This window comes from Capsicum annuum, chromosome 10, assembly GCF_002878395.1.
Source record: "Capsicum annuum cultivar UCD-10X-F1 chromosome 10, UCD10Xv1.1, whole genome shotgun sequence".
Classification (NCBI taxonomy): Eukaryota; Viridiplantae; Streptophyta; class Magnoliopsida; order Solanales; family Solanaceae; genus Capsicum; species Capsicum annuum.
This window is the reverse complement of record NC_061120.1, coordinates 64,904,124-64,976,212: the sequence shown is the minus strand read 5'-3', so window position 1 is coordinate 64,976,212 and position 72,089 is coordinate 64,904,124.

Sequence of the window (72,089 nt, the reverse complement as noted above, 5' to 3'; positions counted from 1 at the left end):
ACAACTGATGAATATTCAGGGTATACTCTTTGACAAACATCCTACCCTATTTCAGATTCAAAAAATCCTCAGCTTTAGACTCCCTCAACTCTTGAGGAAAGTAACGATCCAGGAAGGTACATAAAAACTTATCCTATAGTTCCAACTCTGCATCATAACCCCTAGACTGATCCTACTCTTCACACCACTGATAGGTCATATCTTTTAACTAATGTACAAGAAATTCTATGCCCTCAGAGTCAGAAGAATTGATAACCCTAAATATCTTCTCTATCTAATCTCTGAACCCTTAAGGATCCTCTTAAATCATAGAGCCAGAAAAGCTCAAATGATTGAGCCTCATAAATAGTCCAACTCAAATAACCTTATAAGACCTCACAGTAGTTCCAGCAGGAACCGACTGACGTGACTGAGATATCACAAACTAGGTCAACAAATGAAAAGATCGACGAAACTCGTTATTTGAAATGTCTTCTTAGGGTGGTGGGTCATGATTATCATCAGTTTGAGGAGCTCGGAGAGGACTAGTAAGGACTGTAGAACTCGACGTGGGGTAGTACAATTAGGAGCTGGAGCCCTAGGCCAGGTTTGAACTCTATAAGCAGGATGAGTTCCATCCACATTGTCCTCAGGTGGAACAGAAGAGGTTACATGGGCATCAAATCTTTGAGGAGGCATGATCTGAATGGCAAATAAGATGGAATTAGAGGAATTTCAATACCCTTGACTCTACAACCCAAAACTAGAACAATAAGAAAGGGAAACATTCCTAAATGCCTTGTAGCCTCTCTTGCATATGTGTGGCATGATACACATCCATGAAAGAGACTATACTTGACACTACTTTGTGGACACCCAATTGACTATGAACTTAGGCTCTGATGCCAACTTTATCATGACCCAAACAAAGGCATGGCCGTGATGGGTAACTCAAGTCCACCGAAGATCGGATACCACCCCCTTTGCCTAGTCAAACTCTAAGAATATCAGCAACTAATACCTAGTCTACAGTAATCCACAAAGCCTCTATATCAGAAAATGACCTACATTGGGACATTACCACGACCCTAATATGACAATGACAATGACAATATAAGTGTGAAGTCCTCAACACTAATTTATGGAAGGAAAACCGATGGAATGATCAAGTCTTTTGTATAATGAAAGCTCACCACTTTACCGTAAATGACCGACTTTGAGAGCACCTATCACTGCGTAAGAAAAGAATATATGCCTTTGGACCCTGCATAGCATAGGGATACAACATCCAAAGATGGTTAGTGGGGTGAGCACTTGAATGTAACTCAAGATAAGGATTAAAAAATGTCAATAAAAAGCTTAAAATCAAACATATTGCACATGTTCACATACCTGCATACTTATATATAATTGATGTTGGGTAGGGAACAAGGTTTAGCATGCATTATCCTAGACTATGTAGCTCAAAAATTATAAACAAGCATCCACAAGCTTTATGGATTCAACTATCCCTATTAAAAGGGACTCAGTATGTGCTAGCCGCACTAACTAAAGGTATCAAAGAAGACTAGGGAATGACCCGACCCCACGTCAATCCTAGATTCAAATATATCAATAGTGGGAACCACGCACACGGTCTTCTAGACCAACCCTCATGTCGGCAAATGTGAGCTTTCAATATAAGTCATTTGAGACCCACACCTTCATCAATTAGCTACATAACCCCCATTAGGCCTATCTAAAAACAGTTCACATAATCGATTCTTTAACCATGGAATCATAGATTAAGGCACACCATGGTATTGTCATCCCATTTAGCTTGCAATCTCATAATTATGCCATTACAATTCCATTAACTTGGGGGAATGCCTCGACCCCTTTTCATAAATTAAATAAAGTTGACAGAATTCCTCAACCTCCTTTAGTTTATAAAATAAAAACATAGCCAACAAGGCCTTTAAAATCCATGTTTATTGCTGTCTTTTGTGCAATGCAATAGCATAGGAGTGTAAGTCAAACCGAGTGGAAATTCCACAACTCTACGTCATTTACACAAGTGAGTTGAGGGACTACAATTGTTCAAAATAGTTTCCAAATTAAAACCAACAAATTAGGGGATTACCTCGACCAACATTCCAATTCCCATACCCATACACCCTATTAGTTCAAAAATATTCAATTTAAAGCATTAACAACTCATAAAAACCATGGGAAAATAATTCAATGATCAATCATTCAAAAATTCTCAGCCCATGTCAAAACCCACATTTAAATCCATACAATTAAACTATTTAAAAGACATTCATTTCACAAAATAAGATTTGAGAAAGAGTAACATGACTGAAAGGATCATATTTTTTGAGGAAATTTGATCTTGGAATCTCTAGACAATCAACCTTAAGAAAACCCTAATGCTCTTGCTTAAGAGAATTGTGAGAAATGAGAAGTTATTTTGATGTGTTATGAATGGGAATGGGGTACCAATAAGGTTTTGAATTCATGGGTCACATTTAAGGAAAAGGGGAAATGTCCAAAGTGACCTTAATGAAGTACTAAAAAATTGTCACCCAGTTGTTATGGGCAACCTTACAACTTATAGGTCACCTTACGATTTGTGACCTCCAGTTGTAGTTTTGACAATATCCATGGTCACCTACACTGGACGGTCTATGTGTCATATACTCAATCATTATAACTAGTTTGGCTAAATCATAAATAACACAGAACATTGAGGCATTACACTGGTTTGGCTACGAATGGGACTTTACGACTCATATAGAGTATTTATGACTTATATCCCCCTAGTCATAGTAAAAATAGGAACTTCAGTCCAACATACTTGTCTGGATACGATTGGGGCTATTGACCTGTAATGACACCTTAAGACTTGTATGGAGGGTCATTGTTTGGGCAGTAAGCTCAGGGGCTAAGAAATTTTCAAAGACCAGAATTCAAGGTGTTTCAAAAATATAGTGATATTAGATGAAATGGAATGGTCAAAGTACAACCTATATACACCTTATGAGCCTAAGATCTAGGAAAGGATCGATGGGAGATTCATAATTTATGTCCTTTCCAGCACAATCCTCAGCTAAGTTATTTTATAAAATGTCAAAATTTATTTTGCAAAGAAATTAAAGTTCTATAGTAGTACAATTTCCATGAACATGTGTGAGAAATCAGTATGTATGATCATAGAAAAAATAACAATGCACAATAATCATCTAAAAAATGGTATAAGAAACTCATGCCACCCAAATCTTAGTAAAACATGATACGAACCCCCGCACGGGCCTCATAATAATTATAAAGAACTATTATACTTACACAAGACCAAAACCAACCCCCCATGAGCTTCATAATAATTATATGGAACTATCAACACTCAAACAAAACCAATACCAACCCCCAGCCGAGAATCATAATCATACTAAGATATCTAAGAAATAACAATGTCAAAATACGGCCCAACTCAGGCTTCACAATAATAATAATCAACAATATAAAGAATTCTCCTCACCCATAGCATGCTTAAAGGATCACTTTTAAGGTTCCTCTTCTTACTCCTTATTTATTACTATAATCTATTTATACCAAAAATAACTACTAAACCACAATTATTCTAAAAAATAACTACAATATATTTATATCCTGTGTGATTACAAAATCCTTATCATTCCATTGAAATCATATAAACATGGTTAAAACTTTAAATAGATACCCACTATTGATTTACTCATGATCAATAAGTCATTTATCCATTATTTATCATTAAAAAATTAATAAAGTTGAGGAGAATAGTCTAGATGTTAATTTTTATTACTTCAAACCATAAATAGAATCTAGTGTCCTAAATATGCCCATCATCTCATATAAGCTAGACCCTCAAGCCCTTGATGATTCTCAGAACATAAGAAATAAGCATGACACATAAAGACCTCGAAAAAGAGTCAAGGGAGATCTCAAATTACCTTAAAGAAGACTTGTAAAATTAATCCATAATCCAAAGAATCAATTAAAAGGTCTAAACCATTGAATCATCACTAAACATGACCAATCTAATCAGATATGTCATCTACGTATAAATACAAAATCAATGATACCGATACTGACATAATTCGATTTGAGATCTTAAATTACCTTGAAAATCAACCCCAAAAAATAGATAAATTATATATTAATAAATAATAAGCCACTATAGATTAAGGATTCTAAATCTAAATTCCCAATAAAAACTGAGTTCAAATCGGATAAAAAAATCGTCAACATCCTAATATTTTACTGTAATAATAAAAACTCAAATCTCCATTACCGAATGCTTTTTAGAAAGAAATTATGGAAAATACTTATAATTATAAATTTACCCATATAATACAAGTATCTTAAATCTCAAAAATTAATGAAAAAACGTCATAAATTGACCTTCAAATAAAATCATCAACATCCAAATATTTTAATGTACCGATAAAATCTAAAATCTCCATTACCAAATACTTTTTAGAAAGAAATTTTGGAAAATATTTATAATTATAAATTTACTCATATAATATAAGGATCTTAAATCAAAAAAATTAATGAAACCCCATCCCAAATTGACCTTTGAATTAAGTACTTTTGATTTCATAACTTTGGAGTTCCAAATATCAACTTTATCAATGAAAATCATACAAAACAACGTTGGTCTTCTAAAATGAGTAAAATGAATATATAAAAACATACTTAATATTTAAACAAGAAATATGCATCAAAATGGCCTCAGTCATAGTTCTCTAGCTCCCAAAATGTCGAAAATATGAAATTCTCAAAGTTGTATTCATATAAAATAGTCAGACCCTTCAGTGGTGACCCTTCGCAGTTACAATAAAGGATTGTGATCATGAAGACCCTTTGTGATGACTCATCATGATTTTGATGGTAACCTCTGTTGCACCAGCAATAGTTGTCCTAGCTAAAATAGTCATATCTCCCTAATACAGGGTGACAGCGTCCAAGCCCACACGGAAGTTTATGTGGTCTACCAAGTAATATAGTCTCCTTCAAGAAAGCCGAACATCAATCCCATAGAGACTTGACGCGGAAACGATTTAATTTTAGTTCACCATCTAGATTAATTTAGTGCAAAAGTAAACAAAAAGAGAATTTTGAATTATTTTGTAAATAAGAAATAAATTAAATAATATGGAAAAATAAATTCTTGAAAAAATCAATGGAGAAAAGCCTAGGGTTAAAGCACTCCGAACAATCATACTATGTTATTGAATTTCATCCCTTAATTTTCTTATCTTGGTTGTTGATTCGTTGGGTTAATTGCATGATCATGGTTTCCAAACCTATAATCTTTTACCTAATTTGGACATTACAACTACATCATTGAGCATGGATGTAATAATCCAATCAAGTTAATTAACTTTATCATCCTACGTTTGAATCAAGTAAGTCATCTAAGTACATCTATATCCTAGACGCTAAGTTTAATTCATTATTTTATAAAACAGTAAAAATCGAAACTTTATTTATTCCCATGTTCTATCTCCCTATTCCCTCTCCCGAGATCAAAAGGTGGATAATATGTGTATTTTATGGGTGATCAATCCATAAAATAATTAAAACAAGAATAAACAAACAACCAAACATGATAAGAAAAATTAACGAATTTAATTCAAAATAATAGTAATTGTGTTCTTGGCTTTAACCCTGGAAAGGGAGTTTTTAGCCTCTAATATTCATAATCACGATTCCAATAATTAAATATGTAATATGACAAATTAAAGACTAAAAATAAAATTAAAACTTAATGCACCGTGTAGCCGCTCCTCCATATTTTCTCCAAAACAGTGTCTGTGTGTCCCACTGTATGTCCACTCGTTTTTTTCATGCTTTTTGTAGTGTATTTCCAATGATTTTTTCGACTTTAAATCATAAATATATCACCGTATTCACCTCACAAAGCCTCATACAATATTATACACCACATAGTGAATATTAAAACAACACAATATTTTCAACATCAAATCAAAACACAAGCTAAGATAAGAAAAATTAGTAATGATCTTCCACTTATTTTTCCAACTCTTGTCTTAATTAAATTGAACTTTCAACATTACAAACAAGTTGTTCCACTCACAATTACACCATATTTGAAATAAATTAAACACAATAGAATTCACCGAAACTAACTAGACACACAACTAGCTCAAGCTAGTAAAGCTAGTTTTCTGGGTTGAACTCTAAATTACTCAATTAAACACAAACTTGTTAGAAAAATACTTTGGACATTGCCATCACTCACTTGGACACTTAGATGCTTATTTATATCGATATGAAAACATAAATCACATTAATTTCTCTCAATACAAGGCAAAATAAGCTAGAATAATGATACCAAAGTATATAAAATCAGCTCAGATCATCACCCCACACTGAAATCCTTGTTTGTCCTCGAACAACTCTTTAATCTAAACATAAAAAACTGAGGTGACGCTACACTTATACTAAATGCAAGACACTTAATCTAGTACTATAATGACTACACAGAATGTAAGTTTCTACACTCAGCATGTTATATACATAATTAATAGCTTATAAACACTACTCCAAAACATCCTAACCTTAAGAATTGACTCACCTAAGTGGAAAACTCATGATTATCATTCAATCAAGAAAATCATACAAATCACCCACATTCATCAAACATGTGTCCCTCAGAACAAGAGAGTTACCCATAATCACTCACATAAATGCAATTTATCACATAATGGGTACAAGAATCAAATTACACTCTCTCACATAAAGAATTCACAAGTTACACCTAATGAACCATAGTCTTTCCCTTAGTGTAATGCTCCACTAATAGTCAAATGTAAAACTTAGGATCAAATAGGTCTTTTCCGGGTTGTAATGTAGGATGAGGGACGGGTAGAAATGCTTTGGAAATAGTGACTAACCTCTCTAAGCACTTTAATACACTACATTATATATTTAAAATCAATCTCCAACAACCAAATTACACCATTTTTGTCTACCCCATTCTTAAATTTTTACCCTATCTCTCTTAAGCATTTTCATAAACACTTGGCGGATGCAAGGTTTACTACCACAAGGATTAATTTTTCTCCTTTTTTCACAATCATGGAAATATTTCTTTCGTCAATTATATCATATCAATCCACCCCACATCAATTATACACCAATAACCATTACCTTGGGGCATCAATTTCACCTCTTTCTTCTTTAATTTCTCAAACTCTTTACTAATTCAATTTTTTTTAAACCTATTAGGAGCTTATTGGATTAAATTATGCTCTACCAAAGAAGGTATTAGGATACATATGTGGCTATCAAAGAAAATAAGCTAAAGGCTCAACGGTTTAACTAGGATAATGCACAAAGGTAGGTAAAAAAAAGTATAAAACAAGGCTATCAAAGAAAAGCCTATATCATCTCCTAATCTCACTTTCTTTATTTCGCTTCACACATACATTGGGTAAGTTCTAGACATCACACGCAACAAGGAATATACAAAATCTCAAACGCATATAGCACATGCTCAACTCAATAGGATCATTATAGACTCCCAACCAAACAATAGCACAAATTCAAAATCAAGCCATCATGAAAAAGAGTCAAAAACTTGAGCCTACAAGTCTCAAAGATAGCAATTCACATCAATCAACATGCTTTTACAAACAAATCCACTTGCCTCATGTGATCAAAAATAGCACCAAAAAGAATATCACTTATTTCGAACCTAAAAGATTTTAAATTTAGCCAAAATTTAGGAATTTCTCCACCCCACACTTAAAAATCTACTTTGTCTGTAAAGTGACTTTAAAATTAAGTGATAGAAATATTTCCTGAAGCCTCTAGGCCTGGCTAATAACATCTTCACATAAAAAGGGAATCTATGGGAACCCCATACTCATTCTTTGCCATTTTTCAAGCTCAAGTTTATGGTACTCAGACTTCCCATCAACCTGTGACTCAACCAAAAACAAAAACTACGTAAAATAAAAACTAAAAACTAAAAAGAAAACGTACCCAATTAACTTGGGTTGCCTCCCAAGAATAGCATAATTAAGTGACGCGGCACGACCCATATCAACTCAACCATATTCCTTCAGCTTTTTACTCCCTTTTGGGAGCCATTTCTTCATTCATTTCAGACCTATTTTACCTTTCAACATGTTAGGAATTGGTGGTTTCATATTTGTCCTCTCAATTAGGTAGTTAGAAGAGGCCTTTAGTGGCTAAGCACCTCACTCTTATCCCTTTCAAACACATTGATCATGAATAAATATTTATATAAGGAATTTTCAAGAGGAGCCTTGTAAACATCAAAACCACCTCTTCATCATCTACCCTCATCTTGAGCGTTCCTTCTCAAACATCAATTTAAAACCCTCTGATCTCTAAGAATGGATGTCCTAAAATAATTGGTACGTTTTTATCTTCCACAAAATCAAGAAAAAAAAGTCAACAAGAATAACAAATTTACCAACCTTTATGAGTACATCCTCAATTATTCCTTCCGAATATGCTATGGAATCGTCTGCTAGCTGCAAAACCACAGTGGATGATCTCGGCTTTCGGAAGTCTAATTTTTCAAATAGAGATAGGGGTATAAAATATATCCTTGCCCCTAAATCACTCAATGCGTGGACCTATTTGGTCCACATTTTAATAGGGATGGAAAACTTCTATTGATCTTTCAATTTATTGGAATTTTCTATTTCATCACTGCACTATACTCTTCAGTGAGTGTTATTCTCCCATATCTTGCAATTTCTCTTTTTAGCCACCAAATCCCTCAAGAACTTTGCATACTTGGGTAAACTCTGCAAAACATCTAAAAGAGATAAATTAATATGAAGCTCTCAGAATGTGTCAAAGAACTTTTTGAACATTGCATCCTCCTTCGCTTTTATGTAATTTTGAAGAAAAGGGTAGTGGCAGCGTCTTCTTTCTCTCTGGTTCAGCAACTTTTTCATTCAAGTACTCGGACTTTCTTGAATTTTCAATAAGTTTTTCATTTACCTGTTAGGTCATTACCTCAGAATCTATGTCCTTTGCTGCCTTTGGAGGTTCTTCATGATTCTCTTTACCACTCCTCAAGGTAATTGCCATGACTTGTTTTGGATTTTCGTATCAGCTGGAAAACCATCTTGTGGTCTGGTATTTAACGCTTTCTATATCCGCCCAACCTGCAACTCTAAATTTCTCTAGGCTACTTTCTAATTTTGTAATTCTACCCCTTGACTATTCAAATCCGCAATCAATTGTGCTTACCCATCTACTAGTTACTTCATCATCTCTTCCATATTGCTCGTAGATTGATTCAGTTGGGCCTATGGCTGTGGGGCATTCCATGAATAATTCAGTGGCTGAGTTTGCCACTTCATGTTATAGGTATTACCATAATTTGACCTTTGAGAATTGCCCACATACATCATAGATTTCAGCTTTGAAGCACATATGGTAGCCTCATGACCACTATTTCTGCATACTTCACACCAACCTGCAGCTTGTTGGATGGCATTGACTATGGCTGTAGGTTGTGTTTCTACCAACTTCATTATACTACATGTTGTGTCGATCAAATTCTGCAATGTAGAAACCTGAGCTGATAGGGCTGTGAATTTGTCCACCTCCAATACTCATGTAATTTTTTTCATGGAACTTCTGGAATTTGAATTCCCCTCTGGATTTCGTTATGCTATGTGGTTCATTAATGTGTACAACTCATCATAAGTGAGCTCTAACACTTGACCGTCTGTGGTTGAATCTAGTAAAATATTTGTATTGCGATAAAAAGCTTCTACAAAAGTATGAGCATGTACCTCATTAGACTATTGGTGATGTGACAATCTCGAAGATGATCCTTGTAGCTTTCCCAAGCAATAGAGAGGTTTTTATCAGGCTTCTATTTGAAGCTCACTATCTTACAACAAAGTCTCGAAGTCTTTCTTGATTAAAAAATTCTGATAAGGAACTTTCTAGCAAAGTTGTCCCATGTTGTGATTGAACTGGCCGGCTCCGCATTCAACCATCTTTTTGCTTCCCCAATAGATAATAGGGAAGCAGTGTCGCCTCACATAATCTATACTTAACCAAGCCGCAATGAATGTGTCAGTAAGCACAATGAAATTCTGCAAGTAAACTTGTGGATACTCTTGTAAAAGCCCTGCAAATTGTCCACTACTAATATGAAGATACACCATATTGTGTTTCGCTCAAAGTTTTCCCCAGCTACCGACCTTTGAATTGGGGAATTCAAGTTCGTTGGCAGTGGGACTACCACTTCCCTAACCTTCCTGCAATATGCTTGTTGTTCAGACATAGGAACAGTATGCTCTTGGAGTTTTGGAATCTACAAGATTCTTCTCTCCTACATTGATGGTAAAGTTGCTTCGGTTTTGAGTTTGGTTCAATCAACTCCCAATCTCTTGCCAGCTTACTATGCTTTTAACTTGTTTTCTTCAAATCACAAAAACAAGACCAAGCATTAAAACAACAAATAAATCTAAAAGTAAAGCTAAAATAAAAAATTGCAAAAATACAAGTCCCCAGCAATGGCGCCAAAAACATGACAGCCCCCTAGCGCACACGCAAGTGTACGTGTTCTACCAAGTAATATAGTGGCCTTCAAGAAAGCTGAATATTGATCCAACAAAGACTTGATTTGGCAACAATTTAATTTTAGTTCACCGCCTAGAATAATTTAGTGCAAAAGTAAACAAAAAGCGTATTTTGAATTATTTTGTAAATTAAAAATAAAATAAATAATGCGAAAAAATAAATTCTTGATACAACCAATAGAGAAAATCCCAGGGTTAGATCACTACAAACAATCAAACTATGTTATTGAATTTCATCGGTTAATTCTCTTATCTTGGTTGTTGATTTATAGGGTTAATTGCATGATCATGGTTACCCCACCTATAATCTTTTACCTAAATTGGACATTATAACTACATTGCTAAGCAGGAATGTAATAATCCAATTAAGTTAATTAAATCTATCATCCTACATTTGAATCAAGTAAGGCATCTAAGTACATCTCTATCATGGACGCTAAGTTTAATTATTTATTTTATAAAAGAATAATAACCCAAACTTTATTTATTCCCATGTTCTATCTCACTATTCCCTCTCCCGAGATGAAAAGGTAGATAGTATGTGTATTTAATGAGTGATCAATCCATAAAATAATTAAAACAAGAATAAACAAACCACAAAATATGATAAGCAAAATTAACGAATTTAATCCAAAACAATAGTAATCATGTTCTTCGCCTTAACCCCGGAAAGGGAGTTTTTAGCCACTAATATTCATAATCACGGTCCAAATAATTGAATACATGATATGAAAAATTAAAGACTAAAATTAAAATTAAAACCTAATAAACCATGTAGCCACTCCTTCGTATTTTCTCGAAAGTAGTGTTCGTGTGTCCGTGTATCCCTCTGTACATCCTCTATTTTTTCCATGTCTTTTGTAGTGCATTTTCAATGTATTTTTGGATTTTAAATTATCAATATATTACCGTATTCACCTCACAAACCCTCCTACAATATCATACACCACTTAGTAAATATCAAAACGACACAATATTCTCAATATCACATCAAAATACAAGCTAAGATATGGCAAACTCGCAATGATCTTCCACTTATTTTTCCAACTCTTGTCTTAATTAAATTGAACTTTGAACATTACAAACAATTTTTTCCCCTCACTATTATACCATTAAAATATTTGAAACAAATTAAACACAATAGAATTCACCAAAACCAACTAGATACACACCTAGCTCAAGCTAGTAAAACTAGTTTTCGGATTGAACTCTAGATAACTCAATTAACCACAAACTTGTTTGAAAATTACTTTGGACATTGTAATCACTTACTTGGATACTTAGATGCTTATTTATATCAATATGAGCATACAAAACACGCGAATTTCTCTCAAAACATGGTGAAATAACCTAGAATAATGATACCAAAGGGCATAAAATCACCTCAGATTACAGATATGAAATTCATAGATTCAGTCCATATTGGTTTTAAAATTTTGATATAGATCTATTCGTACCATACATATTCCCAAAATAGCTGAGGATACTCGCTTACAAGAGGTTATACTATTAAAACTCAACAACATAAAACTCCTAATTCTGAATAAGTACCCAAAACTTCTCTAAAACCTTTCTAGCACAACCCAACTATGCTACTACGCTAAATTCAGCAATCTTGAATCAAAAGAACCATGGAATTTTCAAAAAGAGATTGTTATCAAAATATTTCATTGAAAAAATATTTTAGGCAAATAAAACTTTTATTTCGATCAAACACTCAAAAATCACAAGAAAAACCCCAAAATTTTAACCAACTGTGCTAAAAACCTAAAATAGATGTTCTGAATCTAGTCGAACTAACACAATCGCTATTTAACACTCGGATCACAAAATGTTGACAAAAAATCACTATATCACTTGATGGACTATCAAAACTACAAATTAATAAATCACTCTCAAATGCCTTGAGTATCATGCAAACCATTTTCATAACTCATAATTAATATAAAGTAACAACGGAGAAAGTAAAAATGTTCAAAACACAAAAACCAATCAAAAAGTCATAATGATGGTTATTAAAAACTCTTCGTTGTATATATTACTATTAGACAATTGTACCTCGTAACTTTCATTCCTTAGGTTTGTTTCTTGATTCAACTGGAGATTTATCATTATTATTACCTTTCTCTATATATTTACTATGTATAACATCTTTGTTTATTTATTATTAGGTTGGCTTACCTAGGGGAATTAGGTAGCTTCCATAATACTTGAGTTTTTGATCTTGATAAGTTAGTATTAGATCACTAGGTTGATTGGTTAAACAAGCACAAGACGCATCTAGTAGAGTCTTATTGATCGATGTAAAGATATCCATTTTCTCTCATAGTCAATATGATCTAAGTAAATTTCATTTTTGATTAATTATTATGCACTCTTAATAAGGTATAAATCTTAAAATCTCATTGTTATATTCTCTCACTTGTAGTAAGAACACATTCTTTAATTTGTATACTAAGAGTTAGGGGTGACATTGTATGGTATTGTGCAACACATGGTACTAAAGACTGTGTGGTATGCTAGCATGAAGGATGTGTAGCAAACTTTAGGTTGTATCTATGATTCAAAGACAAATCAAGTAAGGTTGTGGTCTTTACTATGTAGTCTGGGGATATTCATAGTGAAATGCGAAAAATGATTTAAAGATCTTCCTGACTGTCTTATCTTTTTTGGTTAGTTGTTCAGCTGTGAGAAGATTACATATGTGGAATTAATTGTATAAAAAATAATATTAATTAGTGGAACTGATACAAGAAAAGGACTAACGAGGTAATAAACATGGTGAATTTGAATTCTATAGATAAGGAAGTTTTTCATAACAAGGATGGGATGCTTTGTGTATGAAGAGAACGGAAATACTTCAACAATGATAAAAATTTCTACTATACATGAATGCATCGACAAGGATTTTATAGTTCTATACTGGGATAGGTACATATACCATTTTATTAAGGAATGTTTATAGCTATGAAGAATAAATAGATTAGGTAAGAAGACAGTAATTATGGTAAGGTGTGGAGGAGAGTTCCTCAAAATGAGGTTTGTGGTGGTATGTCTACTTTAGAGATTTGTATGAAAAGTATACTATTTTCATTTGAAGTTGTCTAAATTGTTTGACCTTTATGATACTACTTACACAATGGGTAATTTGCTTACTTGGTCTAGTAATAAGGTATTCTAACTTTGCAATTGACTAGTAGTAATGAAAGAATAAATTTAATTTGTATCGGTCACATAAGGGGTAAAGAAAGAAAAGTGTTAAAAGTTTTTGCAGGAAGATAGTTGGGGCGTTCCTGCAAAGATTGGAAAGTTTATTTCATTATTTAATTTTTTGGGATTATGCAACAATAGTTCTTTAGCAAGGGACATGTTTAAATGTTTGTGTGAGATGAAAATAAGGGTACATATTATTTTGGGCTAGAGACTGAGTGATTTGTTTAAGGTATTATAGTTATTTAATAGTGTCAGGACCCAAGTGGTCATAATTGACACCCATCCTAACACTATAGTGGTAGGACCATCTAAACCAACCTTACTCACTAAGTCAGACCCTTTATATGTCACTTGTATAATTTTTATGTTTTTAAAATGCTAAACTCCATATATAATCAACTGAAATAGAATCTAACTTAGACAATATCATAACCAAGGAATAGAGTGCGGAATATCTCAACTTATTACAACCCCCAGGATCTGAAGTCATCGTACAAGAAAATCTAATAGTATCCAAAATGAGAAATAATGAAAATTCTCAGTCATAAACAAAGGAAAGAAAAATCATAAGAAAGATTCAATGGTTGTCGGTTCATGGTGCTCACCTTTGAACCGAAGTCTTAAATAGATTGCTAAAGTCGGGCTCTTATCTCAAATTTTAGAACAGGATTTGCACTTAATAAAAAAAAAGTACAGGCGTAATTATTACATCAACTAATTACTAGAAGGCATCATAGGCTTACTTAACCCATAACCCTACAATAAAAAAATTAAATGCATGTAACAGCGATCAAAATACAACTTACAATAAATGACAACTAAACATTGATATAACACTTCACATTACCTGGAATACAAGTACACAATTTCATCATTTACTCTTAGGCAAATTCTTCAACAAGGGTCACTACAAAATACACATAAAAATGTACATCCAAATATACATGATGAATATACGTATGTAAGATACATGTATCATCTCTTTCTCATCTCAACTTCATCATTGTTATCATCTCATCATGATCTCAATGTCATCATCAGTATTATCTAATCATTAATTCACTACTATTCTCAACATTTTTTCAACATAATCTCAATATCATCTTCATAATATCTTGATATTATTATCTACATAAATCTAAATCTAAGATGCAATAAATAATTACATGTAGTGTTTGAAACAGATAACAAAAATTCATTTTGTATATAAGCACAAAGTGAAAAAACTTTTTTGCTACAGTTAAACCATAACCTACCTCGGTAACTTGATTGAAACCAATATTTATCCACACACATGCCCTTCCTTTCAATCACAGCTTGTTCTGATCTATAAAAAATAATTAAACAACATCCACTTCAATAATCCTCCTTTCCTACCCATAAAGAACTAAAATTTATCTACCTAACCTAAGGAATCACCCTAGTACATAATCTTAGGGTTTTCTACCCTTTAAACCTCATGAATTTTACATAATTTAGCATTATCAACAAGAATTATATCATAAGAAGTATTTCTTAACACTATGGAATAAATAACCACTGAAATAAATTAATTTCTCATCATTTTTTCTTTTGTTTCTAATTTATGGCTAACCTTCAATTTCTTCCATGGATAAGTGTCTTGTAATTTCTAAGAACTTAAAGGAGTTATTTAAGTTTAGGATGTAAATAAACCTTACCCCCATTGATGAAAACTCTCAAAATTTCATAAAATCGGTCTTGCTAAGTCCTTACACATTTTTGAAAAAGTGGTAATGAAAAATGAGTTTTTTGGTTTTTTTAAAACTAGAACTCTGTGTTTTTACCGTTGTTGCAAAATGTTTATCGCTGCAGCGCCCTATATAAAAAAATGGGTTGCCATGAATAAACTTGGTACTTTGTTTCAGTCCAATCTATTTTGCAGCACACTTCCTAAATTTTAACATCACGAACGAACTATTTCATGGTAATCGTTATAATCAAAGTTCTGCTAATTCGATTTACATAAACAAAGTTGATACGACTCCTAAACTCATTCAGTAACACAAAATCAAATAAAAAACATCGACCAATGTTTAAATTACTACAATATTTCTCTAGACTACCACACCCTCAAAATAATCCTAAGATTAGGCCAACCCTATACTTTTAGTTTTTGGTCTATGGGGAAGCGACGTAAAGATTCTATCTTTATTTCATCATAACAACGATTTTGATCATTAAATTACATACTAATTTACCCCTCAAATTTCTATAAATAAAATTTAGCCAAAATAGAAAAACGAAAAGCAAGGATAACTACCTGAGTTAGTGAATAAGAGGGTATATTGCGTGCACATATCTTCCTTTTTATCCTATGTTGCTTCCTAAATTGAATGATTTCTTCACTTAAATTTCAAGGATGAAATAACATTAGATGTCATTTTCCTCACATCCCTATCCAAGATAACAATTGGCTTCTCTTCATAAGAGAGTTCCTTTTCTAATTATTTGGTGTCTGAATAGATGATGCAATCTTCATCACTGTGGTACTTCATAAGCATTGACACATAAATACAAGATGAAACCCAAAAATTATAAGAGACAAGGATAGTTTATAAGCCACTGACCCTACTCTATTCAAAATTTCCAAGGGTTCGATATACCACAGACTCACCTTGCCCTTCTAACTGAACCACATCACACCCTTTATAGGTGACACTTTTAACATTACCTTCTCACCCTTCTTAAATCTCACATTTTTTCCTTATACTTTCTCTATCGACTCCTTTAGCATATCAATGCGCCAATGTCTAACCTTAAAAGCGTTAAACCATCTGATCGGTCATATACTTCTTCTTCCATACAAATCATAGAATGAAGCAATTTCTTTGTTGGTGCGGTAGCTATAATTATAAGAACATTCATACAAGGGTAAATACTGATCCTATTGACCATCAAAGTACATCACACAAGCCCCAAGCATATCTTCACCTACAGGGAGTCAAACTTACTCAAGTCGTAGAAAGACCCACAACAAATATCCATGGTTTTTCTTTCCCACTTCCACTCTGGCATGGTAATTCTCTAAAAGTTCCACTAGGTTTTTGATGTTCATACTTGACCGATTGACAATTTTGACACCTAGTCACAAAATCTACAATATCTCACTTCATTACAAAAATACTGTAATTCTTTCAAAATTTTTAAATAAAAAGCAAATATCAAACTAAGGTACAAAAAGCATATTTAAAATACTAATTTTTAGAGAAATTTGTGCTTTTTCATGTATGAGTAACTAGACACATCACTATTAGTCAAATATACTCTCTTACAGGTACAGTTTTATTTATAGTCTTTTTTTAACAACTCTAAGATGAGGTAATATGGGTTGTAGCCCCAAAGTCTATGATCCAGTCATGACCATTGGAAACTAATATATTCATAAGTTTATCAACACATATGGTTGCACTACATCAAACGTTTGCATACACAGATAGATATGAATTTGAATTGCCTTGATTATGAAGTTGTGTGATCATATCATATTATTCTTTTGACAAGATACTACCTCCCATATAACTTATTTTTGTAGTTTCTGTTTGACTCCTTTAAGCTATCTCCAATAATATATGGTCAGACCCCATTTGGAATATATCTCATTATAGGAATAGTTGCATAATTACTTTAACCATAAATACCATTACTTTTTGGTCCATAAGCTTTAGGCTTGTTAGAATCAACAACATATCCTTCAAACCTAATCTCACTGAGCATATTATGTATTGTTCTATTAATATCATTGCGAATCATATTATTCTTCTTGGACTTAAAGTCAGTACAATATCCTACCAAGTTGTAGTATCTTTACTTAATATGAACTTTGCACTTATGAAATTCACTAATCACAATGTAGTTCTTTTTTAACCTCTGAGCATTATTGTTTATCATAGGAGTATATAGCCATAACAAAATTTTTCATTTTAAAAACAGGATTAGCACCAAGAACTTCAGCTTCAGAAATAATTAGTTTTTGACCTTCATTGCTCTCCATCTTTGTGTAAGCTTGATTAATTGATAGCATGGGACTTATCATTAAAATATTCCCACTATATTGTCAGTAAAAATCATTCATATTTTAAATTTTTGTTCACAAAAAAGGTATGATCATTCTTTGTGAACTATTATATTGGTTTACTGTGCACATGAGTTAGTTGCTAGTGCACGTGAGTTTGTTAGTTTTGTAAATAGCTGATAAGCTGTGGGATAAGCTGGGAACTGAATGCGTAGTGTAGTTGAGGTGATAAGATTCTAGAAGATATATACACATCTTTATATATGTATATATATTCAAATTGTAACAATGCAAGTTGATTTTGACAGTTAATAAAATTCCATTCACTCTTCTTCTTTTTAGATCAATACATCATGGTTAACCAAGCTTTACAATAGATTTTTTGTGAAAGTTTACATTGTCATCTCCAGCTCGATCACGGAGTGTGGGAAGAAATCTACAAAATTTAGATCTCTATTATGGTATAGTATTCGATCTCTATTATTAGCTATATTTTTGAAATTGTAGTTCTTAGGTTGAATTATGAATTGCTATACTAGATCTATATCTTCCCTTAGTTGATTTTTTTGAGATAGTTTTTAGTGATTATTTTTTATCCCTATATCTAGTTACTTGATTGCTAAAGTGTGAAAATGACACCTAAGACAGATCTCATTGATCCTTTATACATAGGCACATTAGATGTGTTTGGAGCTAGCTTGATTCCAGTAACGCTTATTGGATCTGAGAATTATAATATGTGCAGTAGATCAATAAAGATTTCACTATTAAGGAAAAAGAAGTTTGGATTTATAACTGGTGTGTGCAATAAGGAGATGTATAGAGAACAGTTACATGGACAATGGGAAATGTGTAATGTTATGGTGTTGTCTTAGTTAATGAGCTTTGTGAGTTCTGAGTTGTTAAATGGGATTTTATATTCCAGAAATGCATGAGAAGTTTGGGAAGATCGTAAGGAAAAGTTTTACAAAGTGAATTGATTGAGATTATACCAATTACACAGAGAAATTAACACATTATTGCAAGGTACTAATTAAATAGATAGTTACTTTACTAAACTAAAAAGTTTGTGGAATAAGTATGATGTAGTGATCCTTTATCCTTCATGTAATTGTCCAAGGTCTAAAGATTATGTAGATCACCTTGCTAAAATAAGGTTGATAAGATTTATAGATAGATTTAATGATTCATATAACTAGGTTAGGAGACCAATTCTATTGAAAAGAGTTCCACCATCTCTCAATCAGGCATATGCTATGATAGCTGAAGATGAGTTGCAAAAACTTGCCTGTTCATCCATCACAAGTGAGAAGTCAAATCTTATTGTAATGCAATGTGAACAGAGGCTCAAAATGAGTCATAGAAATCTGAATATCTAATGGAAGAAATATGACTATAGTCACTTCACTGGACATATAAGAGAGAATTGTTACAAGATAATAGGCTATACTACCGACTGAAAATGAAGGAGAAAGGTGAATTATAATAATGGAAGTTCAAAAGGATTCATGCCTCATAATCCTACAAATAAATATGGTAATCAGGACACTGAAAGGTTCAATGCTCCTAGGGACTCGGGGAGTTAATAAGCAAGTCAAGTTAATACTCAATTTTAAATAAATAATTTTAATGGACAAAGTGTCGGTGGAGATATAGGTCAAAATGCTTCAACTAGCCAAGGTGGTCACAAAGAAATTAATAATGCAATATTAGCCAAAGGTCAAGTCTTCATTGATAAAGATTACAAGAAGATTATGGAGCTTCTTAATAGGGATCAATGATGAAACATACTAATATGTTAGGTATAACAACCTATTTATTCTCTTATATTGATCAAAAAGAGTGGGTGTTGTTTTTCCTAATTTTCAGATAAATTTGTTGTCAGTTTCCAACATTACTAGATAACTATCTTGTTTTGTATCCTTTTACCCTAACTTCTGTGTATTTTATGACATTTAAAGTGGTAGGGTATGAGAGATTGGTGAAGAAAAGGGAGGATTATACATTCTCGAAGGTGAGTCTAGAAGAAAGAATTTATGTGAAGATAAAGAAAAGACAGTAGCAGACATAGTGATGCAATATAGCAGCCTAATGGAGAAAATACTTGGACATCCATACACACAAATGTGTAAGTCACTAGAATTTTTGAGTCATTGTAAGCATTCTAAGCTATTCAATAAGTGTTATGTCTATCCTCTAGTTAAACAGACTACATTATAATTTCCTAGCAGTGATACTAACTCAAGCATGTGTTTTGATGTTGTATATATGGATCCATAGGGACCTTAAAAAACACATACTTTTGATAAAAAGTCCTATTTCTTGATCATTATGGATGATTGTAATATATATATATACTTGGATACATTTATCCCAGCTTAAGTTTAAGACCAATGTTACTCTCAAAGACTTTTGTTGATAGTTAAAGTTCAATTTAGAACTAATGTGAGGATCATAAGAAATGATAATGGCACTATGTTCTTTAATACTCAGTATAATAACTTATTCAAGACCTTACGTGTATTACATTAAAGCACTTGTCCTTACATACTACATTAAAAGAATGTAGTGGAAAGAAAACATAGGCAAATCCTGAATATAGCCATAGCTATTAGGTTTTAACCTCAAATGCCTATTAGGTACCGGTTTATAGTGGTTCAAGCTATTGTTTACGTGATAAATAGACCAGATTTATCTTCTATCAATGGTAAGAGCCCATATGAGATATTATTTTCTAAGGAACCTTTTCTATCACATCTGAGGGCACTAGGTTGCTTATATTATGCCGGAACACTGCCTAAAGGTTATAAGTTCTGTGAGAGGGCTACACTTGCAGTATTGATGGGGTATTCCACCACACAAAAGGAATACTTATTACTAGATATGAATTCTAAAAAGCACTTTGTTAGCAGAGATATTATATTTTAGGAAAATATTTTCCAATTGCTGAGAATAAAGGCAAGAAACAATCCATGAACTCCTTCAAGTCATGTGCAGAAGATAGTGGTAATGATAAAAAATTAGGTTATTTAGTAGATGCTACTGATGATCTAACATCAAATGTAAGAGAATTATCTCAAAATACTTCAATGCTAGATCTACAAGTGGGTACAATAGATCAACTAGTTGTTCAACTTACTGAGGCAGTCCATTCACGCATAGACAACACAAAACCTATTCCTCACAAAAGTACATCTAGAATGGCTAAGAAACCTATTTCGATGAAGGGCTACACTATACTTAGGAAGATAAAAGGCATAAGATATTCAATAGAAAATTACCTGTCCTACAAGAATATATTATCTAACTAACTATCAGTGTTATGTGAATAGTTTTTTCAGACTTTGAAGAACCTTAATTTTTTAGTCAAACTACTAGAGACGATAAATAGATTGAGGCTATAAATTTGGAGATTCAAGCACTTGAGGATAATAACAAATGGTAAACGGTTGATTTTCCCCTGGTAAGAATTCAATTGGCTCAAAATGGATATATACGATCAAGTATAAGGTAAATGGGGAGGTAGAGTTAAAGGTTATAGTCAATAGGAAATATTAAACTACCGTGACATATTTCACCTATGGCAAAGATTGTGAATGTTAGGTATGTTATTGCACTTGTTTTATCAAGTAGATGGAGATTGTATCAAATGGATGTCTATAATCTCTTTCTACAGGGAGATTTAGATGAAGAAGTGAATATGTAACTACCTGAAGGCTTCCAATAGAAAAGGCATAATAAGTTCTGAAGGTTGCGTAAGTCCTTATAATGACTTAAACTAGCTTCTAGGCAATGGAACATCAAACTGACTTTAGCCTTCATGACTGCTGTATTCCGTCAAAGTGCCTTTGACTACTCTTAATTTACATGGAAGAAAATAAAAGGAATGGTGATTGTCTTAGTCTACGTGGATGACCTGATGATAACTGCAGATAATAAAAGTATGATTCTAAAGCCAAACAAGTATTACCCAAGCAATTTAAGCTCAAAGACTTAGGGAAGCTCAAGTAATTTCTAGGAATTAAAGTTTTGAAGTCATCACAAGGAGCCATTTTGAATCAAAGAAAATATATTCTTGAATAGATCTCAGAAGTTGGTCTACACAGTCTAAAACCAGCATCTACACCTCTACATTCCTATGATAATTTAATATTAGTAGAGTATAAGGAAGCTAAAGGTTGCACAAGTAATGTTGTTTTGAAAGATGAAGCCCATTATCAAAGGGTCCTGGGAAAACTTAGTCACTATAACTATACCTGATATCAACTATGTTGCTTATACATTTAGTCAGTTTATGGAAAGTCCTATGAGATCTCATCTATAAACAACTCACAGGGTTATTAGATACTTGAAAGGCTTAGTAAGTCAAGGGATCTAGTTGAAGAACCAAATTAATACTAATTTAGTTTGTTAGTGTGACTCAGATTGGGTTAATTTCCCATCACTAAAAGGTCAGTGACTAGATATGTGGTGCAGTTTTGTGGTTCATTAGTATCTTAGAAATTTAAGAAACAACACAAAATATCTAGAAAGTTAGCTGAGGCTGAATACAGAAGCATATCTTTAGCTATAGCAAAACATACTTAGTTAGAAGGATTGTTTGCAAAATTAAATGTGATGGCTCCTAAACCTATTATAGTGCTCAGTGATAGCAAGACAGCCTTACATTTAGCAGCTAATCCCATCTTTAATTAGAGAACAAAGTATATAGGAATTGATTGCCCTTTTATCAGAAATAAAATCAAGAGCGGCTTACAACAAACTCTGCATGTCTCTTTATGGCATTAGGTGGCTGATATACTGACCAAAAGCCTAGGTCATAATCAACATTCCAAATTTTGAGCAAGCTTCATGTGCATAACATTCTGCACCCTTCAACTTGAGGGGGGTTATTGGAAATTTTAGTTCACACAACAATTGTTATCATTTTCAGTGCACAGTTACATTGGTTCACTGTGCACATGAGTTTGTTAGTTTGTTAGTTAGGTAATGAACTGGCAACCGAATGTAGTGTAGTTTAACTGAGAAAGTTCTAGAAGATATAAACACATCTATATATAAACGTAAATTGTAACTATGCAAGTTGATTTTAACAATTAATAAAGTTCCTTTCTTGCTCTTTTTAGCTCAATACAGCTTAATTATCCCAACTTTGCACTTGACTTTTTGTGAAACTTTACAATGTCGCCCTATTAGAAACTAACAAAAATTTTAATTTTGGTAAATACAAAACAAAGTTCCTTGCTTATCACAATCACAACAAGGAGCTCAAACTAGAGCTTCCAACTGTTTAAGCATATTCTTTCATATTGAGAAATAAATTGATAGTGAAGAAGTTCCTGAGTAATTGAGGCAATTTCTTTATGCGTACTGTAGGTTCTTCAACCATCAATATTGTTAATTATTTAAATATGTCTTTCCATAAAACTTGAGCAACAGATACATATCTAACACTTACAAGCAAATTCTTAGCCAACTAATTCAACAGCGAAGAAAGAACAATAGCATTAACTCTCTCCTAAAAATTCAACGTCACAGCTAGAAAATTATTTTACAACATAAGCCATCTATAAGTCCAAATTTAGTTCTCTATAATAGAGAAATTTCCATAGCTCTAAAGAAAATTAAAAAATTCTCCATTCCTATTAGTTGGAGGGACATAGCCTAATTTTCACTAACATCAAGTACAAGAACAGTAGATGATTATAATTAATCCCTGAAGACTGACCAACAATCTGAATTCCTGGAGCCATTATTGTGCTTCGTGAATCTATCCCTAAATCTTAAGGAACACCATCATTTATATGACAATTCTTTTTTTCTTATCCATTACTTACAGAAATTATAGCGGAGGCTAGAATTTGATCAATAGAGAAACATAAGAAAAAAAACAACTAAAACTAATTGAAGATATCGATTTGAGATTCAGTAGTAAGATTGTGAAACTAATGACCTTCTCAATATCATGGTATAATTTGACAATAAATACACCAAGATTAGATCTATGTAATGACACTATGAGACTATATGGAGTATGGTGAAGATGATATATGGAGAGGAAGTACAAGAAAGCAAAAAAGAAGTTGTGTATTCAAAGTGAAATTTTACATATAATTACATGAGTATACATAATAGAATCTACGTATGACTAACTAGCCATAATAGAATCTACGTATGACTAACTAGCCAATATGAAGTGAATTTAGTTATTTATGTAACAACCTTAACTGACGTAACAGATAGACTAATTACCCTAACTAACTTAGTGTAAAGACTATTTATCCTTGTTATTTAAGAGACTGACCGAAGAGATAAGGGCTCTTGGCTTAAGTGAGAGCTCTCATTACTAGTGTGATATTTCCATTACCCCGCTAATTTCTTGGTTTGTCGTCAGCTTACACGATGATGTTTCTTCTAGTGATGGAGACAAGTAAATGGAATAGACACTCTTCCTTGGAATTTTGTTTAATTACGTTAATTGTTAGCCTATATTCTACATCTGGTACTGTTATTGTTGGCACTTGTTCTTACTATTTGCTACTTAGTTTAGTAGTTTTGAGTTAGTGCATTACTATTGAATAATTTTAGTTGATTTGTTGGATAGATATTTATGGAGATTTTAGGAGACACTGAATTAAGAGTGAAAAAAGTTTTAAAATTAGGTGTAGGTGACTCAAGTGTTAATTATTTACTGTGGGTGACAATTATAAATGATGGATTAAGAAAGTTTGACCCATATGTGAACTGCATTCAAGTTTTTTATTTTACACTTTGACCTACTATATAACCCTAATAACTTAATCTGGAGGAAAAAATGTGGGACACAATTGCTGATCTTGTTTTCTCTCTCTTCACTTGGATTTATGTTTTTCATTGTTTTTTCTTCTTCATCTTCTTCATTATCTCCTTGTTCTTCTTTATTATCATCTCTTCTTGTTCATGATATTCTTTTTCTTCTTCATTTGTTGTACCATTGTTGTTGTGTTGCCGCTACTATTGCTATTGTATAAAATTTTTAGGTTCAATTTTATTCGTATATCACTAGGCATAACTACATAGTTGATTTTTATTAGTAAAATTGTGATTCTTAGTTCAATTTCTTATCTTGGTATATCTTCTACCACTATTTTTTCAGCAATACTACTTATCGAACAACTGATGTATTCATTTACAGTAGTTATTGGGTAGAGTTCCAATATGTAAGTCATTTTTTTACAACAAATGACATTCCTTTTGGACTATGATACTGATTATTTAATATGAATCCAACAGATGAGTCACATGTTGCAACAAGTTACTCATCTGTTAGATTCATGTTACTGCACTAATAGAACCAAAAGTTGAATTCAATAGATGACTCATCTGTTGGTTTCATGGTACAACAAAAGGATAGAAACTTAAGCTAAATTTAATAAATGAGTCATCTATTGCAATGAATGACTCATCTATCAGATTTATGATACGTCACTAGGATAGAACTTGAAGCTGAATCTTACAAATTTCTCATCTGTTGAGATTTATATTACGGTACTAGGACAAAACTCGAAGTTGAATCCAATAGATGAGACATTTTTGTAATAGATGACTCATCTTTTGGGATATTGATAACAATAGTGCATATAATTATATGTTGTATATTCCGTACTATCATAAATAATTTAACTATAAACTAGGTACTATTAATAGAGGAATCAGTGATTGTAGGGGTTTACTCTTTGGTGAATGGATTGAGAAGAACAATTGATATATTTGGCGTTAGAAAAATAATGAAATCCTAGATACAATAGCAATGACCGTCCAAACAGATATTTTGTATGATGATTTTGTAAAGATAATCATCATCTACTGTAGACTTTATTGTCAATCAAAAGATCTTGTCATTAGTTGCACGCACAATATTTTTGAAAATCCGAGGGGCCTACCTTTTAAGATAAGTGATAAAGTTTATTTGTGAGCTTATCTAAGTGATACGACTAGGCCTATTTTAAGAGTGTACATGGTTGAAAAACCAATAGAGAATCAGAATGTAGAACAAGAACGAAAACAACAAGATATGATTAATGATGAATTAGTTCGTGTGCACATGAATATTCCAAATACCAATGAGAATGGAGATGAAGTAAAGGTGAAGAAGGATCAAACACCTGCGCCCATTTTTGCGAGCAACATAGTGTCCAGTTCTCAATCAACATAGTTAAGCAATATTTAAGATGATGAAATAGTTTTTCACAAAGAAATAACATTCAAGAACAAGGAAGAACTAGTCACTTCATTGCATATTGCTTGCTTGAAAAAAGATTTTAGACTCAAGAAGGTAATCAATTCATGTAGTATGTATAGTTCTAGATATGCATATTCGGAGTGCAAGAGGTGGTTAAGGGTTATGAAATTCATATCTTTCAACTGATTCTGCATTAGAACTTATAAAAGGAATCACATATGTGTTCGGATCATATTATGAGGCATAATATGCACGCCACGACAAAAGTCATCTGTAAATACTTAAAAATAGCTTCCCTAATGGCAAAAGCCTATCTACAAGAGATATGTCCAGTCAACTCCCTATAGAATTGGGTTAAAAGATGAGTTATTAAAAGATTTATAAGGGCATAGAGATTATGAAGTCTTCAATTAGGGGAATGCTAAGAATAGGTATGGGTTGATTGATGTGTATCGTTATATATTTGAATCCACAAATCTAAGAAGTAAGATGGCATTGTAGGTTGATGAAAATGGAAGCTTCAAGTATTTTTTTATAGCCTATTCATCTTGGATTCTTGGTTATCAACCAATGAGAAAAGTCATAGCCATTGATACAGATATTTTTAAATAGTAAATATTAAGGAGTATTTGTTATCGGTGATGGAACGGGAAATAGAGAATTAATCTTTCTTCTAGCTTTTTGTGCAGTGAACAAGGAATGTGATACCTCTTATCAATATTTTTTTTTAACAAATGAGAAGTTTGGTAGATGATACTAATGAATATGTATAATTTTTAATAGGCATCGAAGTATCCGAAAGATGGTTTTAGTTTCTACCCTTTAGCTCACTATGGTTGTTGGATGAGGAACCTTGGAGAAAATATTTGAAACAACTATCACAATTCAAAGGTTGTGCTTTATTTTTACATAACAGCCTACACTTATTATAGAGTTGAGTTCATTCCATTTCAATCAAATAAAGGATATGGTACCCAAGGCAGCAGACCATCTCGAACGTATCTGATTCACAGATGAAGCTAGGTATTTTTTCCAGAAAATATGCATATTGTTATAAATTTATTGTATTATTTGTGTTTATTGTACTGTAATACTATGTTTTACTAAGTGATATTTTTTGTATATGTATAATAGTATTACATCAAATATAGTTTAATCGATGAATGCAATGTTTTACGTTGAAAGAGAATTTCCCATTGTCGCTCTATTTAACGAAATAAATATGAGGTTTTCAAAATTATTTCATGAGAGGCATATGAAGTAGGTCAACTCAAAAAATAGACTTGTTCCTTTAATGGAAAACCAAATATCAAAGTACATCAACTTGGGGAATAAGTATAACTCCTTGAGTTCTTAGTCCTTGAAAATTTCTAAAATTTTATCCTCACTGTCCTAACTAGGACTCACCCTATGAGTTGTAAGGTGTCATGATGGGTTTTATAACCCTAGTCATAAGGTGTCCAGTGAATGGTGCTGGAGTTGATGTCCTGAGTACGACTTGGGAACATGAGCAGTAAAGACCTATGACGAGTCATTGGACTAAAATCATAACCTAAAGATTGTGTGTATGGCTAAGTTTTTATCTAAGTAAGAGGGTCTCACTACAAGTCGTGATGACTCCTTATGAGTCATTTGGTGCAAATCATAGGGTAACGAGTGTGAGGCCCACATAGTTCTATCTTAGATACGACTTAAACCCTATGAGTTGTATAGTCGCAGTAAGAGTTGTATGGTGTAAGTCATATGATCAACACTATGGGTGCCCCCTGACAAAGTCTTGATTATGAATCATGGTGACTTGTCATGAGGTGGGGTTATAAGTTGACGTAGGACCTGTAGTAACTGGCGACACTTTTTCCAGCTTTCAAATTAAGGACACTTTGGACATTTCCCTCTTTAACCTCTTAGACCCCACATCCATAAAATATCTTTGGAGCATTCTTTCCATACTTTATCATTTTAAATACTCTCTTTATTCTCTCTAAATCACCTTAAGAAAGATACTTGGTGTTTATAAGAAGTGAGTCATCCAAGGCTTTAAGGTTCAAATTTTTTTTCTGGAACATGGTATTTCAGGCATGTTACTCTTTGCTAATATATAATTTGTTAAAAGAATGTGTTTTAAAGTTTTTTCATATGGTATTGATTGTGGTTTTGAAACATGGGTTGAGGGTTTCGAATGATTTCTATTGAACAATGTTTTTCCATGGTTTACGTATGATTATTTATGATTTAATTTTTGTTTTGAATGCATTAGGATCATGGGTATGGTGAATAAACAAGGGATTGTAATTTTCCCAAACTTGTGACTTTTGAAGTGGTTATGACCTCAACCCTATATTGCGAAATTGGTTTTGAATATAAAAAGTATTCATATTGAACTACTCTTGAACTATTGCATAATGTGAAAAGCCAATGAAGCATAATGATTTTTGAATTGAACCTTAAGTGTTTTTATAATTTCCTAAGCTAATGTATAATTGAACCAAGGGGGTTGTGAATTTCTCCAAGTGATGTGTTTTGTTTGGCATGTTGATGTTACCGTACATGTGTAGTTGGTATGATGATACCAATAATGTATGATGTTGTGTCATAGAAATATGGCACTTTCAATTCTTAAAATTATGAAACTATGCAAGTTTCTTAGGTTGTTTTGTGAGATATTATGAGTTTTAGTTATATTATGCAGGAACAAAGTTTTGGATGTTAAGTTCATGAAAAAGATTAAAAAAATAGTGTTTTAGGCTACTTAATTGATCAATCTTTGGTGTTCGTGACACTTTACGAATTATTTATGACCAATGCATGTGTTGGAAGTGAAGAAGAGCTAAAATAAGAATTCTGGCACCTACTTATGTCAATATACGGACCCCATGTAGCCCATGTGGACTGCTTGTAGGGCATGTGTTAGAATTTCAAAATCCCTAGAGTAGAGTTACAGGAATTTTGTTCAGAGCAATTGTGGTGGCCACATGTGCCCATCTTTAGGCCGCACGTGCCATATGCACCCATGCCAGGGTGCCTGTGGACACAATATGTGGTTACAGACCCTTTTTTGTTTGGTTTTTGATTTTAGGGTTTCGTCATGTACTATAAATATCCCATATGTGTATTTTAGTAGAAGTTACACACTTTTGAAAATCAAAAACATATTTTGACTCTGAGATTTGGTTTTGGCCTTGAAAATCTCTTATATTGATGTTGGTTGATTAATTCAGTTAAGTTTTTAGGGTCTTATATTAATGTTGGTAGATTAATTCAGTTAAGGTTTTGGGGTCTTACTTATGATCATTGTGATTTTACCTTATGCTTTCAATTATGAATGTTGTTGATTACTTCGCAAGCATGAGCGACTAAAATCCCTCAGCTAGGGTTGTGGAAACCCTAGAAGACTGATGAAGTAGGGGAGGTGTTATTGTTGTTCTGAACTGATACATATGCATGCGTTGCATTTTATTCACTTTAATAGTTATCTTAGAATTTGCTAACTTTAGGATCCCACATAGATTATTGCTACGTTTTAACACCCCATAGAAATCTTGAATTAATACCACACTTAGTAGCATGCTTAAAGAGCTATCAACTTTAAATTTTTCTAAGTGTTAAAAAGGACTTAGTCACATTTTAAGTTTCTAAACTTTGATGATTTTATTTTCTACCTTCCTGGCCTTAGAATACCAATTTTTAGTTATATCATGATCAGGAGTGTTAATGGTACCTTTCAAGTAAGTTTCAAAATTTTCGGACAAGCCTAAGGGGACATTTGGAAATCCAAAATAATAGTTACCCATAATTATCATGCGGTGCATACTCCAGTGCACGCCTAAGGGTTCCCATGATATAGCATGAGGTTCAAGCTCTATTTTGGGGCTCCAGAGCATGCAACACATGCTCCATATCATGCTTTATTATATTCCAGCTTCTGATTCCAAGTATCTGAGGGCGATAAGGTCATTTACCTCACCCAAAAACAATCAAAAACACAAGATTGAAGCCTCCAAAGGGCAATGTATATATTATTAGAGTCTTTTACTCTTCAAGAAAATCCTAGAGCCCCAAAGATCAAGAATCAAGATTTTAAGTTAAGATTTCCAAGAAACAAATCAAGATTTAAGTTCTATCCTTCAAACTAAGTAATCTAAGGTATGTGGGACTATCCCTAAACTCCATGGGCATGGATTTTATCATTTTATCAAGTATAATGATTTATAATAATCTAACAAATTGAGGGTTTTTGTGCATTATTTCGAGAAGCATGTCATAAAGATTGTTTTGATGAAAATGTGTGCATTGTGTTAAACTCTTTTAGTGGAAATTGAATCATAACCCTCATGTCTATGAATTTATAATTTGGAAGGTTTATTTGAGAGTATGAACAATGAATTCCCTCTCTTATTATGAATTATGGGTTCCATTTGCTATGTGAATGATTTTGAATGCATGAACTAAAGTTTAAAAGTGAGTTTCTTAACATCGTGATGTTGACATATTTTATGAGACGGTGGGGGGAGGGGGGGGGGGGCGTTTCTTACCATAACTGTCATCATTGTATTTAAAAGAAGAATTGCATGCTAATGAATAATTGATATAGCCACCACATATTTGAATATTGAGAAAAGAGAGAATTTGCATAAAGAATTCATGAGGTTTAAAAATGATGACTCTCTTTTGATGTTATAATCCTTTGGTGGTTATTTATATATTTTGAATGAGATGGGTTGTGAAATTGATAGTATATGAATGACTTGCAAGTCAGGGTATGACGATACCCGAAAATGATATGCCCCTATGTTTTTAAGTATCCACTGATTTTTATATAAAGTATGATGTTTAAAGAACTAAAATTGGGCCTAAAGAGTAGCAGATGGTTACTCAAAAAAGGCGTTTGAGTGTAAGGACTCATCGCTGGAAGTCGAGTTTGCTAATTCGAGTGATATGATTGGCTAATGCTAATGTATACTTGTCCTGGAGACACTGTTATACTAGAATAGTTATTAGGACTCCAATCCTTATGGCACACTTGGATTGCTTAGCCGTCGAGTCAAGGATGGATTGCTGTAGTATTGTAGAAATTTAGGTTGTACCATCTATCTCAGGATTAAGATAAAGTGTGAGTCTTGATTTCAAGAAAGCATTTGAAAATTCAAAATTATGCCCATATGTTTTACTTATTTTATGTGTAATGTTTTCTAAAATTCTTTCATCTTTGTTATGAAATAAAAATGCTATTTTTTGAATGTTTCACATACTAGTACAATTGTATTAAGCCCCTATATTTAAGAATCTGAGGCACAGTCATGGAGTCCCATTAAGAAGTGGAGTTAGTGAGCCTTCCTTATTTTGGAAGGCCTAATTATAAGTCAATGTTATTTTATTAGATTTATGGTCTGGTGGAGGGCCTTGTCCCAGTTTTTAGACATATGTTGGTTCTCATATTGTTAGAGATTTTGCATACTAGTGTCGTGTGTTTTGAATGTTAAGAATTTAGTTTCGTATTTACTTAGTTAAGTTATAAGATTGACCATGTTTTCTTATGTTAATATTCCGCATTTCTTTATATTGTTTGAACCTTGTGTATGATTCCCAGATAAAAAAGGGCGCTCGAGCCTTTATGGTTTGGGATGCTCATTGTGGCCGCGGCCTCATCTCGGGTCATAAAAAACTTCATATCAGAGACAGGTTTATGGTCCCAGGGTGTCTGCGAAATTAAGTTGGGTAGAGTCCTATTTATAGGTGTATAGCGCGCCACACTTATAAGTAGGAGGCTAAAAGGTGTTTAGGAATGTTTCTCTTTTTTTCATGATATAGTTCGTGCTATAGAGTTTGTATGTCCTCTATTCATTGATTTTCTATATTTTAAAAATTTACCATGCCCTCCTATCGATCCAACGAACAAAATACTTAGGATGAGGATATCCACCCTACCCATGTGATGCGGACTCGTAATAGATCTCATACCCTAGAGTTTGTTGCTACTCCAGGAGTTTCTCCTATTCAGACTAGCCCACCTCGAGTCCCTTGGTCTGGATTCAACCATATTCAGAACACCCAGAGAAAGGTATTTAATGTTGAGTTCCGATAGTCGATGCATATAATAGCTCAGTTAGTGATTTCTCAGGCCCAACGGTTTGAAGATGTATGGTCAATGTTTTGTTTATTTTAGATTACATAGGTTGGTCAATTCATGAGACTAAACCCACCTATATTTATGGGTACAAAGGTTTTAAGAGGAACCACAAGGGTTCATTGATGAATTGGAGAAAATTTTTAGGGTTATGTATGCAAATGAGGTTGAAGGGGTTGAGATGGCAGCCTATTAGTTGAAGGATATGGGAAATCAGTGGTGTAATGAATGGGAGGATTCGAAGGGTAGTGATACTGAACCTTCTATATGGGGTGAGTTTGTGGAAGCTTTTCTGTATCATTTCTTTCCTCAAGAATTGAGGCAGTTAAAGGCCGAAGAATTTATGAATTTGAAACTAGGAAAATGAGTGTTAAAGATTACACATTAAAGTTCACCCAGCCCTCTCGATATTCTCCAGAGTTGGCAAGTAATATGAGAGCTCACATATGGAAGTTTGCATTTGGTCTCTCATATGATCTAGTGTTGGAATGCAAGGGAGCAATGTTGAATAGAGATATGGATTTCTCGAGGTTATCCGTTCATATGAAATACGTCGAGGATCAAAATAAAAAGCTAGCTTAGGTAAGAGAGAGAGAGAGAGAAAGTCAAGAAAAAAGAGCTAGATCTATCATAATAACAGTCAGTACCAAGGTGGTAACAATTGGGGTAATAAGTGGTCGAAGAAAAAGATTTGGAGTAATACTCAGTGTTCAGCCCCAGCACCCAGAACTCCAGTTAATTGGTGGTTTCAGAATTTTCAGCCTAATAGAGGAGCAGGAGTGCAGGGTACTTAGTCCCAGGGGAGTATGGCCCAGCCATTTAGGCCATATCCTTCTTGGAAAAATTACAGAAGGAACCATCCGGGAAGGTGTATCTATGGTGAGTGCGTGTATTATACTTACGGTCAGTCAGGTCATTTCAAGAAAGACTGCGCCACTATTAGGTCAGTCCTAAACTAATTCCATGGCCTCACCACTACCCAAGGGTAATACTTCAGCTACTAGAGGTGATCGAAATCAATTATATCCCTCATCTAATCTCCAGGATTCAGAGGATCCACGATGTTTTGTCATGGTTACGTTATAAATCATCTTTCGTGATGTGTATGTGTTGCTTGACCTAGGGTCTACCTTGTATTATGTGACCCCATATGGGTCCATTAGTTTTGACTTTGAGCCTGAAATTATTTTGAAAACTTTCTTTGTTTCCACCCCTGTTGGTGACTCTATTGTGGCTAGAAGGGTGTATAGAAATTGTATTGTGTCCATATGTTATTGTGATACTGTGGCGAATCTTGTAGAGCTTGATATGATTAACTTTGATGTTCTTTTAGGAATGGACTGGCTCCATTCATGCTATGCCATATTACACTGTAGAACCTGAAAAGTTACTTTCTCCTTCCCAAATGAGCCAGTGATTGAGTGGGAGCGGTACTCCTTAGCACCTAGGGGGAATTCATATTTTATCTCACACCCTATAAACATATATCCAGGGGCTATTTATATCATCTTATTTAGATCAAAGGTTCCAGTACTAAAAGTGCTTCCCTCCAGTCTATACTTGTAGTTAATAAATTCTCAAACATCTACCTCGATGATCTCCCAGGGATATAACCTAATAGGGAGATAGATTCTGGCATTGATTTGTTGTCGGACACTCATCCTATTTCTTCCTGCCATACAAAATGGCTCCTACTGAGTTGAAAGAGTTAAAAAAATAGTTGAAAGATATTTTTGACAAAGGCTTTATTCGGCCTAGCATTTCTCCCTAGGGTGCACCCTTACTCTTCGTGCGTAAGAAAGACAGTTCCCTCCATATGTGACCATAAGCTCAATAAGGTCACTGTTAAGAGAAAATACCCTCTTTCCAAAATTAATGATCTTTTCGATCAACTTTAGGGTGCCAAATGTTTCTCTAAGATAGACCTCTGTTTGGGGTATCATCGATTTAAGGTTAGGAAGGCTGATTTTCACAAAACAACATTCTGAACTCAATATGGCCATTATGAATTCTTAGTTATATACTTCGAACTGACTAATTCCCCTACAACTTTTATGGACCTGATGAATAGAGTGTTCTGTCAGTTTCTAGACCTGTTCATCATAGTTTTTATTGCCGACATAGTTGTTTACTCTAAGAATGAGGAGGATTATGACAGTCACCTTTGAATCATCCTTCAAGCCCTTAAATATCATGAATTGTATGCCAGATTTTCTAAGTGTGAATTCTGGCTTAGTGCGATTGCTTTCTTGGTACATATTATTTCTAGCGAGGGAATTAAGGTTGATCCTCAAAAGACTGAGGCAGTGAGAAAATGGCCCAGACCATAACTCTAACTGATATCCAGAGCTTCTTAGGTTTGGCAGGGTATTATAGAAGGTTTGTAGAGAGTTTTTCCTCCATAGCTTCTCTACTTACCAAATTGATGCAGAAAAAGTTGAAATTCTTGTGGACTGACTCTTGGGAGAATAGCTTTGAGAAGTTGAAGCATAGGTTAACTACTGCGCCAGTTTTGAACCTTCTCAAGCGTACAGAGGGTTTTGTTATGCACTATGATGTATCTTGAGTAGGACTTGGGTATATGCTTGTGCAGCATGCTAAGGTGGTATCTTATACATCTATGCATTTTAAGGTGCAGGAGCAAAATTATCCAACTCTTGACTTAGAATTAGCGGCTATGGTGTTTGAACTTAAGATATAGTGTCATTGTTTATATGGAGTACATATTGATATATTCAATGATCACAAAGGTTTACAGTATGTTTCCATGCAAAAAGAACTAAATCTCAGGCAGAGGTGGTGGTTTGAACTGTTGAAGGATTATGGCATGAGCCTTTACTATCATTCGAGAAAGGCCAATGTGGTGGTTGACACCCTTAGCAGGTTGTCGATAGGCAGTCTTGCTCATGTAGAGAAGGACAGAGAGAGAGGATGAAAGATGTTCACCGACTTATAAATTTGGGAGTTTGACGTTTGGATTTTGAGGATGGGAGAGTGTTCATTTATGAGATAGCTAAATCCTACTTATGTACTAAAGTTAAGGAAATGTAGGTCGAGGACCCTATCTTGATGCAAATTAAGAACTATGTTGGTCAACAGAAGGTGATGGCATTTGAAATTTGAGGTGATGGGATTTTAAGGTATCAGGGTAGCTATGTGTAACCAATGTGGATGGTTTGCGAGAAAGGATTCTTGATGAAGATCACACTTTGAGGTATCTTGTTCACCTAGGATCTACAAAAATGTATCATTACCTTAAGACTATTTATTGGTGGAATAATATGAAATGAGATATTGCTAACCTTGTTTCAAAGTATTTGAATTGTCAACAAGTTAAGGCAGATCATTTGAGAGTAGGTCGCACTTCCCTAGAGATAGCTTTGCCTATGTGGAAGTGGGAGATGATTAATATGAACTTTATTATGGGGCTTCCAAAGACCCAAAACCAAAATGGCTCCATTAGAGAGGAGATGTTGACACCAATCGGGTGGTATGAAGTCGATGAAACTCAGTTGTTTGGGTCTGAACTTGTTCATCAGGAAATGGAGAAGGTGGAGATCTTTAGGGAGCAACTTAAGACAGTTCAGAGTAGCTATAAGTCTTATAAAGATATTAGGAGATAAGATTTGGAATTCGAGGTTGATGATTGGGTATTTCTAAAGGTCTCCCCTATAAAGGGGGTCGTGCAATTTGGAAAGAAAAGAAAGCTCAGTCCTCGTTAGATAGGGCCATACCAAATCGTAAGAAGGATAGGTGGGGTTGCTTACGAGTAAGATTTGCCCTCAAGTCTAGCTTTAGTACTTCCAGTATTCCATGTATCTATGTTGAAAAAGTGTATCAGAGATCATTCCGTAGTGTTGCCTTTAGAGGAGATCAATGCGAAAGACTTCTTTTTATATAAAGAAGAACCTATTGCCATTTTGGATCATTAAGTTCAAAATTTGAGAAGTAAGGAGATAGCTTCAGTTAAGGTGTTGTGCAGAAATAAAAAAAGGAGGAAGCTACTTAGGAGTCAGAAGATGACATGCGAACTAGATACCCAAACCTCTTTGAGACAGTGGATGATGGCATTAAAGGTTTGAATCATATAGTACCATCTCCATCTTTTCCTTAGTGTGCTTGAAATTATTCTTATCTTTGTCCTAAGTTATCATTTAAGGATGAATGATCCCAAGGGGGAGATAATGTAATACCCCGTAGAGATTTTAACTTAATACCATACTAAGTAGCATGCTAAAAAAGCTAACAACTTGAAATTTTTCTAAGTGTAAAAAAGGACTTAGTTTTTACATAGCAAGCTCCCTTGTTTTCTAGCTTCTGATTCCATGTATTTGAGGGCAATAGGGTCATTTACCTCACCCAAACACCATCAAAAAAAAATTTGAAGCCTCCAAAGAGGAATTGTTACATCATTAGTCTCTTTTCCTGTTCAGGAAAACCCTAGAGCCCCAAAAATCAAGAATCAACCTTTTAAGTCCTGATTTCTTAGAAACAAAAAAAGATTTGGGTTTTATCCTTTGAACTAAGTAATCTAAGGGATGTGGGACTATCCCTAAACTCCATGGGCATGGATCTTATCGTTTTATCAGGTATAATAATTTACAATAATGTTACAAATTGAGGGTTTTTAAGCATTGTTTATAAAAAAGCATGTCATAAAGTTCATTTTGATAAAAGTGTGTGCATTGTACTGAACTCTTTTATTCAAAATTTAATTATAACCCTTATCTATATGCGTTTATAATTTGGAAGGTTTAACTGAGAGCATAAACAATTCATTTCCTCTCTTGTTATGAATTATGGGTTCTATTTGCTTTGTGAATAATTTTGAATGCATGAACTAAAGTTTGAAAGTGGGTTTACTCACATCATGGTGTTGACATGTTTTATGAGATAATGAGTGGTAGTTTTCTTACCATAACTATCATCATTGTATTTAAAAGAAGAATTGCATGCTAATGAATAATTGCCATGGCCACCACATGTCTAAGTAATGAGAAAAAAGAGAATTCACATAAATATTTTGTCATGTTTAAAATGATGACTATCTTGTGATGTTATAATCCTTTGGTGGTTATTTATTTCTTTTGAATGAGATGGACTGTGAAATTGAGAAGGTATGAATGACTTGCAAGTCTCGGTTAGACGATACCTACTGATGATATGCCCCTATGTTTTTAAGAATTGAATGATTTTATATATGAAGCATGTTGTTTAAAGAACTAAAATTAGGCCTAAAGAGAAGTAGATGGTTACCTGAAGAAGGCATTTGAGTATAAGGGCTCATCGCTGGAAATTGAGTTTGCCGATTCGGGTGATATGATTGGCTAATGTAAATTTATAATTGTCCTTGAGACATTGGTATACTAGAATAGTTATTAGGACTCAAATTCTTGCAGCACACTTAGATTGGGGGCTTGGTTGCCGAGTCAAGGATATATTCTAAATAGCCCTTGGGATTGTAGAAATATTGGGTGTACTATCTATCTCAGGGTTAAGAAAAAGTGTGAGTCTTGATTTCTAGAACGTATTTGAAAATTCTAAATTATGCCCATGTGTTTTTCTTATTTTATGTGTAATGTTTTCTAAAATGCTCTCATCTATTTTATGAAATAAAAATGCTATTTTTGGATTGTTTCACATACCAGTACAATTGTATTGACGTCTTTTATTTTAGGATCTGAGGCACAGTCCCGGGGTCCTATTAAGCAGTAAACTTTTTAGTCAGAAGTTGCAGTTGGTGAGCCTCTCTTATTTTGGACGGCTTAATTATAATTAATTGTTATTTTATTTGATTTATGGTTCGACTAGGGGCCTTATCACTGTTTTTAGACGTATGTTGGTTCTCGTATTGTTAGAGATTTCATAGACTGGTGTCCTATGTTTTGAATGTTAAGAATTTTCTTTTGTAATTGTTTAGTTAAGTTATGAGATTGACTATGTTTCCGTATGTTACTATTCCGTATTTCATTATTTTGTATGAACGTTGTATATAATTGCCAGATAGAAAAGAGTGCTCAGACCTTCATGGTTTGAGATGCTCGTTACAGCCAGGGGCTTGGCTGGTGTCGTGACATACATATTCCAAAAGAGTCCCAATGACTAGGAATAGATAATGACAACTGTAATTTAAACTTTAACAGTTGATCCATTCCACTAGGTATTATCTATGTAAGATGGTTAGCTTACATCTAAAAACTAGAGACTTAAAAAGGTAACAGTTCTCTGGGATCAAGATAAAGGTTAGTAAAGCGACATCTTGAGACTAAAAAGGTAAAAGGTGAAATCTGTCTTCCCATTCAAAATACTGTAGATGTTACATAACTTATTGATTGTGTATGCAAGGTATCAAATTTGTTAAACAAACCACGATAAGCCTACTGAGTTGAAAATCTAAAGGAACATAATCCTAGTGTTCACCTATGAATGATTACAACTGAAGTTTATATTTCCCACTTGTTCGATATTGCTACTCCAAATCCACATTTACTTTTCCAATTCTGTCCGTTGGTTACAACACTAGGAGATATAGTTCAATGTATTCCCTTGGGATTTGACCCCAACCATTGTTGGGTTATTATATTTGGCAACAACAAGATCATCTTCAGAGTGGAGGTGTTGCTTTGGCGTCACCAAATTTTGGTGCCATTATCGGGGAATACAGTGTTGATTAATGAATTAAAGTGGTTGTAGTTTTTGGATTTTTCTTTTTTGTTATTGGTCTTAGTTGTGTATATGCGGGTGTATGCCTAACACACGGAGTGGGGGAAATACCTTACTCCCAGTGAATTCAATTCCAAAAGGGATCCTATAAACACCTAGTAAGATGGTGGAACAGAGAAGAGATAATATTCCTGCTGGTGTTCATGATGATGTGCTTCCCCCTCTTCTCAAAAGAGTTCAGGTTATTATTGATTAGAAGATGGGTGTTCTTTTAGAACAAGCCGCTAATGAGAGGAGGCCAACAGAAAAAGCTCAGTGAATAGCTAGGGAGGCCGAGTTAGCTGAGCAGAGACAGGAAGCAAATTGCCAAGAAGCACTTGGTGGAAATTAGAATAGAGCTAGAGATGGTTGTATTCAAGTGATCCCAACATATTAGTATAAGCCACCATATTTATATGATAAATAAAATTTAGGATACGTTGAGCCGACAAATATTGGAGCCATTATTCCTTCTATTTTGCCCTCCGATGTCATGTTTAATATCTCTAGTGCTATGATCCAACTCTTATACTTGAAGGGTGCATTTGTGGGGTTACCGACAAATGACATAAACATTTATCTAGCAAATTTTATGGGGATCTAAACTTTATATACCATACCTGGGGTAGATCAAGAGGCACTTAGATTATTTTTGTTCCCTATTTTGCTTATGAGAGAAGCATCTTTATGGCTGGTGGAACTTCTTAGAGGATCTAACACTACATGGAATGAGTTATCCGGAGAATTATTGAATAGGTTCTTTCCTCCATCTAGAGTGTTGCAACTGAAGGACGAGATTAATAATTATAGGCAACTACCATCACAATCTATGTACGAAGCATGGTTTAGGTTCAAGAAGAATCTTAGTATGGTGCCCAACCACCGAATTTCATAGATAAGTTTATTGGAGATATTCTATAGAGCCTTGACTATTAGTTCTAGAGCCATAGTAGACACTATCTCTTAAGAAACCTTTATGAGATTACTATGGGAGATAGCTTCTAGTATTATGGTTTACATCTCATTAACAAACCGAGGGTGGCAAACTTAGGAGGTTGAGAGGGGTTCAGACATTCATTCTATTGGAGCTTCTGGTGAGCAGAGAGTAACTGAGATATTGTAGCTTAGGATATTTTACTATTAATGACTTATATTGGTAAGTTATCCAAACAATTCACAACAATAAATTTTGCTAAGGTCAATACAGTAGGGGCATGGGGTACAACCTCTAGGGTTTATGAGTCTGAGTTAGCAGAGAAGGAAAATTATTTTGATCATTAGTTGGCGGGTTTTTGAGCCTAAAGGAAAGGATATAAAGGTTAGAACTTTTATGATGATAAAGACAAATACATTCCACCTGACAGACGAGATATGAAATCAAGAATAGAAAAAATGTTGACTAAGTTGATGAAGGGTCAAGAGAGATAAGAAATTTTCCTTGAAGAACTTAAGGCTGATATTTTAGGATTGACCCAAAAGGTTGAGTCACGAGCAACTGTTATCAAGCAGTTAGAGCAGCAGTATAGGCAAATCTCTATCACTTTGTCCCAAAGATAGTTAAGTTCCCTTCCTAGTGACACTATGCAGAATCCTCAAAAATTGGTTTATTGTCTGGCTATAATCACTAGGGATGACTCCCTACCTGATGAGTATTTTTTCCTATTACTAATGATCTAAAAAAGGATAATATTATTGATGAAGAGCCACCTAAAGATGAGTTTGAGAAGTTGACTTATACTGATAATGATTTTGAGAGTGGTTATGGTGAAAATTGGGTTGCAGAGGAGCTTAAAGATATAGTGAAACATTTTAGGATTATTTCTCAGGCATCATTCGTCAAAAAGAAGGGGGACCTGGGTGCAGTCACCATCCCATGTCCTATTGGGCCTTTTGATATTAATCTAGCTCTATGTGAATTAGGAGAAGGAGTAAATGTAATGTCATTAGTGATATACAAAGTGTTGGAGTTAGTAGAAATCAAACCTACAACTACAAGGTTGTTGATGGTTGATTCGTCTGTGAAGAAGACAGCTGGCATTTTATGTGATGTAGAAGTAAGGGTGGCATCATTCACTTATCCAACAGATTTCATGATTTTAGACCGTGAAGTGTATGCCCAAGCTCCAATTATATTTTGTAGAACTATCATGTCTACTGGTCGAGTTTTGATTGATATATAGTTTGAGAAGATCGCCTTCAAATGGAACAATGAGAAAATAGTGTTAAATATATGCCTAATAGTACAACAGGCAGATGATATGATAGTGGTGACAGTGATTTGTGTTATGGATAATAACATGGTTGTAGTTGATGTACCTATTGAATAATGATTTAGGGTAGAATCATTAACAACGGTAATTATGAACTTTGAGAGTGATGGGATATATGAATATGATGAGCTGGATAGTGCACTACATGGCATACGTTCTTACAAATATTCCCCTAAGAAGTTGGATCTTGAATTGACAAATAGAATCATACCTCCTTCTAAACCATCTATTGAGGATTCAATAGTATTGGAATTAAAGGACCTACCATCTCATTTGTAGTATGCATTCTTAGGGGCCAACAATACCTTACCGATTATTATTACGGCAAGACATCGGTATTGTAGAAATTCAAGAGAGCTATTGCGTGAACCATTACAAATATTATTGGGATCCTACCAGGTATATAAACACATAAGATATAGCTTGAGCCGGACAACATTCCCAGTATTGAGTATCAGAGATAACTGAACCCTTCTATGCAAGAGATGGTTAAAAAGGAGATATTTAAGTGGTTAGATGGTAGGTTGGTTTTTTCCATTGCAGATAGCAAGTGGGTAAACCAGTTTAATGCGTGCCAAAGAAAGGGAAATCACATTGGTTCAAAATAAAAAGAATAAATTAGTACCCATGAGGACAACGATCGGTTGAAGAGCATGTGTGGGTTACAGAAAGATGAACAAATGGACACAAAAGGACTATTTTCCTATGAATTTCATGGATCAGATATTGGACAGACTAGAATGTAGGGTTTTGTACTATTTTCTTGATGGGTCCTCGGGTTACAACAAAATTATTATTGCTCAAGAAGACAAAGAAAATACTATTTTTACTTTCCCCATGGAATCTTTGGTTTAAAACGGATGTCATTTGGGTTATGAAATGTGTCTGCCCACTTTTCATAGATGTATGATATCCACATTCTCTGATATAATGTAAGACCTAATTGAAGTATTCATGGATGACTTTTCAGTGGTTGGGGAATCATTCAATGATTGTTTTGCTTATTTGTCTAGTGTATTATAGAGATGTAAAGAGTGCAATCTGGTGCTATACTGGGAATAATATCACTTCATGGTGAAAGAGGTATCATTCTAGGGCATAAGATCTCCAAACATGATATTGAGGTGGACAAAGCAAATATTGAGATAATTGAGAAATTTTCACCGCTAGTGTCAGTTAGAGGCATATGGAGCTTTCTAAGTCATGCATTATTTTATTAGAGGTTTATCAAGGACTTGTCTAAAATTGCATATCCTCTATGCTAGCTTTTAGAGAAAGAGGTGAAATTTGTGTTTGATGATGCATGCCTTAAGGCTTCCAAATGCCTAAAAGAGCGGTTGATTTCGGAGCCCATTATAGTATCTCCTAACTGTTCTGCACTATTTAAGGTAATGTGTGATACTAGTGGAGTAACCTTGGGTGTTTTCCTAGGCCTAAGAAGAGAAAAGATCATGCATCCCATGTACTAGCTAGCAAAACTTTAAATTGCACACAGAAAAATTATATAATTATAGAGCAAGAGCTACTTACAGTGATTTCTCCATTTGAAAATTTTGGACTTATTTGATTGGGGGTAAGGTCATATTTTACACTAATTATGCAGACTTGAGATACTTGATGTCAAAAAAATATTCCAAACTAAGATTGATTCATTAGGTTCTATTACTGCAAGAGTTTGATTTTGAAGTAAAAGACAGCAAAGGGAAAGAATATTAGGTTGCAGATCACTTGTCCAGACTTAAAGAGGAGACAATACAAAAATAAGGGGATGATCTTGAGATAGATAATGATTTTCCAAATTAGTGAGTGTTGGTTGAATCTCAAGATTTAATTCCCTAATTTGCTGATTTTGCCAATAATTTGGCAAGCAATCCTGTAACAAAAGACCAATTCTTCTAGCAGTTAAGAAGATTTATGAAAAAGGTAAGGAAGTCCTTTTGGGATGAGCCGTATCTGTTGAGGATTTGTGTTGATTGTGTGATTTGGTCATGCATCCCAGATGTGGAGGTGATGCATATTTTGTAATCTTGTCCTTCTTCACCAGTTAAGGGTTACTATAGTGGCACATGCACAGCCTACAAAATTTTGCAATGTGGGTTTTATTGGCCTTTGATTTATAAGGATACTCATTATCTTGCACAAGCCTATGACTAATGTCAGCATTAAATAAATATTTCACGGCCTCATCAACTTCCCATGATACATATTCTAGAGTTAGAGTTGTTTGATGTATGGGGGATTCAATTTCATAGGCCCATTCATGAGCTCCTATGCATGAGATACATTTTAGTAATGGTTGACTATGTGTCAAAATGGGTGGTGGCAGTTGCGCTTCAAGATAATGAACGTAGAAGTGTCACTGCCTTTTTAAAGTAAAATAAGTTTTCTTAATATGGCACTCTACCTACAATTAATTATGGTAGGTCTCACTTTTACAAATGCTTGTTTAAAGCCCTAGTTGATGGATATAGTGTAAGGCATAAGGTGGCAACACCTTACCATCCTTAGATAAGTGGAAAAGTGGAAGTCTACAATAAAGAGATAAAGTCCATATTGGTGAAGACTATGAATGCTAACAGGATTAACTGGTCTAGAAAATTAAACGATGCATTATGGACCGAATGGATAGCGTATAAGACCCCTATAGGTGCCTCGCTATATCATCTTGTATACCACAAGGCATGCCATTTATTGGTTGATCTTGAGCATAAGGAACTATGGGCGTTAAAAAAGGCTAAATTTTGTGTGGCATGATGCATCTAATTTGAGGTTGAGCAAGGTTAATGAGATAGATGAATTCTGAGTCCATGCTTATCAAAGCTCGGCCATATACAAGGAAATAATGAAGGTGCATCATGATATGAAAATCAAGAAAAGAATATTTAAGTTGGGAGATTTGGTGCTATTGTATAATTCAAGACTTCGCTTATTTCCTGGCAAGATGAAATATAGGTGGACTGGATCATTCACTGTGGTTAAGGTATTCCCACATGGTGCTACAGAAATAAAGCATAATGGTGATATCATGTTCATGGTAAACGAGTAGCGAGTGAAGCACTACATGGGAAACCTGTAGGAAGTTAAAGTCTGTGTTGACATGGACCTTGGAAAATTTTGAGAAGCCAAGGTAACTGATTCATGCTACAATAGTAAACCAAGTGCTTCTTAGAAGGCAACCCAAGTTACACGAATGCTTAGTGCATCCCAGGTATGTTCTCATTCCTTTTGTTTTGTATTACTTTAGCACATTGAGAATAGTGCACAATTTTTTAGTTGGGGGTGGGGTATACCATAGTCATTATGAGTTTTTTTTATCGTTTTTCTTTTCCTGCTTATAGTAGTATGATTGTAGAGACAACACGTCTAGGTTAATTTATGTCATATTGTATTGTGTTTTTGTGTAATTACAATATTTTTAAGTAATTAGGGAAGCAGTCATGTTTTTATTGGTTTTTGAGAAAATGATAACCCTCAAAAATTATGTTTTAGAATTGTGTGAATGTATATATGTGTGAACCTTGTGGATCTTGTTATGGTATTAGGATTAGGGACATGATAATCTCTTGCTATCAGTTGCATGAATCAGATAAGTAGTGCTTTGTAATATTGACTCTGTGCTATGTGTGTGAGATGCTACTTAGTTCCCTTTTTTTGCTAAATTCAAAACATTCCTGGTTAGTCTTACCTAGGTTAAAGGATTGTCAGTTAGGAAAGTACCATAGGCCATTTTTTATTTTAGTCCACTTTTAGACTAAATGGCCTTCCCAATGTGAAATAGTATCCGTTGAAGCCTAGGTTTGAGCTTATAGATTATTTCTTTGTTTTTATCATTCACCTTCCCATTTATGTTACAATGAAATTGTTTTGGCCCTAGTCCTTCATGGACATTGTGCACATCAACTCAAGAAAATCACCTAAGTTAAGGGTGGCTATCATAGGGGTGCGTGATGTAAAGTCGGTATGAACAAGGGAAAACTAAAAGAAAAAGAAAGTAGGGGTAGGTGTGGTAAAAAAAGCTAAAAATAAAAAAAGAAAAGAAAAATTGTGACAATAAGAAAAAGAGAAAGAATAAAAGGGAACACCCAACCTGAATGTCCAATAAAGAATAAAAAGGGATAAATAAGGGTGGAATAAAAAGTAAATTGGCTAATAAATGGGACCCCAAGGTTATTGTCGTGCCAAGGAGGCTTAGTCACTTGATATGTCCATATGTACCATACTATCCCCCGAGCCTACATTATAATCTAAGAAAAGTCCTATAGTGATCCTAACTTTATTGTCTGAAAATTAAGGTAAAGAAAATAAGGACAAGCTTATGGTATTTTATGCACATTGATTGGAACTTCTCTTCTGCGTGTGAGTGTCTCTTGACTATCTCTGCATTGATATTCATTATTTTATATGAGTGATTGGAACATCTTTATTGTAAGGGAAAATAAGTCATACTGCTAACTGTCTACATGTTTGGGGTAGTTTAACTTGTACATACGCATGGTTTTCTATTGCTAATGTAATGGCATACCTTTATCCCATTGTTTCACATTGTTGTGTTTCATATTTATATACAGTTGGTTTTGAAAAGTGAGATAGAAGGGGTGTTATTTTTTGAGATTAAAGTGTTTATTAATTGCCTTGAATAACTTAGAATCTCCTAGTTAAGCATCGTATTTTATTTTGTTTTGTTTTGTTTTGTTTTGTTGATTGAGTACATGCAAATATTCTAAGTTGAGGGTGTTGATGTGCTATAGAAATATAGCACTTATTTTGTTTAATATTATGCAATTTGGGTATGTTTTGCAGGAAACTAGGTTTTAGATGCTAAGTTCGAGATAAAGATGAAAAATAGTGTTTCTGGCTACTTATTTGACCAATCTCGAATGTTTGTGACACTTTTCAGAGTGTTCGTGACCAAAGTATGTGTTGGAATCGAAGAATAGCTGAAAAAAGTCTTTCGACACCTACTTATGTCAATATGCGGATCATATGTAGAACATATGGACTGCATATAGGCAAATCATGCATTAGAAGTCCAAATTATCGATAGCAGACTTGCGGGAATTTTATTTTGAGCAATCAGTGGCTATATGTGCCTATCCTCAGGCCACATGTGCCCAAGGCCAGGCTACATGTCGACACCCAAAGTGGTCACCGACCCTTTTTTTTCCTTTTTCATCTAGGTTTTGGTTTTTGGTTTCCTCATGTACTATAATTACCCCTTATGTGTTTTAATAAAAGTTATGCACTTTTGATACTTACAAACATATTTTGATTTTGAGATTTGATTTTGGTCTTGGAATTCTCTTGTATTGATTTTGGTTGATTAATTTAGTTACGATTATGGTTTTTTACTTGTGATCATTGTGATTTCATCTTTTGATTTCAATTATGAATGTTGCTAATTACTTCACAAGCATGAGTGGCTAAACATCCTTAGCCAGGGTTGTGGAAACCTTGGCAAATTGATGAAGTAGGGGGAGTGATATTGTTTTTCTTGACCGATACCTATGCATACACTATATTATCTTCACTTTAATAGTTAACTTAGAGGTTGCAAATGTTAGCATCCCACTTTTATTATTGCTACTTACTCCAAAAAAGGAATATTGAATAGCAAAGCATAATGACAATAGTAATTTGAAGTTTAGCTATCAATCTACGCTACTAGGTATTATCTAAGTAATATGATTAGCTTTCATTTAATAACTAGACACTCAAAAGGTAATAGTTAAGTGGGATCAATATAAAGGTTAGGAAAGCGACATTCCCAGACTCAAAAGGTAAAGGATAAAATCTATCTAAGCATCCAAAAGACTATAGATTTTACATAACTTATCGATTCTGCATGTAAGGTGTCGTATTGGTTCAACAAAGCATGATAATCCTACTGTGTTGAGAATACAGGGGGAACATAATCATAGTGTTCATTTATGGATAGTTACAATCGAAGTTCATATTCGCCACTTGTTCTATATTGCTACTCAAAATACCCCATTTACTTTTCCTATTTTGTTTGTTTGATTAAAATACCTAATTTCTATGATTCCACATATTCCATTGGGATTCGACCCAAACCATTATTGGGTTAGTATATTTTATAGCGACTATATCATCTTCAGAATGAAGGTGCAGCTTGGGCGTCACCATATTCTTTAATATGTAATGTGGTTCAATGAATGGGAATATGTGATAAATAATTTAATTTTACTTTAATGAGGGTTGTTTCATTAAGTCATGAAAGTTGGGGTCCCGAGGGACCAATATTGGAAATTACGATTGCCAATACGGGGGTCTAAATGATCGGATGGCTTGAGTCCTCTTTCTTATTATCATATGATTAGGGCGTTCAATTCCATCATATTATATTATATGATTGGGTGTTTGTGTTACCTTGATATGCCGAGGGGTTTGAGTCCCCCATAAAGCATATGTATATCCTCTGTTCGTGCGGCCACACGCATAGGGGCCCTTCCAGATGGGGTAGACTTAGGCCCATATAGCTGTGGGTGCCTTCTTATGTTATCACAGTTGAGCACCTAGGTCCATATAGCTGTGGGTGCCTTCTTATGTTATCACAATTGAACTACACATTCCAAACTAAAGTTTTAAAGTGCATGTTAAGCTTTTTACCGTATCCTGGCATATGATATATATGTATATGTATTTGATTATGTGTATTGGTTTTAAATTATTTCTAACTGTTGATCACGACATTATGTTATCTTTATTCATAAGTTACATGCTAGTGTTCACCCTACTAACCATCTTCGAATGATGTATCTCCACGCAATGTAGGCATCAGAGATACTTATATTTTTTCTTCACAAAGTAAGATAGATCGACTTGTTTCATTAGTTTGTTCCAGTAAAGTGGCAAGCATCCTTTCTTCGAAAGGCTTAAAAATTTCATAAGTTATTATATTAAATTAGAATTGTGAGTTCTTATTATTATTAATATTATCTTTTTCATTCGTAGAGTCAGGGACATGTTCGACCAAGACTAGTTTTTGATTCTTTTGTTAGAAGGCTTTGTTCGATTACTGTGGACTTGGTTTATTTGTAGGTTGTTCGTCTGGTTAACTGTTATCAGTTATAGACATGATTTAAATATCATTATGGTTATTCTTATGCTATCTTGTTATATATTTGAAATTCATCCTTCATTGGGGATGTTGTATTCACTTGGTCGGGTGTAGGGGGTGGTCTTCAGTCCATGTGGGACTTGAGATACCGGTCATGGACAAGAGCCTAGGTTTGATATCAGAGCCTAGGTTTGATCTCATTGGGTGTCTACAATGTCGGGTCAAGTAAAGTCTCTTTTATGGGCGTGTAGTACGCCATACTTATAAGGAAAAGGCTATTAGGCATTTGGAATGTTTCCCCTTCTTGTTGTTCTATTTCAAGCTATCAAGTCTAAGGTATTGAATTTCCTTTAATCCTCATATGTTTGATTTTAAGATTATGCCTCCTAGAAGATCTAATGCCCTTAGAAATTCGTCTATCCCGTCTGAGGACAATATAGATGAATATCATCTTACTCTTGGAGTTTAGACCAGATCTAGGGTCGCTACATCTGATTTATATGATGAAGCTCCATCGATGCCACCCATGCCTCCCCAATCACCTTGAGCTGATGCTTTTATTGTTGAGTTTTGCCAGTCGATTCATTTGCTTTCTATTAGTGGCCTCCCAGACTTAGTGTGTTGCTTTTGTTGCTCAATCCTCTGAGGTCACTAGAGTTTGCCAATTTTTTAGGTTGAGTCCTCTAACTTTCACTATTTCTAAAGTGGAGGAAGATCCTCAAAATTTCATTGATGAGATAGAAATGATCTTCCATATAATGCGCTCTACTTATGTGAAGGGTGTAGAGTTCGCTGCTTATCGGTTGAAGGAAGTACCATACCAATTGTATTAAGAGTAAGACAAGCTTATATGAGATAATGTTGAGCCTGTTTTTTGGGACAATTTCTCTAGTGCTTTTCTTGATCGTTTCTTTCCTCAGGGGTTGAGAAATGTAAAGGCTGAGGAATTCTTGAATTTCAAGCATAGTAGGATGATAGTAAAAGAGTATACCTTGAAGTTTCATTAGCTGTCGTTTTATGCTCAAGATTGGTATCCAGCATGAGGAGTTGAATAAGGAAGTTTTCCTCTGGGTTATCCTATGAGTTGATCTTGGAGAGAAAGGTTTCCTTGTTGGACAAGAGTATGAACATTTCTAGTTTTGTGGTGCATATGCAATAAGTGGACGAGGGGAAGAAGAAGCACACAGAGAAAAGTGAAAGGCAGAGAAAGATGTTTTGTTACTCGAATAAGGGTAAAGGTAAGAAGCAGAGTAATAGAGATGGGGGAAAGTGGTCTAAGAAGAAAAGGGGCAATTCTAGTTCCTACTCTACAACTAGTACTCTTTATCCAAAGTTGTCAGGTGATCTTTGTTATCATTATGATAGTGTATTTTAAGCACTAGGAGACCAGCCTCAGGCTACTGGGGATCTATCAGCTCCATCATATCCTCCTTCCAGATTTTATGGCCAGGTTCATCAAGATGCTTATGAAAAGGGGAGGAACAAGTGCTTTAAATGTGGTCAGATTGGTTATATGCAGGGGGATTTTTCTTCAAGGGTTTCTTTTGGGAAAAATAAGTTACCTGTTACAACTTCATCAGCACTTGAACCAAAGGGTTCTACTTTAACTTCTAGCTGTGGCACTGGATGAAACTGTTTGTACGCTCTTGACATACACTAGGATTCTGAGATGTCCCTTATTATTGGTACTAGTATGCTCAAACTTTTCTCTTGTATATTGTCTACTTGATCCTGGATCTACCCTTTCATATGTGACCCTTGACATAGCTATTCATTTTGTTTTTTATCCTGAGTATATCCTGGATTCCTTCTATGTGTCCACCTCAGTGGGTGACTTCATTATGGATAAAAGAGTCTATAGGGGTTCTGTGATAACGGTATTTAGTAAGGAGATCCTAGTGTATCTGATAGAGTTGGACATGTTATACTTTGATGTGATTTTGTTGATAGATTGGATGCACTCTTGCTATGTTTCCCTTGATTGTCGAATATGAAGGGTCTATTTCCATTTCCCTAATGAGTCGGTAATTGAATGGGAAAGTAGTTACCTAGTACCTAAGTGAAGGTTTATTTTGTATTGTAGAGCCTAGAAATTTGTTTCTAAAGGGTGCCTTTATCACTTAGTGCATGTTAAGGATTCTAGATCCTAAGGTCCTTCTATAAAACTCCACAAAATTCTAAGCTTAACTCAGTCCGTTATAGCTTGAAAATAGGATCCAGACTCAGAAATTTTAGCTAAGTGTTTATACTTAAAAGTATTTTAGCCTTTGTAAGTTGGCGATCCTATTTTAAGACCCTTATAACCTTAAAATATTGATATTTTGATTGATTCAGGATCAGGATTATCAGTAGTTCACTTAAGGTAAGTTTTAGATATTCAGGTGACCAAAATAATGGTTTGACGTGATATTGATATGTCACATCACCCATAGTATCGATAAATACTTTTCCCCCAGCTTTCAGTTCAAATCCAGTGAACCAACGCAAACTCGATGCAGTACGTTGGTCATCATGTTGACTCCATCAATGCGGTGCATCGGTCTGCATATCACTGGGAGTAGTTTTTGCTTTTTTAAAACTCCATGTCCATAGGGGTAGTTGGGTCAATTTCCCACCTCATATCAGCTCTAAAAACACGTAATTAGGTAATCCAAAAGGAAAAATTCACTCATTCTCTATAAAATCATCTCAAGAACAAATCCCAGGGGATCTAATTTTAATTTCAAGAATGCACCATCAATCTTCACGAATTCAAGCACCAAGTTATGTGAAGTGTTCATCCAAGGGTTTCCTTTCACCCTTGGAGTTTAAGAAACTCTTTTAAACTACAAGTTAATTAATTTAATGAATTCCATGTGGGATTTAAGTGTACTCATGATGATGATGTTTATTGTGTTCTAATCCATGGTTTACTTCATGTTTCATGTGAAATTATTTATCATGTGTGTAGTATCATGTGAATTCATGTTAAAAGTCCATGATTTCTGAATTGGGATTTTGAAATCATGATGCCTACATGTTTTTAGTATGATGTGCATAGATCATGTTCCCTAAGTTCTTGATAAATTGCTCATGTGAATTAAATGTGAAAATGATGACATGCTAGCATATGTGCAAGCTTATATCTTACAAGTCTTTGATATAATGCCTCTATGAACGAGTTGTGAGCAAGTGAATATTGTTATGCTTTTCAAGTTAATACTATGCTTTACTTTTAATGCTATCGAGTCCTGGGGGTATCTAATACCCAACAATCTAGCTATATACCTAGAATTACAGTAGCTTCAAAATAGACTCAGTGATGTCGCGTATAGTAGTATTCAGTTAGTTCAAAACTCAGTATATCCGTTCAATTAAATTAAACTCAAAATATGCAATCAATTACAGTACTCAGTGAACTCCATCTAGTTCAGTTAGATAACACTATTAGTAACAATTCAATCTAGCCTAGAACAGTTTAGAAATCATTTTACTGTCTATTCAGTTGGGAGTAGTATTCAGCTCCGAGTGAACCCAAGGAAGGGGACTTACCTGCCAGTAGAGGGTGTGATCCTTAGAAACAGTCCTTGCATTCCAGAACTACATAGCCAGCGTAGGTTGAAACATCAACCTGGTAGTTGAGGATTGATATGGTGTTCTACCTGTGAGTTGAAGGTACCACAATTCTCATTCAGAGAACCTGCTAGATGAGAGTGACTCAGCACTTGTCTTTACCAGTGAACAGTACTAACACCCTTCAAACTAGAGTTACAGGTTGGATCCAAAATCAGTTTAGAGAAGGGGCATGTCGGTTAGATAATTACCTCCTATATTTTCAATTTCAGTCTTATATAACTCAGTTTAGTTATTAAAAATTAGGACTATCAGACATAGTCACTCAGCTCAGTATGGAACTCAGCATAATTACATAGAATTATGACTGTCAGAAACAGTCACTTAGTTAACATTATTGCAGTAATAGTAAAATCAATTACCAGTCTTTCAGTTATCAAAATTCAGTATCTAGTTTTACTCTGACTTCAGACACAACATATGTAGATTTGTGCACAATATTGCATAATGAGTGTTTCATCAGTTTCAGTTATACATATACTCTCATTCAGTTATAGTCATGTTACCCATTCAGTTATTTGTTCATACATATGAACCCATGCATATTATCCTACCTCATCTAGCATACTAGTACATTCCACGTAAGGATGAATACTCTTTTTTTGCACTATAATATCTCATATCATAGGTTAAAACACTCAGGTTCCTGACTGTGCATTAACAAATTCAGTTATCAACAACAGTTTCAATAGTGAGTCCTCATCTATCGAGGGCATGCTTTTATTTTAGTTATTAATTTATCAGTAGTTCAATAGTTGGAGTAAGTTGGGGGCTTGTCATATCAGCTCCACATTCAGATAGTTCAGTTATAGGCTTTTTAGACTAGACTAGTTCAGATAGTAATCAGATTTCATATGTTACATTTGAACCTTATGGAATTTCAGCCTAATTTCTACATTTATTACAGTATTATTATTCAGTGTTCACAACAGATATCAATCATGGGTTAGCTTGTGATCCTTTGGGGTCGTAGGCACCAAGTAGCATCCGGGGTACAGACTCAAAGAATTTCAAACTTTGTATCAGAGCCTAAGGTTTAGCAGAGTCCTAGGGAATCTAAAAGCAACATTTAGTAGAGTCTTGTGCATGGGTGTATAGCACGCCACACTTATGAACAACTGGCTATGAGGCATTTTAAGAAAAGTTTCCCTTTTTTCAGTATTCATATCGTGCAATTGGGCATGATCTCAAGTTAAACTCTTAATCTAATTCATTCTTCTTTCTGTTTATAGAACATGACTCCCTAAAAGAACAATGAAAGAAGAACAGGAAACTACTCAGCACTTCAGCCCGTTCAGACAGATCCTTTGGACGAGCATGTCTCTTATGCAGAATTCAGAGCTACATTCACTACTCTAGCCAATTCTGTAGCAGCTCAGAATGACTGGTCAGCTGCTTTCAAGGCCAACCCAATGACCAATACTGCTGTAGCCAAGATTTAGGACTTCACCCGAATGAATCCTCCCCTATTCTCAGGATCTAAGCCTGAAGAGGATCCATAGGAGTTCCTTGATTAGGTTCACAAAGTCACAGATATTATGGGAGTGACTTCCAGTTAGAGTGCTAAGTTAGCTTTGTATTATCTAAAAGATGTAGCTCATACATGGTTTAAGCAGTAGAAGGTAGACAAGGGCACAAATGCAGAGCTCAAAGAGTCGAAAGAGTTTGCTACTGCTTTCCTAGATAGATTCTTTCCCTTAGAGCTTAGAGAAGCCAAGGTGTTAGAGTTCATTAATCTCAGATAAGGCAGCATGAGCGTGAAAGAGTATTACCTCAAGTTTACTCAGTTATCCAGGTATGCTCCCCATGTTGTAGCAGACAGTAGGTTCGGAATGAAAAAAATCATATCTGAGGTATCAGATAGTGTTGTTAAGGAATGTAGAACTACGATGTCGATTAAGGAGATATACATATCTAGGATCATAGTCCATGCTCAGCAGATAAAAGAGGCTAAGAATAAGGAGAGAGAGAGAAAGGGAAGAAAAAACAAGAGAGCTTGAGTAGGTAGCTTCAATTTTACTCAGTCTAAGTTAGAGGGTGTTAAACATTCCCAGTTTCACCTAAAATCTTCAGTTTCAGCTCTATCTTCAGTGCCAATACCAAAGTTCAAGAATGACAGTGAGAATAGGACACCAGGCTCTCAAATATAGGGTGGTGTGAGCAATGTTCGTATCGATCCACCTTGCAGGGAATATGGTAAGAATCATAAGGGTATATATAGGGCTGGCAGTGATGTATGTTTCGATTATGGTAACCCAGGCAATAGAGTCAGAGATTGTCCTCAGTCACGTTCACAAGGTTAGTAAAATCATCCTTCAGCTCAGTCCATTCACCCAAATCAGTAGGGTGTCACTTCCAGTGCAACAAGTGAGAAGCGCCCAAACAAGCTTTATGCACTTCAGTCTAGACATGATCAGGAAAATTCCCCAGGTGTGGTCACTGGTACAATACAGATCTTCCATTTACATATTTATGCCTTTTTAGATCTAGGAGTTTCATTCTTTGTCTCTGGTATTTCCTTACATAGAAGTCAACTTTAAAGTCAGACTAGAAATTTTAACAGAGCATTTTTTAAGTGCCTACCTCAGTAGGTAAATCTCTTCCAATAAGATGAGTATACAAAAATTAGTTGGCTATAGTATGTCAGAAATTCGCTTCAGTTGATTTCAATAATAGAGTCGTTCCATACCAGTTTGCTAATGGGCCAATCATTTAATGAAGGGGTAGTAACTCAGTTTAAGTTGATTTAAGCTTAGATTTTTTTTATTGAACTAGTAGAAATAAGAGTTGAGAACTCTAAGTTAGTCAGTGTTGAGGCTGTTATATGATAATTATTTGGGCAATATAAAGCTAAGTATTGGGTATCAAAAGAAAGTACTAGCAGTGGACCTTACATTATCAGGTGTAGTCCTTCAGAATGATTTTAGTGTTTATGAGTATTGTTATATCTCAGGCTCTTGAGTAAAGTGGTTTCAATTTTATTTAAAGTTTATTAAGTGGTTCACAGACTTGGAATAACAGCTTTAAGCTAAGAGGGAGATGGTAGAACAAGTAACCAAGTTCGGCTTCTAGATTTTTAGTAGTAATATCAGTATGTGTAGGAAAGTAGTAGGAAGGGATAATGCCCAATCTGTCCTTACCTTAGTGCAAAGTTTTGTACTTCAGCTATCACGATATCTACTCACACCTTACATGTCAACTCTTTGATCATAGCTCATATTCATGCACATGATCTAACTAGTATAAGGAGTTCCATTTCACTTTGTGTTATGAATCATGTTCCATGAAAACAAAACTCCAAACTCAGGTCATGTAACTCATGACTTATGTACTCATGCTTTATAGTTTGCTCAGTTCCCATGACACATGCTACACTCCTGATGATTTGCTATACTCAGATTATGTCATGTATATGCTTAAGTTAGATCTCTTGATAAATATATGATGTTGATTTTCTACCGCTCAGGTCTCAGTTGAGTGTCATGCTTCAGAACCTTATGTTTTAACCTTTCATTAAACTCTCCTTATTAAATGATGTAGTGATGGACAATTTCTTAAATAGGAGAGAGTAAATGTTTCATGTTAAGTAAAGACTATTTCATGCTTATTTCGTACAAGGCTATATTTATGATGATAGGCTTGAATGTCACAATAATGTGTAAATGGCTAAATGCATTTTGGATATTTGAGTAGGCTTGAACAGAGTAGGAGAATTCAGTCCATCTCAAACCTCAGTAGGCAGGATTATCAGTGCCCACGTAAATATTTTCAATAGCCTCAAGTGAAATGCAGTGTTGAAGTAGAAATTCCAGCTGAGGGAATAGTTGAGAAACGTGGCTAAGATTTTCAGCAATTCAGCAATTCAGCTAAGACTTGAAATCCTATTATTTAGTATAAGTTTTTAGTATGAGTTAGTCCGTAAAGCCAGCAATTCAGTTTGGCAGTTAGGCAGACAAGTTCATATGGTTTCCTATCTATCCACCCAGTCGTCCTATCCGAAATTTGAAGCCTTATGTATATGACCATTACAGAATATATAATTTAGGTAGTTACAAGTCCAGCTCAGTTCATGTATCATGCCTAAGTTTTAGATCCTAGATATTAAGTCATGATTTATTTCGTAGGTGCCCCGTGCAACGTCTCAGCTTTTTCTCAGTATCTTAACCAAGTCAATATTCTTCGGGGGACACAATGTCCCAAGGGGGTGATGCACTATATACCCCTGGGCTTTCATGTACTAAACCTTTCAATTTCTCATCATGTAACAAGATCTAGTTGGAGTAATAAGTACTCATAAGTTTATTCTCTTATTCCGATCTAAGCCGTATGACCATTCCCATAACATGGCATGATCCATGGAATTAGCTCAGTTTACAATATTTAATTCATGTATCATGTTTTAGACTCAGTTATATTCTAATATTCCCCTTCATGCATGTTTAGTAAATAATTTCAGGTTTATCAATATTCTCAGCTTAAGGTAATAGACTTTCTTAAATTGGCTTAGTTCAAAGTTCAGTTACAGTTGTAAAATTGGTATCCATTATCGTTGCATATTTAGTTATGCATTCACGAATCAGTTCAGTCATGTACTCATGTATCAGATATGCATATTTAGTAGGAAAAATCAGTTTATTAGTACTTTCAACCATGTATATCATGCATCGAAAATGCATGTTCAGTGTATAAAATTAGTCCATCAGTATTTCTCAATATGATCAATCTCATTCGAGGAAGAATGTTTCCAAAGAGGAGATTTTGTAAGACCCTACAAAATTCTAAGCTTAACTCAATCTGTTAATACTTGAAAAGAGGTCCCAGACTTAGAAATTTTAGCTAAGTGTTTATACTTAGAATTATTTTAGCCTTCATAAGTTCACGATCCTATTTCATGATCCATATAAACTTAAAATATCAATTTTTAGGTTGGTTCATGATCAGGAATGTCAGTAGATCACTTCCAGTGAGTTTTAGATTTTTTGGATATCGTTTGAACCATGTTTAGGTGACCAAAATAGTAGGTCAAAGTGATCTCGATGTGTCGCATCACCCATCGCATCGATAGATAATTTTCCCCTAGCTTTAAGTGAAATTCTAGTGAAACAATGCAAACTCAACGCGGCACGTTGGTCATCTCATTGATGCCATCGACATAACGCATCGGTCTGTGCATCACTGGGAGCTTTTTTTTATTCTTTTAAAACTCTGCATCCAGAGGGCTAATTGGGTCATTTTCCCACCACATATCATCCCTAAAAACATATAATTAGGTTATCCAAAAGGCAAAATTCACTCATTCTCTCTAAAATCCTCTCAAGAACAAACCCTAGGGGATCTAGTTTCAAATTCAAGAATGCACCATCAATCTTCACGAATTCAAGCACCAAGGTATGTGAAGTGTTCATCCAAGTGGTTTTTTCCACCCTTGGAGTTCAAGAAACACTTTTAAACTACAAGTTAATTATTTTCATGAATTCCATGTGGGATTTGAGGGTACTCATGGTAATGACGTTAATTGTGTACTAATCCATGGTTTATTTCAAGTTTCATGTGAAATTATTTATCATATGTGTAGTATCTTGTGAATTCATGTTAAAATCCCTTGATTTTTGAATTGGTATTTTGATATTATGTTGCCTACATGTTGTTTATTATCATGAGTACATATTAATTCCCCAAGTGCTTGATAAATTGCTCATGTGAATTAAATGTGCAAATCATGACATGCTAGCATATGTGCAATCTTATATCTTATAAGTGTTTGATAAAATGCCTCTATGAATGAGTTGTGAGCAAGTAAACATTGTTATGCTTTTCAAGTTTATGTTATGCTTTAATTTTCATGCTATCATGTCCAAGGGGTATCGAATATCTGACAATCTAGATGTTTACCTAGAATTACAGTAGCCTTAGAATAGTCTCAGTAATGTCACTAAAGTAGTATTCAGTCAGTTCAGAATTTAGTATATCCAGCCAGTAAATAGAACTCAGAACATGCAATCAGTTACAGTACTCAGTGAACTCAGTCTAATTCAGCTAGTTAACATGATAAGTAATAGTTCAGTCTAACGTAGAATAGTTTAGAAATCAGTTCAGTATCTATTCAGTTAGTAGTAGAATTCAGCACCGAGTGAACCCTATGATGGGGACTCACCTGCCTGTAGAGGGTATGATCCTTAGAAGTAGTCCTTGCATTCCAAAACTACGTAGCTAGCATAGGTTGAAATATTAACCTGCCAGTTGAGGGTTAATGAGGTGTTGTAGCTACCAGTTGAGTGTCCAACAATTCTAGTTCATTGTACCTGCCAGATGAGGGTGATTCAACACTTATCTTTACTCTTGGCACAGTACTAATACCCTTTCAACTGGGGTTACAGGTTAGATCCTAAATCAGTTCAGAGTAGGGGCTTACCGGTTAGATGATTACTTCCCACAGTTTTAGGTTCAGTCTCATAGAGCTTATTTTAGTTTTACAGAATTAAGACTATCAAACCTAGTAACTCATCTTGGTATGAAACTTAGCACAGTTCCACAAAATCAGGAATGTCAGAAATAGTCACTCAATTAACAGTATTGCAGTGATAGTAAACTCAGTTACTAGTTTTTCAGTTATCAGAACTCAGTATCCATTATTACTATGATCTCAGACACAACATATGTAGATATGTGCATAGTATTACATAAATAGTGATTCATCAGTTTCAGTTATATATGTACTCTCATTCAGTTATAGTCATGTTACCCAGTCAGTTATTTGTTCATGCATATGAAGCCATGCATATTAGCCTACCTTATCCAGAATACCAGTACATTCCACATACTAATGCATTCACTTTCTTTTCGCTATGGTGTCTCATATCATAGGTTTGGATGATCAGGTTCCTGATTGTACATAGACAAATTCAGTTATCAGCAAGAGTTTTAGTAGTGAGTCCTCATCTATTGAGGGCATGCTTTTATTTTAGTTATTAGTTTATCAGTAGTTTCGTAGTTGGAGTTAGTTAGGGGCTTATCCCATCAACTACACATTTAGACAGTTCAGTTAGAGGATTTTCAGACTAGACTAGTTCATACAGTATTTAGATTTCACATATTTATCAGACGTTATTATTTACCAATATTTAAGAAATTGAACCTTATCGTATTTCATCCTATTTTCCATATTTATCACAGTATTATTTTTCAGTGCTCATAGTAGATATCAGTCATGGGTTAGCTTTTGGTCCTTCAAGGTCATAAGCATCGTGTACCATCTTGGGTAGAGACTCGAGGCATTATATCTTCTTTACAGAATATCCCTATGGTCTGTGAATTTCTTGAGGTGTTCCCTGATCTTCCTGGTACTCCTCCCGATAGGAAAATTTATTTTGAAATTGATCTTCTTCTAGAGACTCATCCTATTTTTATTGCTCCTTATAGAATGGCTCCAGCTAAGTCTTAGGAACTGAAGTAGCATTTTAAAGATCTTCTGGATAAGGGTTTTACCACCAATTAAATAAGGTAACTATGAAGAACAAGTATCCTCTTCTAAGAATTAATGATCACTTTGATTAGATTTAGGGCGTTAATTGCTTTTCTAAGATTGATCTTTGGCCTAGGTACCATATGTTGGAGATTAAGGAGGTGGATGTCCCCAAGACTACTTTTTGAACCCACTATTGTCATTTTGAGTTATTGGTGATGTCCTTTGGTTTGACAAATTCCCTAGTGGCATTTATTGATCTTACGAATTGGATTTTCCATCAATTTCTGGACTTGTTTGTCATTGTATTTATTGATGACATTTTGGTGTATTCGAAGAGTGAGACAGATCTTTCTGATCACCTCTGCCTTGTGTTCCAAACCTTAAAAAATCAATGATTATACACGAAGTTCTCAAAGAATGAGTTTTGGTTAAATGTTGTAACTTATCTAGGTCATGTTATTTCTAGCAATGGGATCATGGTGGATCCACATAAAATTGTAGTGGTTGAGAAATGGCCTAAACCCGCAACTTCAACCAACATTCGAAGCTTCTTGGGTTTGGCCGGCTATTATAAAAGGTTTGTGGAAAATTTCACTTCTATTGCTTCCCTATTGACTAAGTTAACTAATAAGAAGGTGAAGTTATTATGGTCTGACGCTTGTATGGGTAGTTTTGAGCAGTTGAAGGATACGTTAACTTCAGCTCTGGTCTTGAAACTACCTGAGGGTATTGATGGTTTTGTTATCTATTATGATCCATCCTAGTTGGGACTGGGTTGTGGATTGATATATCATGGAAATTTGTTTGCGTATGCTTCTATATAGCTGAAAGGTCAAGAGAAAAATTATTTGACTCATGATTTGGAATTATTAGTAGTGGTGTTTGCATTAAATATCTTTTGACATTATTTGTATGGGGTCCATGTAGCCATTTATTATAATCATTAGAGCCTGTAATATGTATTCACTAAGAAAGAGGTAAATCTCAGTCAAAAAGGTGGATTGAGTTGCTATAGAACTATAACATGAGTCTCCACTATGACCTAAGTAAAGATAACATGGTTGTTGATGCTCTTAGTAGGTTGTCTATGGGAATCTTATCTTCTGTGGATGAGGAGAATGGTATTTAGTGAAGGATATTCATTGTTTAGCTAATCTAGGAGTCCATCTCTTAGATTTTGAAGACGTTGTTGTGATTATTCAAGAGGTGGAGAAGTTATCTCTTGTTTCTTAGCTGAAAGAGAAGCAAGTGTTGGACACTATCTTGATGAAAATCAAGAATGATGTGGGTAGGCAGAAGATGATGGCCTTTGAGATTGGTGATGATAGTATCTTGAGGTACCAATGAAGATTATGTGTTCCAATGTTGATGGGTTGTAGGAAAGAATAGCTCATGAGTCATATTATATGGTTCATCCGGGTTCCATGAAAATGTATCATGATCTCAAAGAGATTTATTAGCAGAATAATATGCAGCGGGTTATGGCCAATTTCATGGTTAAGTGCATGGTGTGCTAGCAAGTGAATGTGAAGCACTTGACACCAAAGGGTTGACTCAAGAGATTAAACTGCTGGTATGGAAATAGGAAATAATTAATATGGATTTTATTATCGGCCTTCTATGGTCTTGCTAGTAGTTTATTTTATTTGGTTCATCGTGGATACAATGACTAAGTCCGTTCATTTCTTCCCAACGAGGATAAATTTTTCTGCTGAGTACTATACGAAGTTGTATATCCAAAAGATAGTGAAGTTGCATGGTGCACCCATTTGTATCATTTCAGATCGAGGTACTCACTTTTGGAGATCCTTTCGTAGAGGTTTAGGGACTAAAGTGAGTCGTAGTGCCACTTTCCACCCACAGAAATATATGCTTCGGGCTTGTGTATTTAATTATGGTGGTAGTTGGGTTGACCACTTACCTCTCATAGAATTTTCCTAGAACAATAGTTATCACTCTAGAATTGGTATGGCTTCGTTTGAGTCCTTGTATGGTAGGAGGTGTAAGTCTCTTATTGGGTGATTTGGGGTTAGTAAAAATAAGTTATTTGGCCTTGATTTGGTTCACCAAGCCATGGAGAAGGTGAAGGCAATTTGGAATAGACTTAAGACATCCCAAAGTCGTCAAGAGTCCCATGTGAACATGAGAAGAATGGAATTGGAATTTAATGCAGGTGATTGGGTATTCCTGAACGTGTCTCCTATAAAAGGAGTGATAAGGCTTGGAAGGAAGGGGAAGTTCAGTCCCTGTTATGTCGGTCCATACTTGGTTTTGAAAAGGGTAAGTAATGTTGCTAATGAGTAGGAGTTGCCTTCTAGTTTAAGCTCTATTAATCCGATATTTCATGTTTCTTTGTTGAGAAAGTGCGCGGGTGATCCTTCGACGGTCATTCTTTTTGAAAAAGTGGTGATGTGATATAGAAATATAGCACTTTTGACACTCAAAATGAGGAAAATATGTAAATTTCTGAGGGATTTTTGTTAGATTTGATCTGTTTTTGGTATATTTTGCAGAAAACCATGATTTTGATGATAAGTTCATGAAAATGGTAAAAAAAAAGTCATTTTTGGTTACATTTGGAGCTATTATGGATGATTGAAATGTTTTCCATCTTGATCGTGATTAATGCATGTTTGAGAGTTGAAGAAGAGCTGAAAAATAGATTCCCGACACCTGTAAAGTCAACATGTGGCTGCAAGTAGGACCTATGGAACGCATGGACCCAAAGTAGGTGCCAAAAAGTCAAAATCTCGAGAGCTGAACATTGCAGGATTTTTGCTCCTTCTACCTACACCCACTACCTGTATCTTGTGCCTTGGCCTCATGTAATACCTATTCCCTGCCAGACCACAAGTGCAAGGAGTAGGTTGCCACTGACCCAATTTTCTCCTATTTCACTCGAGTTTAGTTTTTAAGGTATTCTTTTGTGCTATAAATACCTTTTATGTACCTTTTAGTTAGAGAGAGAGAGGAGATATACAGAAAATGCACTTTTAACACTTAGAATCATATTTTTATTTCAAGATCCATCTTTGATCTTGGGATTCCATTATATTTACTTTGATTGATTATTCGGTTTATAGTTGTGGGTTTTGTTTCATCGTATGATTGTGATTTCATCTTTGCTTTCCAACATGACTGCTATTGATTTCTTCACAATCATAAGCAGCTAAAATCCATAGCTAGGGTCATGGGAACCTTGGCAAATTGGTGAAGTAGGGGAAGTGCGATTGTTGATGGGTAACCAATACCTATGTTATGCATTGCTTTATCTTTGATATGATTGATTTCTTAATGGGTGTAAGAATTAGGATCATTCCTAGATATTGTTTCTTGCTCTAACAAAGGGGTAGTAACTAGGAAACGATAAAAACAACAGTAATTTAGGGAATAAATAACCGATCTGTTGCAGCACAATGATATATGTGAATTACTATTAGCCTTCATCCAAAAACTTGATACTCAAAAGGTGATAGTCAACTGGGACTAAGTTAAGGGTTAGTAATGCGACACTCTGAGACTCAATATGCAAAGGGTTAAATCCTCCCACTGGTCCAAATTACTATAGGAGGTACATAACTTATTGGTTCTGCATGTAAGGTATTGAGTTGGTTCAACAACGCATATAAACCTCCAGAGTTGATATGCCAGGGGGAACACAATCCTAGTGTTCACTCAAGACTAATTTTCATCCAAGTTAATATTATTCTGTGTCCAAGATGACTACATACAAATCCCCATATTTACTTTCCTATTTTGCCCATGGATTGCAACTACTGACATCTATCAAACAATGTGTTCCCTTGCGATTTGACCTCAACCTTAAATAGGTTACTCTATCTAGACAGGGACTATATCCTCATCTAAAATGAACTTTTTCTTAGACACTATTAGGTTGGAATTTTGCATTCCTTGTCCTATGAGAAAGTCCCGGTTGAGATTTTAGATAGGAAAGTCCATCAGTTGATGACATCCAAACAACACCTCATATTAAATGATGTAATAGTCGTTGTCAAAATATAGTAACCCAACTAAGGTTAGGGTTGAGTCACAAGGGAATACACGGGTTCTTGGATTTCAGATATTGTATTCGATGGGCAAGAACTAGGATGTAAACAGGGGTTTTAAATTTAAATATCGAACAAAGATCAACTATCAACTTTGGTTGTGATCAGTATTGGTGAATACTAGGATTGTGTTCCCCATGTCTTCTTAACTCCATAGATTTATCGTGCTATGTTTAACAAACCCGATACCTTTCATATAGAATCAGTAAGTTATGTACCATTTATAGTCTTTTAGACTAGTAGACAGAGTTCACCCTTTACCTTTTGAGTCGAAGGATGTCACCTTAACCCTTTACCTATTGAGTCGAAGGATGTCGCCTTACTAACCCGTACCTTGATCCCAGTTAACCATTACCTTTTGGTTGTCTAGTTAATTGATGATGGTTAATGATCTTACTTAGATAATACCTAGTGTCGTGGATCGACCATTAATTTTAAAATTATTGTTGTCATTTTTTTTTTCCTAGTAATTAATCCTCTTTTGGAGTAAATAGCAATAATCTTGGTGGGATCTTAATGTTGGCTATTACTTAGATAGCTATTATAGTTAAGATAATTCAAAACATGCCATGGGTATCGGTTCAATTCAAAATTTGCACTTACCCTACTTTGTCAATATGCTAGGGTTTCCACAACCCTATCTATAGGTTTTAGCCGTTCATACTTGTAAAGAAATCAGTATCATTCATAGTTGAAATGTAATACCCCATATTTCTACCTATCTTAAAAAATCATCCCAGAAATGTTAAAGACTTGTTTTAAAGATGAATCCACTTTTATACATGTGGTATTTTCAAGATTTTCACTTTTTATCATGTTAAAAATTGAATAAGCTTTCCATTGATATCAAATTTACCCAAATCCGACACTCCAGCAAAGAGTTAGAGACTATTTAGGGAGGCAGCGTATCACCTAAGCCATCAGTGCGTCGCGGAGCCAGCTTAAATGGATATTGTCAATTTCTAGTGTTTCTCGGTGATATTGGAGCTTCACACCCAAAATTCCAGGTTCCAAAAAAGTGGAAACGTAATAGCTCCACGTCGCACCACCATAGAATTTCCCATTTTTCAATTCCCATTTTTCAGAATTATCAGAAATGGTCTTTTCTCTATCAATTAAATAACATCAGTCTCTCAGTATTTTTAGACTTAGTCATTCAATATTCCAGTATTAGTAATCAGATATCAGTAAATCTATGTTTTCAGAATTCATGAGTCAGTATTATCACTATGTCAGTTACAGTTATGTATTTATGTATGTATTCTCACGTTCATGTTATATAGTCATTTATTATTATTCATACATAGAAACCCTTTTATTTAGCCTACCTCACTTGCATGCCAGTATATTCAACGTACTGACGTATTTGCGCTATGGTGTTTTATTCCATATGTTTAGAAGCACGAATTCCTGAGAATCCTTAGTAGATTAGACGTTCAGTAGCCCGACTACTAGTGAGTCCTCATGATTTGAGGATAGCATGATTATTTTATTACTTTATTATTTTAGTAGTTCAGAGTTAGTTGGGGACATGTCCCATCAGCTCCACAATTTTTAGACAGTTTTGAGGCTTTCATACAATAACATGTTTACAGACAGTTTTTTTTAGTTTTGGGTATTGTTAAACCCCATTACTAACATTTTTTTATATTCAGTATTAGTTCAGTTTTGAAACTTATGACCTTACAGCTTATATTCCACATATTTACAGTATATTATTTAGTGCTCAGTTATAGATATCAAACATGGGTTAGCTTGTGGTCCTTCGGCATCATGAGTACCGTGTAGCATTTTGGATACAAGATTCGGGGCATTACATAAAAGCATAGATGAAATCACAATGAAAAGAATTGTAAAAATCAACAACTATTTCTAGATGAATGAACCAAAGTCAATACAAGAGAATCCCAAAACAAAATCAGATCTTGGAATCAAAATATGTTTGTGAATATCAAATGTGTATTCCTCCTACTAAAATAAACAATATGGGTATTTATAGTACATGAGGAAACCCTAAACTAATGCACGAACAAGATACAAGAAAACCAAGATGGTGGCCACATGTGGTTCGTTCCCGCGGTCTGGAGTAGGGAACAAGTACAAACTGCAGGTATCGAGAGAAAGAATCCTACAAGTTCAGCTCTCGGGATTTTGAACTTCTGGCACTTTCTTTGCCTACATGTGGTCTGTAGATCGTACATGAAGCCACATGCTTACTTGGTAAGTGCTGGGAGACATCTTTTTAGTTCTTCTTTGATCCTGAACATGCTTTGATCACGAACAAGCTAGAAAACATCTCGAATATACATAATTGCTCCAAAAATGGCGAAAAACACCTTTTTTCACCTTTCTTTCATACAAAACATACCCAAAAGGAAGCACATCTAATAAAATAACCTTAAATACTTGGATATTTTTCACATTTTAAGCGCTGAAAGTGCTATATTTCTATAGCACATCTATACCCTCAACTTAGAATGGTTGCATTTCCTCTGGAAACAAAATACAACAAAACAAAAATGACACTTAACTTCAAGAAACTAAACTATTCAACGCTACTATTCAACATGTAAAGTTCAAAACACAACATCCCCCTCCAATTTTATTTTTCGAAAACAACTGTGTAAGAACATGAAACACAACAATGTGACACAATGGGATAATGATATAGATATTACATTAGCAATAGACAACCACTCATATATACAAGTTACACTACCCGAAACAAGAAAATTGCTAGCAATATGACTCAAGTTCCCTCATAACAAGGATGTACCACTCACTCATATGAAATAATACATGTCAATGCAGGGACGGTCAAAAGACAATCACACTCAGAAGAGAAGTTCCAATTAATGTATGTCAAATACCATAGGCTTGCCCATATTTTCTTTACCTTAGCATTCAGATAGTCAAGTTTGGATTACTATTGGGCTTTTCTCGGCTTGTAATGTAGGATTGGGGGATGGTATGTTACACATAGATGTATCAAGTGACTAAGCCTCTTTGGCACTACACTAGCCTTGAGGTCTCACTTATTAACCATTTTTTACTTTATTTTTGCCCTTATTTCTCCCTTTTATTCTTTTGTGCACATTAAGGTTGGGTATGGTCTTTTACTCTTTCTTTTTCTCTTTTTTACAATTTTTCTTTTGTTTTTCTTTTTCTTTTATTCTCTTCTTCTTCCATACCTAGCCCTACTAACTTTTTCCCTTATTTTACACTTCTTCATACCCACTATACACTATGTACCCCTATGATAGACACCCTCAACTTAGGCTATTTATATTAGTTGAGATGCATAATGTCCATGGAGGACCAGGGCCAAAATAGGTTCATTGTATACAAATGGAAAGGCTAAAAGTCACAATACGAAAATAGGAATTCAGGCTCAAAATTAGGTTCAAGGGATATATTCACACATGGAAGGTCATGTAGGCTACCAGTGAAATAATATCAAAAATGGCCTATGATCTTTTCCTAACCAACCATCCTACAACCTAGGCAAGAATAACAGTGCAAGTTCTGAATACAACACACAAAGCGAACTAAGTAGTTTCAGTCACATACATTGGCATAGAGTCATGTTATAAGATTCTACCTATTTGGCTCATGTACAAGTTAGCTATGATTATCATGTACCTAATTCTAATGCCATAACAAGATCCATAATGTTCACAAAGTTCTTAAACATAAATTTTTGGAGGGGTATCAAAATCAATCAAAACATGAGTACTTCCTAAATACTTAAAAATTTCCTAATTACACAAAAATAAAACACAATACGACACAAAGTAACCTAGACATGCTGGTTCTACAAAAGATACCTCAGCTGACAAAAAAATAAGCATGACAACAAAAACCCATGGTGACGATGGTACATGCCACCCCTAACTAAAAACTGTGCGCTGTCCTCAATGCGCTAAAATAAAGGAAAACATAAAGAAGTAAGAACATACCTACGAATAACTAAGAGTACATTTCATTAGAATCCCTAGATAGGGGTATATCCATAGGCGGAGGCCATGGTTGTGGTGGTGCACTATAAGAAGATGCATCAGAAACTAGCTCGGCATGCCTCTTCCTATCAACAACTGCGGTCTCCATCGAATCATAATTATCCATTTTTAGGGTTTGCTCATATGTTATGTCTGGATTTTCCAGATCCACCTCACAGCCTCTCTTAGTCCGAAATATAGGGACTGTCACATCATCCTTGGTGAATAAATCAAAGTATTTGGGACAACGTAAAGGTGATGACTAAATAACTTGGGATACAACTGGAGGTATGGATGATATATGGCTCTCAGTAAGAGAGAATACCTCTACTCTAATAAGGTCCACCTACTCCCTAATATCTTATAGATCAAGTGTCTCAATTATGCTGAATTTAGCCAATATTCGAGTCTCAAAAGCATATATTTATGTGTACAACTCAGCTCATTGTATTGACATCATAGCACTATGCATAAATTGAAATCTTGCCTCAATCATCTCTTGTGTATTTCAGATCCATGGCCAGACTGCTTATATAATATGGCCAATACAATTTTAATAATTAGTAGCCAAGTGGCCATTACCTCTATTCTCTCCTCAACACCTGGTGTATCTAGCACACTGGCCTTTGAAACAACATCCTTATCAATAGTGTCTATTACATACACCACTTGCATATCATCCAGCTGATGCACTATCATACACACATCAAACATTACTTGATTATCATTTAGTTTAAAGGTGATCTCCCCTAAGTCCATATCAATTAATGCCCTATTAGTGGATAAGTATGGTCTACCTAATATAATGAGGGCTTGAGAATTAACCTCACAATCAAAAACCATGAAATCAGTAGAGAACATAAAGGATTCCACCCTTACTTCTACATCACACAACCTACCCACTGGTTTCTTCATAGACGAGACATCCATCAATAACTTTATGGATGTAGGTTTGAGTTTCCCCTTCCTTAATATCTTGTACACACCCAGTGGCATCACATTTACTCCTGATCCCAAGTCATATAAATCAAACTTCACATTGAAAGTCCTAATAGAACATGAAATGGTGATTTTTTTTAGGATTCTCTTTTTCTACTAATGGTAAGAAAGAGGTCTTACTATAAGGGTGCACATGATCATTGGGCTTGACGACCCAACCCTCAGAACCATCATACTCAAAATTATCATCACTATGTCGACTTCTCATACTCTACCTTATGTTTATCATCTCTCTCAGTGCTATCAATATTCAACTCCTCAATTGTAGGTACAGGGGTATCATCAGTAGTGGAACCATAATTAGTGGTGATAGCTATAAAATGACTTATAGCCGGTGGACTCTACACTTTTTCACTTAAAAGAGTAACTGGCTACTTTTATTTGACCATGGCAAACATTTTCCCAAATTGGTGCTCTAATTGCTTGATAGAAGTGGCATGAGACTCCACCTTCTAGGTCAACCCTTAAATATCAGCCTTAATCTCCTTAAGGTTGTTCTACAGATTTTCTTGACCCGCCACAAACTCAGATAATATTTCTTCCATTCTTGATTTTGTATCTCGTTTGTCAGGCAGATTGTACCTATGTCTCTTCTCCTTATAATTATTTCTCCATTTTTAATCACTGTCTTTGTTCCTAGTGCGGTCTCTATATATTTCATTATAGTAGTTTCGACCTTGGTTTCCTTGCCCTTGGGCTTGGAAACCCTTCAACTAATTATTTGAATACCTAGCCTCCTTTTCTAATATAGACTTATAATCTCTGGAAACTGCACCCTATGCTCCTACTGCATGAACTTTTTCAAAATTCATTGTCGGAAAATGATTTTCCAACACACCAATATTGGTCCTTAATAGTAGAATATCCTGAGCTAAAGCATCCTCAGTGATTCTTCGATAACCAAAAGCTCCAATAGCAACCTTTTGAGTTTTTGACCCTTAGTTAGTTAATGACATATGATACATAATACTCAAATACATCTCCCATTGTAATCACATGAATGCTCCTCCAGAGATAGTGTCTACCATTACTCTGAAATCAGTAATCAGAGCTCTATAGAAGTTTTCTAACAAGCTTGTCCCTGAAATCCAGTGGTCGGGCACCATGCTGTGATTCTTCTTGAACCTGAACCATGCTTCATACATAGATTCTGACTGCAACTACCTGAAGTTATAAATCTCATCCTTGAGCTACAATATTTTTAATTGAGGAAAGAATTTGTTGAAAAATTTTCTTTGTCTCTTGCTCTATGTAGTAATAGACCCTCTTAGAAGTTCAATTTGCCATAAAGATGACTCTCCAGTCAGTGAAAAGGGAAATAACCTCAGTCTTAATACCTCCATATCTACCCTAGGTATGGTATATGAAATGCAGATTCCAATAAAATTCAGAAGATATATATTTTCATCATCTGTAGGCCATTCTAAAAATATGACCTTCAAGTATAAGAGCTGGATCATAACATTAGTGATGTTAAACTTGTCATTAGAAGGAAAAATAGGAGGAATAATGGATCCAGTCTCTACAAGCTTAACATATCCCATATACTCTTCATCATCTACATACGACTGAACATACTGATATGCTAGGATCACTTAAGGTCGGCCTCCTTTATTTCTATTCTAGTTTCCACCAAGGACTAATCGGCGGTCTCTTACCTATCTCTGCTCCACTAACACTACTTCCTGAGCTATGGGTTGAGTTTCTTATATTACTCTTCTTTTATCTTCAGCTTGACATAAAAGCGTATCAGTCTTTTGATCAACAATGTCCTGAACTCATTCGGTACAACATCATGAACCCCTTTAGAAATTTCCTCTCCTTTCTGTTCAAACATCCTACCAGGTGTTTGTAAGATCCTCTATTGATTTAGATTTTATGGAAGTAAGGAATTACCTCTACTCCATGTGCTAGGCATACACTGGTATATGCTTAGCTAAGAACAAAAAGAAAAACCCAATGATTTCAATGACCTTAGTTCAGTAATCAACACTGTAATCCCTGACAATGACGCAAAAATTTTGATGACGTCCTGTAATACCCCGTACTTTTCCTAGCCTGAAAAATTTCCCCAAGAATGTTTGAAGCTTTCTTTGAAAGATTAATCTACTTTTGTACACGTGGTATTTTTAAGATTTTTACTTTTTTAATGTGGTAAATTCCATAAGCTTTCCTTCGATACCAATTTTTCCCAAATCCGACACTTGGGCGAAGAGTTTGAACCTTTTTAGTGAGACAGTGTATCACTTGAGCCATCAGTGTATCGCAGAGCTAGCTTAAATGGAAATTTTCAATTTCCATTTTTGATCCATGATAGTGGCGCATCGCACCAAAATTCTACGTCTCAAACAAGGTGGCAACGCGATAGCTCCGCGTCACACCACTATGCAGATACCCAATTGTCCAGTTCCAGTGACTTAGCGCGATAGTGGCGCATTGCGCCAAGGATGAAAATTTGGAAATTTTCACAAGAATTAAAATACGTGTCCTAGGGTTAAAAGTGTTAATTTCCCTACCCTTTATAAGCTCCAAAACATGGATTTGAGCCTCCATTACACCAAAATATACTCTATTCTCTCCAAATCCTCTCAAGAAGACATTAGGGTTTTTCATAGAATATTCAAGTTCAAGAATTTCCTCCATCAATCTTTGTGTATTTACGAACCAAGGTATGCTTAGTGTTCATTCATGAACTCTTCCCATCCATGAAGCCCAAGAATCTCTTTTCCAACTTCAAGCTTATGGATTTCTTTATGAGTTTCATGTTGGGTTTGTTTTGTTTATGTTGAGAATGATTAATTGAAATCTTATCCATGTTGGGTAATCAATTTTATGTGCAATTAATTAGTATAGATGTGAACTTATAATTAAACCCTATAATGATGAAATTATAATTGAACCATGATGTCTAATTGTTGTACAATTTTGTTTACATAAACTATGCCTACCATGTGTTTGATTGAATGCCTATAAGAAGGAATAGCGCCCAACTAGCATGATATTATGAAATCACCATTTATGTACAAGTTTATGCATATCACATATTTGATGAAGTGCTTTAATATATGAATTATGAATTGTGATGTTGGTCATGTATTCGAGTAAGTCATGTTATGTTAGTTTCTTTCCAACGAGTATTGGGGGTACTTGTACCTGACAACTTAGCTGTGTGCCTAGATCCATGTCATATTTTCATGATACTTTCAGACAAGTCACGATCTATAGAACACAGTCAGTCATGTGGCTCAGGAAACCTCAAAAATCTCAGTAATCTCAATAGTTCAGTAATCTTCATGATCTCAGTATTCCCAGTAAGTCTCAGTAACTTTAGTACTCTCAGTTAGTCCTCAGATCTCAGTAGCATTCCGTCGGTCAATGGAACTCAGTGAATTCAAGTTTAGCTCCGCTAAATAATACCATCAGTTAATAAGTTTTGTTTAGTTAAATTAGTTCAATTTAGTTAATCAGTTCAATGTCTATTTAGTTGGGAGTAGGATTCAGCACCGAGTGAACCCAAAGATGGGGACTCACTTGTTATTCAGTAGAGGATATGATCCTTAGAAGCAATCCTTATGTTCCAAAATTACGTAGCCAGCATAGGTTGAGATTCACCCTATGTATTTAGGGATAATATATATATACATCTCATTTGGATAACCTACTAGGAGGGGTTGACAAAAGAGCTCCCTGTCAG